The sequence below is a fragment of the Bidens hawaiensis genome, unplaced genomic scaffold (genome assembly GCF_021521415.1).
Source record: "Bidens hawaiensis isolate Kalapana, Puna unplaced genomic scaffold, B.hawaiensis_p1.1 tig00065452_1, whole genome shotgun sequence".
NCBI lineage: Eukaryota > Viridiplantae > Streptophyta > Magnoliopsida > Asterales > Asteraceae > Bidens > Bidens hawaiensis.
In genome coordinates this window covers 1-70,181 of record NW_027506582.1, presented here as the reverse complement: position 1 = coordinate 70,181, position 70,181 = coordinate 1, and the positions used below count along the sequence as shown (strand labels likewise).

At 37.1% G+C, this 70,181-nt stretch overlaps 3 protein-coding genes across 3 annotated transcripts; 2 read left to right on the top strand and 1 right to left on the bottom strand.

The window, feature by feature from the left end:
- Positions 1–22,643: 22,643 nt before the first annotated feature.
- On the top strand, positions 22,644–24,997 carry LOC143618220 (uncharacterized). Its single transcript, XM_077090516.1, has 3 exons — positions 22,644–23,068; positions 23,737–23,924; positions 24,536–24,997. The coding sequence occupies exons 1-3, from the start codon at positions 22,684–22,686 to the stop codon at positions 24,995–24,997; spliced, it is 1,035 nt and encodes a 344-aa protein (XP_076946631.1). The 5' UTR covers positions 22,644–22,683.
- Positions 24,998–27,697: 2,700 nt separating this feature from the next.
- On the top strand, positions 27,698–31,563 carry LOC143618218 (uncharacterized). The gene is made up of 12 exons (XM_077090514.1): positions 27,698–27,891; positions 28,201–28,393; positions 28,478–28,552; positions 28,639–28,742; positions 28,833–28,893; positions 29,010–29,069; positions 29,171–29,245; positions 29,607–29,726; positions 30,182–30,236; positions 30,843–30,965; positions 31,051–31,271; positions 31,376–31,563. The coding sequence occupies exons 1-12, from the start codon at positions 27,860–27,862 to the stop codon at positions 31,397–31,399; spliced, it is 1,143 nt and encodes a 380-aa protein (XP_076946629.1). The 5' UTR covers positions 27,698–27,859; the 3' UTR covers positions 31,400–31,563.
- A 2,224-nt stretch (positions 31,564–33,787) lies between these two features.
- On the bottom strand, positions 33,788–35,789 carry LOC143618219 (growth-regulating factor 2-like). Its single transcript, XM_077090515.1, has 5 exons — positions 35,591–35,789; positions 35,422–35,522; positions 35,157–35,161; positions 34,800–35,006; positions 33,788–34,124 (listed from the first exon to the last, which is right to left on the bottom strand). The coding sequence occupies exons 1-5, from the start codon at positions 35,787–35,789 to the stop codon at positions 33,788–33,790; spliced, it is 849 nt and encodes a 282-aa protein (XP_076946630.1).
- Positions 35,790–70,181: the final 34,392 nt, after the last annotated feature.

Sequence of the window (70,181 nt, the reverse complement as noted above, 5' to 3'; positions counted from 1 at the left end):
TTCCAACTTATCAACCAATGGGAACTCCACCCCCAAGCTATGGTTCTGTTGATCCATACATGAAATTTCTCCACGAACTCAAGGGAAAAGCATCATCAAGTTTCCCACCATACCAAGGCGAGATTCCATCCATTGAAGAACAGACCAATGAAATCCGTGAGCAAAATGAAGCAGCCGATGCATTCTTCAATTACCAATCTGATGAAACGGCAACTCCATACCCTGATCCGAAGAACCACTACGATATTGTGATGATGAGTTACCGCAACCCACCTCCAAGATATGGGTATCCGACTGACATGCCTCCGTCCCAGGAGGAGTATTTGGATCGAGCCTTGCACGAAACTGATGACCTTAGGAAAAAGATTGTTGTGGATGAGAAGAAAAAGAAGAAGATGGGAGACAAGCTTCTTCACAAATGCAACAAGCTCACCAAAGTTGTGAAGAAGTTTATGAAAGATTGAGAAAATGAAAATGGTGTGTTTAAGAGATGAAGTTATGTGTGTAATATAGTTTGTATGATATGTGTATCATATGTAATAAGGATAGGATCTATAAGTTTGTTGTAACAATAATATACATATCATTTATGATATGTATATAAATGTGAAATAAATAAATTTGTATATTGAGAAAGAAATGTGTTAAAATTTCAGATAAAAAGAATAAAAGATAAAAATATGTCTCGACAAAGTGATAATCGAGAGGCCTCCTGAAAGGAAGCCGAGAGACTCGAAGTGAAAGGAAAAGGTCCCGAGAAAGAGGAACCAATTCCTGACAAATATCTGAAACAAATCCAACAAATGGTTAAATATGCGGTTAGAGAACAATCAATGTCTAGATCTCAAATAAGACATTCTCAAACAAAACACTCACAATCTGAAAATCTTTCTCGAAAATCTCTTTCCAAACCTCGTACTCGACCTTCACGAGAGGAAGAGAGCGAACATGAATCAAACGCTGATGTAAAGGTTCGTAAAGAATTTAAGAAACTCAAGATAGGAGGATGTTCCTTTAAAGACTTTAAGTACTACGGACCGAAAGAATTTCACGGTGACAAGGGAGCCATCAATACTGTAAGGTGGCTTGAAGAGATGGAGACGATTGTTATCACGAGCAAGTGTACGGTGGAAGAAAAGATTCAATACTCCGCCTTGATGTTCAAAGGCGAAGCACCCGAGTGGTGGAACACGCTAATCATGAGTAGAGGAAGGGAAGTGATGTATAGTTTGTCGTGGAACGAGTTCAAGGAGTTGTTGTTGTCCAAGTTCTGTCCGATGCACGAGACAGGCCTGATTAAAACCAAGTTCTTGGCTCACAAGGTTGTTGGAACAAACCTTCGTGAGTATAACATGAAATTTCACGAGTATTGCAGATTAATTCCCCAGCTGGTTACCCCTAGTCCAGCAAAGTTACACGTTATATATGGGGACTACCTCGGGAAATTCGTGACATGGTGAGGTCGCACTTGCCTCAAACCACTGACTCCGCAATGGAGTTAGCAGGATACTTGATGGGCGGAATGATCCGCAACAAAGAGGAAGACAAGAAAGTTGTAACGACATATGACTCCAGGAAAGGTGGAGATACCCGCTTCAAGGGTAAAGATCAACGTAGGTTTAGCTCCAATCTCGGCATTCCTCAATGAAAAATCTGTACGAAATATCATAGAGGTAGATGCGACTTTGCCTCACGAGTCTGTGAATCATGTAACCGACCCGGCCAAGCTACGGCCGACTGTTGGAAGAAGAAGATGACCTGCTACAATTGTAAGGAGATGTCCCAAGAATAAGCCCGCAACTGGTGGTGCGGGTGGTAGCGGTCAAAAGAATGAGCCCAAGAAGGGCAATGCAAGGGTCTTCGTCCTAGACACAAAGAAAGCGGCCGACATGCCGGAAACTATCACCGGTACGTTCCTTGTTAACAACGCATATGCTAGAGTCTTGTTTGATTCAGGTGCCAACTTAAGTTTTGTAGATTATAAGTTTTGTAATCTATTAAACAAACCTTTAATCAAACTCAATAAAACTCAAAGCGTCGAGACCGCTAGTGGCGAAACTGTTAAAATCACCGAAGCTTTAGAAAATGGAAAAATCTTATTAGCCGGTTATGTTTTGCCTATTCAATTGTTACCCATGACTCTTGCTGGTTTTGATGTTGTATTGGGTATGGACTGGTTATCCGACAACCATGCTCGTATCCTTTACAATAACAAGACCATCGAACTTCAAGCCCCTGATAAACGAACTATTCGAATTGAAGGGGATAAAGACGCGGGCCGAGTTACCCTAATCTTCGTGATAAGGGCTAACAAATGTTTAAATCAAGGATGCTTAGCATTCGTGGCCTACGTCACCAAGGAATCTAAACCCAAAGAACTCAAAAACGTTCCTGTTGTCTCCGATTATGCCGATGTATTTCCTGACGAACTTCCCGGCATTCCTCCAGATCGAGAAGTAGAATTTAGGATCGATCTTATTCCTGGTACTGCTCCGATCGCAATAGCTCCATATCGAATTGCGCCAACCGAGATGAAGGAATTGAAGAAACAATTGGATGAACTTCTCGAGAAAGGTTTCATAAGACCTAGTTCATCACCATGGGGAGCGCCGATACTATTCGTCAAGAAGAAGGACGGATCCATGCGGATGTGCATCGACTACCGAGCTCTCAACAAAGTTACAATCAAGAATCGATATCCACTTCCTTGAATCGACGACCTTTTCGATCAACTTCAAGGTGCTAGCTTCTTTTCAAAAATCGATCTTCGTTCCGGCTATCACCAACTTAAAGTTCAATCCGAAGATATTCCGAAAATAGCCTTTCGAACAAGGTATGGCCATTATGAGTTCACCGTTATGCCATTCGGACTTACTAATGCGCCAGCTGCGTTTATGCACATGATGAACCGAATCTGTAAGCCTTACTTAGATAAAATTGTGATCGATTTCATCGACGATATACTCATTTATTCTAAGTCCAAGGCCAATCACGAAGTCCATTTACGAACTTTACTTGAAATTCTTCGAACCGAGAAGTTGTACGCCAAGTTCTCGAAATGCGAGTTCTGGTTGCACGAGGTGCAATTTCTTGGTCATGTTATCAATGTCAATGGAATTCAAGTGGACCCCGCTAAGATTGAAGCCATCTCTAAGTGCGATATCCCAAAGTCGCCACCTAGATTCGAAGTTTCTTGGGATTGGCCGGCTATTATCAAAGGTTTATTGAAAACTTCTCTCGAATCGCTGTTCCCTTAACTTCTTTAACTCGCAAAAATGTCAAGTATGAATGGGGAGCAAAGCAACAAGAGGCATTCGATATACTTAAACAAAAGCTTACCCAAGCACCTATACTGGCATTGCCAGAAGGTACCGAAGATTTCGTTGTCTTTAGTGATGTATCTCATTCCGGCTTGGGATGTGTGCTAATGCAACGAAAGAAAGTTATCGCTTACGCCTCTCGTCAACTCAAGGTGCACAAAAAGAACTATACAACTCACGATCTAGAGTTAGGTGCCATAATCTTTGCACTAAAACTATGGAGGCACTATCTCTATGGAGTAAGATTCATCGTGTACACCGATAACAAGAGCTTGAAACACATCTTTGAGCAAAAAGAGCTAAATATGCGCCAACGACGCTGGATGGAAACTTCAAAAACGACTATGACTGCGAAATTGTCTATCACGAAGGTAAGGCCAACGTTGTGGCTGATGCGTTAAGTCGTAAAGAGCACGAAAAGCCAAAAAGAGTCCGAGCGTTAAGGCTAGAACTTCAAATCAATCTTAATGACCAAATCAAATCAGCTCAAATTCAAGCCATTAATGAAAACCAAATCTCTGACGAAAAACGTAACGGCACCATTGACTCGCTGGTCAAAGGTGACGACGGCATATTTAGACTTGGAAATATGATTTGGGTGCCAATCGTTGGGGATTTGCGTGAGAAGATAATGAACAAAGCCCATAAGTTCAAATATACGATGCACCCCGGTAGTGACAAAATGTATCAAAATCTTAAGTCAAACTACTGGTGGAACGGAATGAAGAAGGACATCGTTTCGCATGTTGCGAAATGTCTAACATGTCTGAAATTCAAGGCTGAGTACCAAAAGCCCTCGGGATTGCTACAGCAACCCGAACTTCCCGTATGGAAGTGGGAGTTAATAACCATGGACTTCATAACCAAACTCCCGAAGACGACTCGACAACATAATGCTATTTGGGTGGTCGTCGATAGATTAAACAAATCCACACACTTTATTCCTATCAACGAATCATACTCAATGGATAGATTAGCGCGTATCTATGTAAACAACATCGTTGCTTTGCATGGAGTACGCTATCTATAATCTCTGATCGAGACAGTCGTTTTACGTCTCACTTTTGGAAAAGCTTCCAACAAGCTCTCGGTACAAAGCTAAACCTTAGCACCGCCTATCATCCACAAACCAATGGGCAAAGCGAAAGGACAATTCAAACGTTGGAAGACATGCTCCGAGCTTGTGTGATTGACTTAGGTGGAAGTTGGGACGACCACTTACCCCTAATGGAATTCTCATATAATAATAGTTATCACTCGAGCATTCAAGCCGCACCATTTGAGGCGTTATATGGTCGAAAATGTAGAACGCATGTGTGCTGGTTTGAAACTGGAGACAATTAATTATCTAGACCCGAAATAGTCCAAGAAACCACCGACAAAGTTCTTCAAATCCGTGAACGACTTAAGACGGCACGTGATCGCCAAAAGAGTTACGCTGATATCCGTCATAAGCCGTTAGAATTTAATGTCGGCGATAAAGTTCTTTTGAAAGTCTCGCCATGGAAAGGCGTAGTCCGATTCGGCAAGAAAGGCAAACTATCCCTCGATCCGTTGGACCCTTCGAGGTACTTGAACGAATTGGTACCGTTGCATACCGTTTGCGACTACCCGAGGAAATGCAAGGGATACACGATGTATTCCATGTCTCAAATCTACGAAAATGTCTAATGGACAAATCTCTTTCGATGCCCCTAAAAGATGTTGAAATTAACGAGAACTTAAAATTTATTGAAAGACCAATCCAGATTGAAGATTCGAAAACTAAGAAACTTAAAAGACGAACCTTGAAAATCGTGAAAGTGAAATGGGATTCCCGACGAGGACCCGAGTATACATGGGAACTTGAGTCCGAAATGAGAAAGAAATACCCCCACTTATTCTCGTAAGCAATCTCGAGGACGAGATTTATTTCAAGGTTGGGAGGATGTAACATCACGTAAATTTCGGGCCAAAAATGTCAAGTTTCCAAAATAAAAGGATCAATTCTGCCAATTTCCAAACTCCAGGGGCTAAAATGTAAAATCTGTTTTATTAACCCATTGCGCTACGCGACAGGTCAAGAAAGACACCCATAGCATACTGCGATAGGGTGTCTGACACACACTGACACGTGTGCCACGTGGCACACTGTGGCAACGCCTGCTGCCACGTGTCAACACGTGGCAACACGTCCGCCACGTGTCGCCACGTGCCACGTGTCGACACGTGGCAGGTCTACCCGATGACTCACCAACCCTATATCGCGGTACGCTATGGGGGAGCCAGGGAGCCCATCGCGTACCACGATGGGATCCGGTTGTGGCTATAAATAGGGCAGCTACGGGATTTCATTCTCACACCTCAATTACACACACTTACTCTCTCTCTAGCTTTCTCTCACTACCTCGAAGTTCGTGCCAATGATCCGTCTCGATAAACGTGCCCCGAAACTTCGTTTTTCGTGCCTGTTACCTCGATTTCCGTGCCACTCCCCGACATCCCTAACAAGAAATAAGTGCTGCCCGACGACCCGGTAATTTCCTTAAAGTACATGCCATCGGTGACTTGAAAAGCGTGCCAAGTGGAGGGAAGGATTTTTGCAAGGAAAGAGTGTTGATTGAGCGGCGTCGAAGTGCTGCCCAAGTGTCTAGGGTGTTGCCAAGCCAAGCAAGGTAGGCATAATACCCGACCAAAACAATATTAAAATATTATAAAGGCTTAATGCCTAAGTCGGAATAATACTCGATGAATATAAAAAGGAGAAAATAAATAACAAAGAAAAGAAAGAAAGAAATATATATATATATATATATATATATATATATATGAGTATACATACATAAGTATATAATTATTCTTTGTTATAGAATATATAATTTAAGTATTATGAATATGCTTAAATAATAAAAGAAATGCGTTTCTTAATGAAGAAGAAACGTCGGGTTTTTAAATATAAACTAAAAGTTTATAAATATTACTTTATAAATAAATCTTTTAAAGTAAAAGAAATAATGGACTAAAGGTTCATCGAGATGATAAGACTAAAGGTCTTAAGCCGGATCGTGTATCCGACTAATGAATGTTATACTCGTACTATAGGTGCGAGATAGCGAAGAAAAGACTAACGGACGGTGTTGGAAGCCGATCCCATTGAAAGGTGAATACGCCCCACTTTTACAAACTTGTTTTCAAACAAATAAACATGTTATGTGTAAAACTTTACATGAGGCTACGTGTCTTTAAAAACATTATAAATAAGAGTATAAGCCAGCCCTCAAGCTATGGTATACGTTTGCCTGGATCCTTACATATGTGGAATGCGGTGGGCACATCGCACCACGCTTGGTCACGACCTCCAGCCACGATGGGTAGGACCTAAGTTACGTCCGAGTGGGGAATGGCCATGTGTATATTTATGGTACCTAAGTTATGTCATAAACGCTGCGGTGTTTCGCTGAAGTGACCTAGTGCAGAGACTCGAGTTTATAATGATTGTTTTAACTTGATTATTCCTAAGCCAAGATGGGCCGAGACCTACGTGGTCTCGAGGGGTAATTAAGTAAAGAAAATATTTTAGCGTCAGCATATTCACCAGCATTCGTTGCTGATGTATTTTAATAACATTTTGCAGGTAACCAAGGTTAGAGCTTGCAAGGCGAAGAAGCTCAAGAATCCGATGGCTCGGATAATTTTGTGTAAATATTAAAATATGATGGTTTTTGTAAACTATAAACAAGTAAATATTAAACGAGACTTTTGTCTCGTCTTTTGTAATGTAAATATTTATAATATCGATCCTTATGTTTTTATAAAGACTTCCGCTATAACCCGTAACTCTGAATTATTTACAAATATGATACCAACTATGGTTTACACTCCTAGGCCTAGATTGGGAGTGTGACAATTACTGCATATATTTTTTATATCCTGATATTTTAAGTGCTTCCATGAATTTGCGATCCTCATCAAAACTTTGTTAAGAAAACCCTTTTGATTGAAAACTTTTCAAGAATCTCATGGATAGACCTTCAGCATTTTCTTTTGCACGGAAATTGAAGAACACCTCGTAAATTGACACCTTATTTCTTATGCTCTGACTATGAATTCTCTTTTGAGTCTACTTTTCTGACTGATGTTCAACCCTCAACATTATTTCCTTATGCTCTATCATAACAAACTCTATCATCATATTTTCTAAAAGATAATCCTATTGTCTCAACTCCTTAAACTTCGTGCTGACTGACCTTCACCGTATTGACACAATTCCGAGTAATCGATCAAATTTCTGCAACAATGTTACCTGTGATGAACACATAAGCGCTCTCTCATTTTGTTTTTCCATTTTCTTTCCTTGGTATGGAACCTTGACATGAAACTTCTTTCACATAAGAAATTGTCTCTACACTTGAAGCATCCTATATCGCACATATGATTACTAAATCCATAATGCAACCAACTGGAAAGAACAACCTCTGTTAGCCGGCGTAAGGCTCTCCATATTTTTTTTCAAAACCCTCCCTTGCAAAACTAACCAAACTCCTTAAATCTGCAATTCATGAATTGCAAGCATCTGGTAGGCAATGCGATTATTTTTATGGATACGACCCTAGACAAGACACCTAAGCTCAATCCTTCGGGCTAAAGTAATGGAAAAAATTCAGATTATTCTATTATCCTTTAGTTATAGTTCACATTGGCAAAGTAATGATTGATGATAGGAGCCACTTGCAATGTTCTATTAGTGTGGTGGGTAACGTGAGTTAGCTGTGGTACATTGTCACAGCCCCCGACCCCTATACCCCGAAAGGGGAGCCGTGAACATTGATTAGTGGTATCGGTGTTTACTAAATTATTTTGCAGCGGAAAATTTCATCAGAACCGTAGTTAGGAAAAATGACCAGAGTTATAAAAACACCATGCTTATTTTTATGATAAACCGGGAATTTAATCCCTTTTGATACAAACATAAGTTTTATAGGGTTAAACACTAATTTACAAAACACGTTTCTTTATTCTGGTGACAAGCCATTTATTTAAGCTTGAAGCCCGCAGTCATCATTCCTTTGTCTCTAACAAGTCACCTGAAACATGTTTAAAATATTTGATCAGCAAGAAATACTGGTGAGTACATTCATTTGAAAATGACACAGTTTACAGTTACAACATTAAGATGTTTTTACATCTGTCTGCTTACAAATTACCGGAAGGTACTTGTCACTCGACCGTATCTATGACTGTTGTCATATTACTTATTGGCTAACACTTGTCCAATAAGTAACGTGTAATAGCCCAGTAGGCAAGTTGTATACAAAACCCCACAATACCAGTAGTAACCATCCCGTCAGTCTACTGAGAATTAATCACTGTAATGTATTTAAAATACTTTAAAAACATATTTGAAATCATTTAGACCATTTTCCATGAGTTTTATAGGTTTTGAAATCATCATGAAAATGTCAGAAAAATAGTTGTCACACGCAAATCTGAGTTGTATAAAACTCGAATGTCTCACCTTGCAAGTTTACAATTAAAGAACACCTCCTGGTATTAAGCACCTAGGATAAACACAATGTAGTATAACTAAGTTAGTATAAAACCAACAATCATAACGATAATCACGAGAGTAGAAATTTTACACGATGGCACAATGTCATACCTTAACAGGCAGAGCTTTCGGATTCGTGTATATTTCTTTTGATCGGATAGGGTATCGTTACGACTCGGTATTATACTATTACTTAATATTATGTATGTGTGTGAAAATAGAGAGAATTCAGAAGTTTTGAGCAAGAAATGAACGTCTCGTTGCCAATCTATTTATAGCAAGTTTTGGACCCCATCGCGGTATGCGATGGCCATAAATAGAAAGTCGTCGCGTACCGCGAATCATCTTATAGCTTCGCCGAGTCAGCCCTAGGCCTATTACGTGGCACGCCACGTGGCAGGCTACGTGTCCTCTGCATAACCTCCACGTCGCGGTACACGATGGGTAATCTAAACCCGTCGCATATCGCGATGGAAGGATTTTTTTTTAATTTTATTTTTCTTAATTCCCAACAAAAATACTAAGGCGGCCCTTAATGCGGCTCTGCGAACGTGCGAAGTGCAAAGTGCGCCATCAAAGCGCCACATTGCGCCCATTGCACTTCGCCCGAGCCCGTGCCCATGCGCGTTCGGGTGCTTCGCACCCTCCGCTAGGACCACTGAGTGTGATATGATTTATAAGAACATTAAAATAGAAATTTTCTTTCTTATAAAGAGCTCACTAGTTTGTTAATCTAGCGATGTGGGACAAGAGTTTACATACCTATTTATACTATGGTGGTACCTTCTCCATTTCTTTCCTCCACCAATGTGGGATGGAATTTTTCTTCTTTCATTTTCTCACTTTCATTTCCTTACTTTCATTTTATGGTTTGTTATAGTCTCCCCTCCTTATTTTGAATCTCGTCCTCGAGATTTGATTGGAATAGGTCTGGGTACTTCCGTTTCATTTCGGATTCCAATTCCCAAGTATATTCTGGTCCACGTTTTGAATCCCACTTCACTTTGACCAGAACTATTCTTTTATGCTTGAGATTCTTGATCTTTCTATCTTTAATTTGCAAGGGTTTCTCAACGAATTTCAACTTTTCATTTACCTTTATATCTTGAAGGGGTACTTCTAGTGTTTTATCAGCTAAACATTTTCTTAAGTTACGTACATGAAATACATCATGTAAACCTGACATTTCCTCTGGTAATTCTAGCTGATAGGCTACTGGTCCAATTCGTTTGAGAATTTGAAATGGTCCAACAAATCTTGGACTTAACTTTCCTCTCTTACCGAATCGGATTACTCCTTTCCATGGAGATACTTTTAGTAGCACTTTGTCTCCAACTTGGAATTCCAATAGTTTGCGTCGATGATCCGCATAACTTTTCTGACGATCTCGTGCGGTCTTTAATCTTTCCTTAACTTGATTTATCTTATCAATGCTCTCCTGTATAATTTCAGGACCAGATAATTGTTTTCCTCCTATTTCTGCTCAACACACTGGAGTTCTGCACCTTCGTCCATAAAGGGCTTCAAATGGGGCAGCATTAATACTTGTATGATAACTGTTATTATAGGAGGATTCTATTAGTGGTAATTGGTCATCCCAATTTCCACCAAAATCTATTACACATGCTCTTAGCATGTCTTCCAATATTTGTATGGTCCTTTCACTTTGACCATCAGTCTGTGGATGGTATGCTGTGCTCAAGTTTAATTTTGTTTCCATAGCTACTTGGAAGCTTTTCCAAAAATGAGAAGTAAAACGGCTATCACTATCCGATACAATGGATAATGGAACTCCATGTAATGAGACAACTTTGTCTACATACAACTTAGCTAATTGTTCCATTTTGCAAGTTTCCTTCATTGGTATAAAATGAGCTGATTTTGTTAATCTGTCCACAATCAACCAGATTGTGTCATTACCTCTTCTTGTGGTAGGTAATTTGGTAACAAAATCCATTGTTATTAATTCCCATTTCCATTCTGGCATTTCTAATTGTTGAAGCAATTCGGATGACTTCTGATGTTCTGCTTTAACTTGTGAACAAGTTAGGCATTTTGAAACATAACTAGTTATGTCATTTTTCATTCCTATCCGCCAATAGATTTTCTTCAAATCTTGATACATTTTATCTCTTCCAGGATGCATTTTGTATTTGGAGTTATGGGACTCTTCGAGAATCTTTTCTCGTAATCCTTCTATGATTGGTATCCAGATCCTGTTCCCCATTCGGAGAATTTCATCATTTCCTTTGACAAGTAGATCAGTGGTACCATTTCCTTTCTCATCAGCAATATTATTTTCTTCTATTTCTTGTTTCTGAGCATTCTTTACTTCATCAATTAAATTGATTTGAAGTTCTAACCTTAGAGCTCGCTCTCTTTTAGGTTTCTCATGCTCTTTTCTACTTAATGCATCGGCTACTATATTTGTCTTACCTTCACGGTATAGGATTTCACAATCATAATCGCTAAGAATTTCCATCCATCGTCTTTGCCTCATGTTAAGCTCCTCTTGCCCAAAGATATATTTAAAACTTTTTTGATCTGTGAATACAGTAAACTTACTACCATATAGATAGTGTCTCCAAACTTTAGGGCAAAAATTATTGCTCCCAATTCTAAGTCACGTGTTGTGTAATTCTCTTCATACTTCTATAATTGTCTAGATGCGTAAGCAATAACTTTTTCACGTTGCATTAGTACACACCCCAATCCTGATTTAGAAGCATCACAACAAACTGTGAAATCTTCAGTTCCTTCTAGTAGTGCAAGTATCGGGGCTTTTGTTAACCTTTGCTTCAAAGTTATAAAAGCTTCTTCTTGCTTAGGTCCCCATTCAAACTTGACATTCTTACATGTTAACTTAGTTAACGGAACTGTTATTTGGGAAAAATTTTGAATGAAGCGTCTATAGTATCCTGCTAATCCGAAGAAACTTCGAATTTCTGTAGGACTTTTAGGAATTTCCTAATTAGTAATTGCTTTTATTTTGGAAGGGTCCACGTGAATACCTTCATGGTTAATCAAGTGTCCTAGAAACTGTACTTCTTGTAACCAAAATTCACACTTTGAGAATTTAGCATAAAGCTTCTCTTTCCTCAATAGTGTCAAAAGTGTATGAAGATGTTTAACATGATCTTCACTAGTTTTGGAATAAATAAGTATATCGTCTATAAAAACGATTACAAATTTATCCAAATATGGTTTACATATTCGGTTCATCATATCCATGAATGCAGCTGGTGCATTGGTTAAACCAAATGGCATGACTGTAAACTCATAATGACCATATCTTGTCCTAAAAGCTGTTTTAGGAACATATTCTTCTTGCACTTTTAATTGATGGTATCCTGAGTATAAATCGATTTTAGAAAAATATCGAGCTCCTTGGAGTTGATCAAATAAATCATCAATTCTCGGTAAAGGATATCGATTCTTAATTGTGACTTTATTCAATTCTCTATAATCGATACACATACGCATCGACCCATCCTTCTTTTTGACAAACAATACTGGTGCTCCACAGGGTGATGAGCTAGGTCGTATGAAACCTTTTTCTAGTAATTCATCTAGTTGCTTCTTTAATTCTAACATCTCTGTTGGCGCTAATCGGTATGGTGCTTTAGCAACTGGCGCTACTCCTGGTATTATATGGATTTTAAATTCAACTTCACGATCAGGCGGTTGTCCAGGTAAATCTTCTGGAAAAAACATCTAGATATTCCGATACTACAGGAATTTCTTTTAGCTCTTTTCCTTTGGCGCTAATGATTACAGAAATCATATATACTACGCCTTGTTTTCTTAGATAGCTTGCCGCTTTCATTACTGATATATACTTTCTAGGCTTGAGCATCTTATCTCCTTGAATTGTAATAATTTCTCATGTTGGCGAGCGAATTTCAACAGAATTTGTATTACAGAAGATTCGAGCATGATTGGCTGCTAATCAGTCCATTCGTAATATAACATCGAAACCAGCCAGATTCATTGGGAGTAAATTTGCTTTAAACTGGTGGCCTAGTAAGTTTATGTTTTCTTCTTTGAGTACTTCATGAATATGAATAGAATTTCCATCTGCCGTCTCTACCGTGCAGACTTGTTGGAGTTTAATTAATGGTTGATTTAAGGCTTGGCAAAACTTCGTGTTTATAAAACTTTGGTTTGCTCCGGAATCAAACAATACTTTAGCATAAACGTTATTGATAAGGAGCGCACCCGCAATGACGTCCAGAATCATTGCTGCTTCTTGTGCAATAAGCTGAAAGGCTCGTGCATTCTTCTTAGTTCCATCTGTGTTCTTTGCTTTGTTGTCAGGCGCCTTTTTCAGCTTTGGACATTCTGGACGGATGTGGCCAGGTTCTCCGCAGTTGTAGCAAACACGACTTTCCTTTCTTCTACATTCTTCATCCGTATGTTCAGCCATTTTGCAATAATTGCAATATTTAGTTTTCTTAAAAGCGCATCTCCCTGAATGCATTTTTCTGCAAGTTTTACAGAAAGGATGAGCATAAGATTGCCCTGCTCCTTTCTTCCGAAATTCTTGGGAAATCTTTTGGGCTAAATATTTCTTTTTTATTTTCTTCCTGAGTTCGGACTAATCCATCTGTTATGGTATTCTCTAGCTCGACTGTTTCTTTAATAGTCTGAGGTCTAGCTGACTTTACCAGATCACAGATTTCACTTACTAATCCCCAAATATAACGAGAGATTAGTACTGATTCTAGCGAAGCCAAAGCCGGTACCATTCTTACATATTCGAAGAATTTTGTCGTATACTCACGACACTTCACACCCTCCATCTTGTGGTTTAAGAACATAGTAGCAATATTTTCTCTTTCATGAGGAGGACAAAATTTTCTTTCTACTATTTCTTTAAATTCTTCCCAGGTCATAGTATAGACTATGTGACTTCCTTTTGATTGGAGAATCGTGTTCCACCATTCCATTGCTTCATTAATGAAGAGGATTGAATCATATATTATTTTATCTTCTTCAGCACATTTACTGATTCTTATTATAGCTTCTGTCTTTTCTAAGCAGCATTGTGCTGAAATGGGTCCTTCATTTCCAGAGAATTCGGTTGGTTTACAGGCTAAGAAATCCTTGTCAGTACAACCGTGGACTTTTGACTTTTTGGGTTGTGGGTTGCTATTTCCTCCATTCACGCTATGACTAGCCTCATTGTTAGACTTACGTTTATTACTCTCGGTTTTATGCCTAATTACAGAAACGGGTTGCCTAATAGCATCAGCAATTAAAGGAATTGTTTCAGTGATTTTCTGAGCTATCATGTTTTCAATGGCATTCATATTCAGATGTGTTTCTGGATTATGAATTTCATGGTTATGCTCGTTTTCATGAGTGTGCTCATGTTCACGATTGTGCTCATTTTCGTGATTGTGCTCATTCGACATCTAAATTACATATAAGAAAGGAATTATTAATATCGTAATCAAATAATAGAGTAAGCAAGATACTAATAACACATAAACACATAGGCACAAAATATGTCAAAATCGTCGATCTTTGCGACATTTACTCTTTTTATATATATATCACTATATTTTACATCTACACACTATATATATGCGTCACTATACACCTTTCTTACATACATACACTCTTTTTTTTATCAAAGAAATTACGATAATGAATATAAATATTATATATATATAGCTTTATATATAAGGCTCTCGGTCGTAGAACTTCCAGAGTAGGGTCTCCCCAACATCCCTCAGTCTATTGGCGTGATCCACCAACTCTTCCCCAATGTGACGAAGTTTAGTCGTCATCTCCGGTGTCATGTGATGGTCGGTTAATTTGTATATGTTTTAGTTCATTTATTGTTTAGCTTTAATTGTTTATTCTAGAACTTTCGGTACTTCATACGTGCTTTTGTATTTCAGGTCATTGATCGTTAAAGATGCTAAATTGGAGACTTGTACGAGCATGGAATGATATCTCGGGAAGATCGGAGCCACTATACAAGTTGGTTGAAAGTTATCTCCCAGATCATGATGAGATAGAGGATGAAATTACGAGAACGTGAGCAAAAACGGCGAAGAAAACGGAGTTGAAACGAGAAAGATATGAAGAAAACAAGATTTTGGGAAAGTGTCCCACCGTGGCCCATGGTCAACCCAGCCCAAAATCGGACAGAAGCCACCGTACCGTGGTCTCTGACCAACGGTGAAGCCACCGTGACCCACGGTTGGACCGTGGGCCACGGTCCAGAGTTCGTAACAACATTTTTAAAAGGGTTTTTGGCTGCATTTTGACCTATCTTTCATTCCATCTCATTCTTAGCGGCTGAAGGCGATTAATAGCAGCTCCAAGAGGCGATTTCCACCACCATAGCTCGTGCCAAGACCCTACATATGATTCATATCATATGTATTGAAGACCCAATGATGTCAAGGCTTGGCTAATCTCCTAGAATCGCACCCGGGATGTATAGTTTGTAACCTTTTACAGTTTTTCTCATGTGATTAAGAATACTTATGTTTTGTTATTGATGATTAATATATGATTATTGATGTTTAGTATTTCTGTGTGTTCGGTCGGTTTAGGTTTACGTTGGTCTGAACGATCTGTTACCAGTTGCTAGATAATTAGTCATATAACTGTTTGGTTAGATTGAATACGATAAAACATACAATTACCCTTAACTGAGTCACGCTGGAAAGGACTGTTTGATAACCAGTGCCGTGTGTAAAGTAATTGTTGATGTCTAAGGTTTTGTCTGATTGATCAGTTTTCAGTTAATCGTTAATAATCAATCTGTTAGGTTGCTTGAGATACTGTTGGTTGCTTACTTGATTTCCCGGGTGTGATTTGCTTTGTTAACTGTTTGAAATTCGTTTACTTGTTCATTGCTTAGTTCTCTACATTTACTAAAAATTGCTTGTGTGATCAGCACTAAAAACCAGTCACTTCATAATATTAAATCTGTTACACGAATTACATTGACCACATATTCCTTGTGATACGATACCCTACTTGCTCTAACTATTTTGAATAATTAGGTTTTTGATTGACTCAAACGACGGTCATCATCATGGTGGGGTAGTTTGCGGTTTCAGCTTGGAATGGTGCATAAGGATTTGACATCATTGTTTGATATTGCCAATCATTCGTCCACCATTCTTCCATTTGAGCTTGACTGATAATATCGTCAGGGAGAAGTTTATTATTTGGGTCATTGGGTGGCATATTAGGGTTTCTAGAACTTGCTGCACCCATATCGTTGAATATTGGTTGAAAAATTTCACATTCATCTAGGCATATGCCTAGTCGCTCCTCCATTGGTATTGTTGACATGGGTGGTGGTAAGGTTGGTGGTGGTTCAATTGGTTGTGGTTGAGTTGGTTGTTCGGGTTGTGGTTGAGTTGGTTGTTTGACTATGGTTTTTCTTTTCTTGTTTCTTCTCAACCACCGTTGCCAGTCCTTGAGCCTTCTTCTTCTTTTAGGCTTTGGTTTTTCTACAGGTAGGGCTTGAAAGATCATAGGTTCAGGTTTTTGTTGACTAGCTTCTCCTTCTTCTATATACGTGGAGTTAACGGATATGTGTTCAAAAGCTTCAACTAGCTCACTCATGCTGTTAATCAAAAACAATAAAACAACGAACTCCAAAAGAAAGTTGTTTTTATTTTCACGTGTGATTAGAATCTTATATGTATGGTTAACACATAGGTTAATGCATGTATTTCCTAACTTTTAATTTTAGGATTAGGTATTATTAAAATACCCATATTGCTTAAACCAGTGGCTCTGATACCACTTCAGCTGTCATAGCCCCCGACCCCTATACCCCGGTAGGGGAGCCGTGAACATTGATTAGTGGTATCGGTGTTTATTAAATTATTTTGCAGCGGAAAATTTCATCAGAACCGTAGTTAGGAAAAATGATTAGAGTTATAAAAACATCATGTTTATTATTATGATAAAACGGGAATTTAATCCCTTTTGATACAAACATAAGTTTTATAGGGTTCCTAATTTGCAAAACTCATTTCTTTATTCTGGTGACAAGCCACTTATTTAAGCTGGAAGCCCGCAGGCATCATTCCTTTGTCTCTAACAAGTCACCTGAAACATGTTTAAAATATTTGATCAGCAAGAAATACTGGTGAGTACATTCATTTGAAAATGACACAGTTTACAGTTACAGCATTAAGATGTTTTTACATCTGCCTGCTTACAAATTACCAAAAGGTACTTGTCACTCGACCGTATCTATGACTGTGGTCATATTACTTATTGGCTAATACTTGTCCAATAAGTAACATGTAATAGCCCAGTAGGCAAGTTGTATACAAAACCCCACAATACCAGTAGTAACAATGCCGTAAGTCTATAGAGATTTAATCACTGTCATGTATTTAAAATACTTTAAAACATATTTGAAATCATTTAGACCATTCGCCATGAGTTTTATAGGTTTTGAAATCATCATGACAATATCGGAAAAATAGTTGTCTCACGCAAATGTGAGTTGTATAACAACTCGAATGTCTCACCTTGCAAGTTTACAATTAAAGAACACCTCCTGGTATTAAGCACCTAGGATAAACACAATGTAGTATAACTAAGTTAGTATAAAACCAACAATCATAACGATAATCACGAGAGTAGAAATTTTACACGATGGCACAATGTCATACATTAACAGGCAGAGCTTTCGTATTCGTGTATATTTCTTTCGATCGGATAGGGTATCGTTACGACTCGGTATTATACTATTACTTAATATTATGTATGTGTGTGAAAATAGAGAGAATTCAGAAGTTTTGAGCAAGAAATGAACGTCTCGTCGCCAATCTATTTATAGCAAGTTTTGGACCCCATCGCGGTATGCGTTGGCCATATATAGAAAGACTTCGCGTACCGCGAAACATCGTATAGCTTCGCTGAGTCAGCCCTAAGCCTGCTATGTGGCACGCCACGTGGCAGGCTACGTGCCCTCTGCGTAACCTCCACGTCGCGATGGGTAATCTAAACCCGTCGCATATCGCGATGGAAGGATTTTTTTTTTAATTTTATTTTTCTTAATTCCCAACAAAAATACTAAGGCGGCCCTACGAGTGTGCGAAGTGCAAAGCGCCACATTGCGCCCATCGCACTTCGCCGGAGCCCTTGCCCGTGCGCGTGCGCGTTCGGGTGCTTCGCACCCTCCGCTAGGACCACTGAGTGTGATATGCCTTATAAGAACATTAACATAGAAATTTTCTTTCTTATAAAGAGCTCACTAGTTTGTTAATTTAGCGATGTGGGACAAGAGTTTACAAACCTATTTATGCTATGATGATACCTTCTCCATTTCTTTCCTCCACCAATGTGGGATGGAATTTTCCTTCTTTCATTTTCTCACTTTCATTTTATGGTTTGTTATATACACTCTATATATAAGCACTAACAGTATGTTGACGGTGGAGACTAGAGCTAGATCATTTCCCGATCTTAGCCCCTTATGCATATTCACTTCCACTTTGACCTTGCAGACCGGTACTCACACCAAAGACCATGAATCTCAAATTTCATAAAGCATCACAAAAATCATTCATGCAAGACATTTCTCAACTTTTAATACTGCCATACGCTTTGGCACTTTTATATAGATAAACTATTGTTACGGTCTCAAACTATCATAATCAAAATTTCTTTTTTTAAACATTCGCAACTCTACCCAAACGATAGCGACACTAATCTATAGACGGGATGCCTACTTGTTTTATTTTGATCATACATATAGACGAGATGTTTACTTGGTTCATTTCGATCATACATATAGACTGCAATTCTACTTAATTTCATTTTGATCACACGTTTAGAATGTGAGTCAATTTATTTACTTAGCGGTATCTATCAATTTTCGGGACGAAAATTCTTTCAACAAGGGGATAATGTGACACCCCGCACTTTCACGTTAACACCGTTAACATAAAATTCGTTATCTTACACGTCATGCATAACATTTACACGGGAAATTAATGAGTCACACACATGAGTCCGTCAGTACGCGTTGGTGATTAATGTGGAATGGTATATGTTTAAATAATTCGAATATCAGTGTTATGTGCTAGATGGTTTTATGTGTCACGCGATTCAGTATATAATGCTCGCTTAACATGTTATTATTTATTATATAAAAATAATACATCAAACGTATGTTTATGATATTATCTATGTGAAATTACATGCTAAATGATTATGTACTTGGTTCGTAGCTTGTTGTGTGAAATTTCGATCAATCGCACTAACTTATACGACATCAACTTTTACAAGAGTAACATTTTACAAAATAACAATGAGACTTTGTTTTATTTACCTTTGTTATTATGCTAGTCATAATGATTTGTTATAACCCGACTTGGTGTTAAAAGGTTCGTTTAAAGCTAAAACACATTTTATAAGGACTATTCTTGTAAATATGACTAATTTTAATGTTATAATAAAAAAAATCCAACCCTAATTCCCACCCAAACCATCGACTCTCCTGCTCCCCTCTCACGATTTCGAAAATTCTTCTAACCCTAATTCACCTTTAATTCAATCTCGGTTTATACAATTGGTGGTGTCTATGAGTGATTTCCATATTCCTAACACTAGTTGTTAGCGAGTCAAGTGCATACTTTTGGTTTTGAGGAAAGTCTATTACAAGCGACACCAGGTGAGTTCATGCATTTTCCTTGTTTTCTTATTGAAAACATAAAACTATTTTCGTATACTTGTTTTATGGATTGAAAACACAAAACACTTCTCATTGTTTTCTGGATTGAAAACACAAAATATTTCCTTACTTGTTTTCTGGATTGAAAACACAACATTTGGCTATACTTGTTTTCGAGGAGAAAACATGGATATACTTACATACTGGTTTTCTGGAGGAAAACACAGCGACTTGTTTTGAATTTATGTAGTTTCTTATATATCACAAGCTTATACTAGACGCCCTTATATCACTTAAAGTCCTTACGTTACCTTGAACCGATAGGATGAGATCGCGGGGTTATATGGAGTAGTAATACTGGGTTTGACAAACCCCACCCGGGCTAGTCGCGCTAGCACGGCTGTGATGTCATAAAACGGGTGTTATATTTACCTAACTTTTATACGCCAGTGTTGGTGATAGACCTGGTAAGAAGGCATACATACAGTCAGCTTCGGTTCAAACGTTTTGTCGCTTGTAAATGGGGTAGCTACCCTGGTATATTTGAAAAGTGCTAAATCTATTTATACATACATTACTTATGCTACGTATGCTAAATAAACTACACATACTACTTTTTACTACAACTTATGAATTCACTAACCTCGTGTTGACCCTTGAGTATTTATACTTGCCCCGGTTGCTAGATGTGTTAAGGAATGGTTTGCATTGCATATGTCAGGAGTCACAATTGTTGCATTAACTTTTATGTCACATCGTTTACATTTGATGGGTTGTGCATGTTTGAGCGGTGGTTTATTAATTTTTAACCATTTACTTTACGCTTCCGCAAAACTTTAAACTGTATGATTTGGTTTTTGTTTTCTCGTGTTTGAGTGAGACCTAAATAATATTTTGAATATTTTGAATTGGATGTTTGGTATAACAAAATGAGCTAGATCTTGGTATGTCATATGCCTCGCGATAAAACTCCGTTAGTCTAAATTTGAGGTGTGACAAACACACCCTCCCTCCCTTTTTTTTTTCCTCGGGTTACTTTTTCACCGAATGAAGGGTGGGAAATGGAGAAATGCAAGAAGAAATTGGGAAAGTAAGGGAAAATGGGAAGAAAATTGATTCGGGATAAACATGAACCCCTTAAAATTGGCGATGGACTAGGTCACCAGCGTTGTATGCGATTGTGAACGTTGGTGGCCTTTTGCTAGCTTTGTTAGTTTCAAAAAAAGTTTTCGTTTTAAGCAATTAAAGGTTAAAAACTTTCTTTCTATACTTTCAAGATAAAAAAAATACTATTCCACCGATAGCCATTCCTTTTATGTGTATATTAGATAGGTGTCTGCGTGATGAGACAGAAACATAGACACTGATAATCATGTAATGCATAATTTTTTTAAAAAAAAGAAAAAAAACTAAAGCAACACTATACTTAAATTAAAGATAACAAAATGCTCGTTTTAATAGTGTATTTTTTAAAAGAAATATTAACAATAAAACAATTATAGTTTTTTAAAAATTATGGAGGAAATCCTTGAACATCTTCTTAAAACACATGTTTTATTATTTGATTATTCTTTTGAGAACAAAAAATGTATTATAACTGCGAGAACAAGATAATGTACGTGTATATTATGTATAAAAGATAACAAATGGTGGAGGTGCACAAAAAACTTGTATCCGGAATGGATCCGAAAAAATTTGGAACCGGTTGTTTTTGTACCCCGGGTACTTTATACCCGTAACCCAATCCAACCCTACCTATAGGGTATCGGGTATGGACAAGGTATACATTTTAGGGTATCGGGTAAGGACAAGGTATACATTTTTAGCTCAATACCTATACCCGGAACTGTACCAACTAATACCTGAAAATACCCAGATACGGTTACGGCCTATACCCAGTGGCGGACCCAAGAAATTTTGTCAATGGGGTCCTAATTTTTTCGGTTTACAAAATTTCCGGGTCGGTTGTTATTCGGGTCGGGTCGAGACGATGAACATAATAAAACACGAAAATATGGTGTCACTGGAAACGAGTAAGTAGTAAGAATTTAGATTGGAAACTAGATAAGAAAAGAGACTTTTAATTCATTTTTATTCATACACGAAAAACATAAACGTAAGCTATATATATGGTATTACATACACGACCAAACATGAAAATTAACTCTAACACATATAAATGATTAATTATAATATGCATACACAAAATAAATAATAAACGAATATGCAAAACTCATGTTATCATTATATATGTTGCATGGTGATAATGATTATATGTGAGAAACTAACGAATAACAAAAATACCCTAACTAAATAACTAATATTGACTTGGATATAAAAAAACAACAAAAACAAATACCCTAACTAAACAACTAATATGGACTAGGATATAAAAAACAAATACCCTAACGAATAACAAAAATACCCTAACTAAATAACTAATATTGACTTGGATATAAAAAAACAACAAAAACAAATACCCTAACTAAACAACTAATATGGACTAGGATATAAAAAACAGCAAAAACAGAGTATGGTGAGGCTTGAACCTGCAACCTCCCAAAGGAAAAACAAAGGACTTTCCACTAGATCAATTCAACCTTAATAGTATGGGTTCCAAGTATTAATTTTTATGGGGTCCTTACAAAATTTAATACACCGCCTCTTGGTAATTTTTAAAAAACATTGGTGTCTCGGGACTCCGATGGGTTCTACGTGGGTCCGCCCCTGCCTATACCCAAACCTAGTTATGTCCTGATTCCCTTTTTCTAATACCTGATAAAATATTCAAAATTTTAAAGTATACTTTTATGTTTACTTTACAACTTCCGTATTAATTTTTTTTTAAGTTGCATGTAACAGGTCATATAATATTCACTTGAATCAATTCATGTTGTTGTAATCTAAAAATGAAACTCCATTTGGATTGTACAATAGTAGGTAGTATAGTATAAGAGGGTAAGAGCAAGGCATAACGCATTATGGTTACCCTTGGGGCCCAAAAAGGTGTACACAACCCATAAACATCTTCTTTAACAATAAGCCCATCACTAACAGAACACCAATTTACCATTTTCAAATCACCGGTTCTCCAACCCCACCTCTGTAACTCGGGATTGGTTGATTCAATTCGATTCGATCTCCAACCACCGATCAATATCATCATGTCATGGTTGGCTCGATCAATCGCCAACTCCCTCCAAATCGACGACCACGATCCACCCACCACCTCAACCCAATCTAATTCTCAAACCCTAACCGGAGTCCAGGAAGACCTTTCCGAGTTCACCGAATCCTTATCCCGTCAAATCTGGACCGTCGCTTCCTTCCTCTCTCCTCCTCCACCACCACCCTCCGATCGGATTAACGGTGATGATGACGTGTCCAATTCAAATTGTGAGGTTTTAAATTCGAAATTGGATGTGGGTATGGAGTCTGTTGGTGTTACGGATGAAGTGTTGGTGTTTGCTACGAATATAGCCCATCACCCAGAAACCTGGTTGGATTTTCCTTTATCCGAAGAAGAAGAAGAAGAAGAAGATAATGATGGTATTTTTAATATTTAATTGATTTGAATTTTGGGGTTTTTTATTAAACCCATTTAAACCTAAGATAAAGATTCTTGATTTCCCCCAAATTTTGATTAAAGCCCATTTAAAATCTAAATTAAGATTCTTGATTTTCCAAAATTTTGATTAAATCAAGATTCTTTTCCCATTTTCCATCATCACATGATTTTAGTTGAATATTCTTGAAAACATAGATTCATCTGTCATGTAAACACAGTGCTGTACATCGGCAATGCGATTTCACGTAATCGGTCAAAATCGGGCCAAATTGGATTTTGGTTTTAACCCGTTAACTCGAGTTCCTGACACGATCCAAGAACTGATGTGTTAATATTTGAATTTTTGCTCATTGATTTGTTATGTTTACGTTTAAACACGTCTTCGACTATACTATGTGAACTTTGAAGTATTTTTGTGAACGTTTATATGTAATTTTGTTATTAGTATATATATAATTTCGAAAATTTTCATATAGTTTTTTTATAATTACATATAAAATTTCCAATCTGATTAATTGCTAGTCGGTACCTCACCACTTGACTAGCGCCTAGCGATGTTGACAACATTGTCTAAACACATTATTTTCTAGATTTATGTTAAAAATTTAAGTTGCTTATTATAACATTATTATTATATCTGTTTTTTTAGATTTTGAAATGTCTGATACACAATGGAACCACACAACTTTAGTGGAACATCATGTGCCCAGATTAGCTGCTCTCAGAATTGAACTCTGTCCTGTTCACATGAGCGAAAGTTACTTTTGGAAGGTTTACTTTGTTCTACTGCACCCGAGGCTCAATAAACGTGATGCTGATCTTCTATCAACACCCCAAGTAAGTTTAACCTGACGTTTCTTTATTAATAGGCTATAAGCAAAGTTGTGGTTCTTATTAATCCATGTGAGAGACGTTACAAATAGGTTGAAGAATGAAGTTGTTTAAAATGCTAGTAGTCTGTTAAAGCCACAGGTTGTTCATTAACTTTTTAGTACTAGTAGGTTAGTTTAAGCAGGTATTTGAAGCAATATTAAGTAGGGGTGTGCAAGAATTTGAATAACCGAACCCAATAAACCACCGACAGTTTGGTCTTATGTATTTATGAAAACTGATTTTTGATTCACTTTCGTTCTTGCTATTAACCGGAAAAAAACCGACATTAAGTAGTTTTAATAAATTTATAAAAAGGTATAGCCCAAAAGTTTTAGGCCCAAATGCGTAATAACCAATTAATCAATAAAAAATTGTAGGCACAAAGTTTAAGGTCCAAATTCATTAGAGCGACTTTCAAATTTCGTCATTTATTATCACCCAAATTACGAAACATGCTCTTTAAAATGGAAAAGTACACTAACTGTTCTTTGTTTTGAAAAGTTATCACGCTTTATTTCATTGCACATTAAGCGTTGTCTGCTAGGCTGATGGTTAAACTGGCTACTACATTGCAGATAGTTGCAGCCCGTACCATGTGGATGAAGGAGTTACAGAATCAAACCAATCCCGAACGAGAACCTTTTGAGTCACACGTGTTGGACCCTCATGAAGATTCCATCACCACTTCATCAGATTCTCCTTCTGCAAACATGTTGGAGAGAACCGTTAATGCTTTTGAACCTGCAACATATAATAATAATAATACAGTTTCAGAAGAACATCCAGATTTGACCAAACAAGACGGGTTAACAAAGGATGCATCAGATCAGAGGGTAGTTTCGTCTTTTACAATACCCGTTGAGGATTTTGGTGATGATGATGACGATTGGATTCATGAGAATTCGGAGTTGGATGGGTATGATGGGCCCGCTGTTGTTGTTGGAGATGAAGAAGACATCTCGTTTAGTGATCTTGAGGATGATGATTGTGTAAAATCACCCATAAATAGGGTTTCAATTCTGAAACGGGCTCATTAACGCGACTTTTGAATTGGGTCCATTGGGACCCGCATTGTCGATCCAATAAGATGACAGTCGGTCTTCCTGGTTAAAGGGTGAAGGTCTGGTATTTGCAACAAGTGTACAGGAAAACAGTGTGTGGGATTGCAATGGCTCATGATATTGGAGTGCTTTGTTGAAGATTGAGAAAGATGAAATTTTGAATTTTTTTGCTTTTTATTCTTTCTTTTGTTTACTATACTACTTTCTTTTTTTTTCATGAATTCATGAAGAGTTTGGGTTGTTGTACAAAGTTCATGGGAATGAATATTGTTGTAATGGAATTGAACTCAAGTATTATGTGTCCTTTAATGTTATTGTCAATCAAATTGTATCTTTATCTTCATTTCGTATGACAGTATGTTTTGAGTTAAAAGTTTAATGAGTTACACATCTAGTGTAATCTCAATGCTGGCACTATACTAAGAATGCATCAGGCATTATACTAAGAATGCATCATTAGTGCATGAACTAAAAGTACCATTAGTAAATGAAATAGCTTTTTTTAAACCCTCTAATGCATTACTCATTTGTATACCATGTGTTAAAGGACTTTTACATTACATTTATTTTAAGTTTAAATCACTTTTAATATAGTAATCGAATAAAATAACGTAAATACGTAATGTTTTAATTTAAAAAACTTTAATTTCTATGTTCGTTGCACCATTTTTATTTCTTTTATATGATACTCTAATATATGTAAATATAGTTTAATAGCAAAGTGTTTGTTTATTATAATAAGTTAATTAAAAATTTTATAAACAGTTTTATTGAGTGTGAATATAATTTGATTATGAAAAATAAATATAAAAAGTGGCAATGATGTTGAAATGTAAGGATTTGTAAGAGTGTGGAGATAGAAAGTATGTGCGTGCTTTTAAGGATTAGTAACAATCAGATGTATAAGTTACGAGTCTGTGTATTTGTAGGTGTTTTTATGCCTTAGCAATGGAAATTGTTTAAACTATAATCATCACATGTAATATAATCATCAAATCATACATTATCTCTAGCACATGTAGTGTAATCACCTATGCATACATTATAAGATAAACACATTTTGTGCAATTAGTATTGATCAATTATAGTATCATGTAACATAATGTAGTGTGAAAAAATAAGTGACTACACTAGAGTATAGTTAGTAACATAGAGATCACAACCTCTGTAACAAGTCTTGGATAAGATGTAGTAGAGGTTACGATTTACACCAAGCATTTCGATCCAAGCAATGCTAGTCATTGAACTTATGATGCCAACATGAATATTGAGACTACAGAACTTCTTTCAATATGTATATGCAAGCAGATGGTAACACTTAAAATCGTATACAAAACACCAAACACCATCACATTTGTTTTTTTTCCTTCTTTTATTTAATCCATAAAAACCAGAATAGCTTATGCACAAAACTGTCAATAATTTGTATAATTGAACTTAAAATAGTTATGTATTTTTGTACATTATAGAAAGTACCTCATATGATCAAATCCTTATTCGTTTTTTTTTAATTAGTTAGTATAAAGTATAAACGGTTAACCAAAAGCCATAATATACAATTTGAAAATTGCTTAAAAAGACCCTCATGTTTTGTTTATAAAAAAACCATCACGAAACTATACAATAATCCCCTCCCCCTCTTTTAACAATGTTTGGAACTAGTACCGGTACCAAAGTTTTGAGTTTCGGTACTGGTACCGGTACCGAATCGGTACCAAAGTTTTGAGTTTCGGTACCGCTTGGGTTTTACCATCGTCCGGTAACGCTTGTGTTTTACCATCGTTCGGGTTTTACCGGCATGCCCGGCGCAATGCGTAAATCCGTAGTTATTAAACAAATAATAATAATAATAATCTACTTATACTAATAAACAAAAATAATAATGATCATGTGTCCTAACCACATTCAATCTTTTCTAATCTTCATTCTCCTTAATTCAAGCTATCCATGGGTCATGTGTTTAATTTGTATGACCCATTAGTTGTAACTCATATAAAAAAAAGGTATTTAATGTAATTTAAATCACAATAACTTTTACTAACCCATTAAATCTAATTTTACTACAAGATATATAAAGTTTTCCATAATTAAAAAAAAAAACATATAAACTATAAACCATTGAATATATATAATAAGTTTAAAATCAAATAGTGAATTATTAAATTAGTGAAATAATGATTTACGAACCATTATCGTATAATAGATATTTAGTTACGTGTGTACATCAAATTTCGTTGAATAAATACAATATTTATAATCTTACAATTTGTAAAACACTATTTAACTTACATTTGTATTGATCATATAAAACATCTTTAATATATTTAGGTACCAATAACTGATTTTATGTCATATTGAAACATTATTTCAATATTAAGAAAATGTTTAATTTAATTATGTAACATTTAAAGTGTGTGATAATATTAAAACTAATCTATAAATTCAAAAGAAAACCCCTAAATTATGTATGATTAAATACTTAAATTTCAGTTATTTGACAAACCGCGTGTAATTCACGGGTTCAAAAGCTAGTAATAATAATAAATGTATTTAGAGGTTTGTGTGATACCCATACCATACCCATGAATTGAAGACCATGTGTCGTAGATCTAAAACAATCAACTTTATTCCAACTTGATTATTCACACGGACGGATCGGATGCACACACTCGACGTATGCTTTCTTTCTTTCTTTCTTTCTTTCTTTCTGCTGTCATCATCATTTCTTGGATTCCCAATTTCCCATAATTTCAATCTCCAATCAACCTACAAATTGGAATTGAAATTGAATTAAGGGTTTCTTTCAGGACCAGTTTCTTCAACTCCAAATCAATCAACATGATCGCCGGTGGACCCCAATCACCTTCTCAGTAAGCAAAGCAAATTCAATCTTCTTTCTTTCTTTTAATATCCAACCCGGACCCAGTTATCTTACTTTCACCCCCCAAAGCTTTGTTTTTAGCAGGATACGTTTTGCTATTCAAAAGAGGACCCGTTTACTCACTTTAGATTAATAATTATTTTGAATCAATTCAAACCTTGGTTGTTTGACACCTTCAAACCCTAATTAATTTGACCCATAATTATCATTTAAGTGTGTGTTTATTTATAGGTTTGCATGATGTAATAATTGCATTAGTCACATTACTCAAACTCATCATTTATATATTTATATTTAGGTATGAGTTGTTGAGTATGGTGAAGAAGCATTCAAATTTAATGGGCAAAACCATGTTAGATGATCCGCAAGACGCTTCCGATGTTGAACTGGACCAGAAGTTTTGGCATGACATTTTGGATTTATATTTCGTTGGTGGACGGGATGCAAATGAACAACAGGATGATGATCTCTTGTTCTTTGTTAGAAAAATGGTACTATTTTAACCTCCTTCACTCAAATGCTTGCTATAAATTGTTCATATTATCATTCCATTATGCTGCAATTTTTGGTTTCAGAGCTTGCATGGTTATGGATTCAATGATAATCTTGAAGGAGGCTCGCCTTATTTTGTACGCAGGTGGGCTACCAAGGTAAATAATAAAGCAATGATGTTTGATACTTTTTTCTTAGTTTTTAGCAAATGAAAGTAAATAATAAAGCAATGTCTTTTGGACAGTTGGATGATTTGGTTGGAGAGAGCTCGGTTATAGATTGGAGGCGTTCGTTGTACTTGAACTTAATTGCTCACACTTCATATAGTGTAACAGTAGCAATTTGCAGGTGAATTATCACACATTGTGAATATACAAGTATGAAGATTATAAATGAGTTTTAAATACACAATTTTATAAAAAATATGATTTCTTTCAGTTACCAGTCTCTTCAGAATCACCAGAATAATCAAGGAACACCACTATCTCCTATATACAAGGTAACACATGTACCACTTTTTTCATCATATGTATTACTTAAAAAAAAGTTGTTTCTTTGTCTTACAATCTTCAGTTAGAATGTGTGCTTAAGCATGTTTTATCAATGTGTGTTCAGATTGTGAAAACGGTCTATGCGTCTCCAACCCGTGTTAATTTTCACTTGGATACGAGAAAGGTAAATAATATTATCACCTTCCAATTCCATGATGTTTATTATTATTTTCTACTTTACTATATGTTGTAGTTTTGTAGAAATGATGTTGTTTATGTGTCCAGGAAGTTGAAACAAAACCTGCATATCCGGATATCTGTTTTGCAGTTGATGACTTCAATTCCACCTTTGATGCTGTGGTAAGTTGACCCGGTTACGTTTATCTCTAACAGGTCAAAAGGGTAATTAAAATATCAATGTCCATTCAAGGCAGGGACCATTGGTGTGACCTGCTTGAAAACCATTGGACTAAACATGTATTTTCCAAAAATAACGCGTCAAATCCCTGAACCTCTGGGAAAACCACAGGGACCAACCGTGGAATTAATATAAAAAAAAGTAGATTGTAATTGGAATAATGTACTTTATGTAATCATGTTATTGGAGTAGTCACTACCAATGAAGCTCGTTAATAAGTTTGTTTTTGGTGATTTAATACTTTATATTTCACATAACCATTGAAATTTGTATATATTATTTGAATATCTTTCTTTATTTCAGGTTTTGACCGATACAGACCACTGCTTCTGTGTACTTCTAAATGCAGTGGGTGGGGCTGCATTTCCCAGTGAAAACACGCCACAAGATAATGTGGATGCTGCACAAACTAATGAAACTAAGGTATATTCATAAGCTCTTAGTTGGATATCAAGAATGTTACTCTATATTTTCATTTTTTAAATTTTCTTTTAGAATTTGAATGCCAATTCATCATCATCATCATCATTGTACTCAGTTATCCCACCAATAGCAAAGCTATGGTAGGGTCTGAGGAGGGTAAGATGTAGATAGCCTTACCTCTCCCCTTTAGGAATAGAGAGGCTTCTTCCGATGAGACCCCCGGCTCGCTAGTAGTTTTGCATCAAGCCTTGGACATAAGGCACATAACACCCAACCATCGGGACACCGCCGATTGGTGCATGTACCCTTGTCTTTTGGCTATCAACGCCACCACATCAATGCCAATTATATATCTTAATTTCAATGTAAATGTGTCTTTTTTTAAATTTTTTTATACTGAGCATGTGCACTAATTTTGTGTATAGTATTAACGAGTTTGTGATTTGTGATCGCAGCTTACTCTGTTCTCAGGTTTTGTTAGCTACCATATGGTTCGTGAAGCCTATGATGGTAAATTTTCACTAGTTCTTTAAACAGATCGTGTCAAATGAACTTTTAATTGTGTGTGTGTGTGTGTGTATAGGATTCTAAGCAGAACACGATTTTTGGGATAACAGAAAGACCCAAATAAATTATTTATCTTTTCAATCTTAAAGGTGTTTAATATATTAGAAAACGGTTGAAATATCATGTTCGTTCATCTCTCCTGAATCTCAAGTCATGTGTAGCCGTGTAGGTTTGATACTTTAACGTAGACATATGTTGTTATACCGTAAACATTTAAATATTAAAGAAAACATATAAACAAGTTAGTTTGCTGATTTTTTATGTACATACCATACGCAGTTGTATGCAAGACAAAAAAATTATACAAATGTGAACCACTCGATAAAAAAAAGTTAAAAGGTTTAAGTTGTTCCTTTCGTTCTTGCAATAATTTAGTGTTCTGTAATGAACCTCATTGTGTATATATTTTTAATAATATTGTTTAAATGCATCTTCATTTTGCTATATAAGGTCGCCTGATTTAAAAATTTATCTATGCTTTTAATTTTCTTATAGAATATTTGCACACACATTAACAATATGCAATTCTTTCATTGGTGAATATTATAGCCGGGAAGTCTGGATTTGGAAGCCTGCTACCGTTTGGTCAATCAACACGAAAACCCGACAGAATATACATGAAAGGCCCAGGAGGTCGAGGGGAAGTCGAGGTTGCAGTTTCCGGGGTTGTAGGTATATAATTTTCTCCTTTTGACTTGTCAAAATATTGGGATCTTTATAACCTAATCGGCTACTGAAAGTGTCACTATTCTTTCAGATCAGAGCCTAGATGAAACCGGGCCTCACTCGCCCCTACAAGGAGGATTAAAGCTTGGAGCAATGGTTAGAAAAGCTGCATCGGTTGCACAGGTGGCAGCAAAAAACGCGTATGCAGTTGCTTCATCCACACGGAATTCAGATGGCATGGTCCCTCTGAAATGCTGCCTTATGTCAATATCACTACCTTGGGAACATATTGCGTCCGATCTTCTTTTTAAGGTAAAGATTGCAGCCTTTTTGTTGTGTGTGTGTTCGGTGGGGAGGGGGGGGGGGGGTATGATATATATTTTTTGACGTGCCTATGATATTTGATATTATACCAGGGAGGTTCGCCGGTGAACTTGTAGGATCGATGGTTGAAAGATGAAGCTCAATTACGATATTATTGGCTTTCACTTTCTTGTTGCCAATGCTGATAAGAATGGAGAGGGGTTCTTGCCCAATGCGTACTTGGAATTTGTATATAGATTGTAATCGTGTTGGGAAGAACATAGGCAATGAAAATGTTTAATCTTTTCAAGGATTGTTGGTTTCCTAGATGTTTAAATTAAATTAGTTGTTAGACAGACAAAGTACTCGTTTTATATTTGTAACTAAAACAAACAGTTTCGGTGCGAGAAGTTCGTAGCAGTGTTGGTTGCTTGCAGGCTGTTATTAATGTAAGAAATTGTCGAAAAGGAATACAAGTTATCGCATAGTGTACCAATCATGCTTTTTGGTGAAGTAATTTGTCTGATTTTGCCCTTGTGTGGAATGTAGAGTTTAAAAGGTAATTTCAGTGTTTAATTGCTTGATTTGCAATACTTGATATCTTAAAAGCAATGCTGTTATCGATCATCAATACAACATCCTTGTTTCGAAAAGTAATCTGGGTTTTAATGAATTTCTTGAAATCACCAAGCCACCATTAACTTGTTGAAATTGCCGTCCACGTAAACCGGAAGCAATTATAGATGCTGTAACAAAACTTAGTAAGAAACTGACATGGAGGGCGCTTTGAGATGACCAAGGCAAGATTTGATACACATCTAATATGATTTATTTTGGATTTTACTCATCATCTCATGTTTCCTGTAGATGATAAGTTTTTGATAGGTTCTTCTGTATAATGTTATTTGAGGGGTGAGTCCTGCCGCATTGTTGTGGCATTCGATATGTGATAATGTCCATGATAGGGTGTATGATTATAGTGTCTCTCTACACATGACGTTATTTTATCGGATGCGTGTCACGTATGGACTCACAATCTCATGTGATTGATTTATAGTAGTAGCAAATTATATATATTTCGTTTGGTTACTATTTATTTTCTTTTTTGGTTATTGGTACATCCATGTTAATGCGATTATTTTATTGTATTTTATGTTTTTGTAACGTTATTTTTGTTATTTATATCCTGTTAATTTGACATACTAATTTAGTCATGATTAGGTTTGCTAAATCGTCACATGCTTATATTTCCGTTCAAACTTTTATTATCATGTTCATTTGTTCTCTGTGTAATTATTTAGGCATGCTTTTCTTTTCCATTCATGCACGCCGACGTTGCATGGACATCGGGTATGCAATGAAGAGAGCATATGAACGATTAGAGGACATTTATTTCAATTACTTATCATTAACTATTTGTCTTTATTATAATATCATGTAGTCCTTAACTCCTTATACGTTAACCTTAATTGGGTTAGGGCAAAAACACCTTTTTAGTGTTATTCTGTAATCCAATATTAACGTTTTTAGTGTTATTTTGTCATCCGGTATTTATCATGAAATATTTAGCTCTATGTAGTGATGGATTACTAAATTAATGTTAATTTACGGATCTTGGTATAAAGACTTGTTAGTTTTAATGTTTTATATTATTTTGAAGTGTTATGTAAAATAATTATATAATAAATTCAACGGAAAAGTCAAGGATAATAAAAAAGATTTTTTTTTAAATTTGTTGTAAGAAATAACAGAACCTATTGGTTATAAAATTGTCTTCCTCTCACATAAATGTACTATTTATCAATTGCACTTATTATTTGGCTTTGGCATTCGGTTCCAACACCATGAAGCATCCTTTGAAAATATGGGTCTTTGTATACCTATACTACATCTTTTGTGTAACTAATAGAAAATGCTAAGCGTAGTTCGTGCAACTAATACTACATCTTTTGTATATGACTAGTTATAATAACTAACCGATTGTAGCTGCCACGTGCGTCTTTTATAACTAGGTGACACATTTTTTTGTATATGGCATGTGAATTAACTTCTACTATCACTAAGTACAGTTTTCTATTAATTGAGATAGTGAAAAATGATACCTAACAAGATTTAAAAAAACAAATAAACTCGTGCAACCACAACGCACAGGCTTAAAAAACTAATTACAATTTACAAGTGAAATTCAAAGTTTTATAACACCTATGTGTAAAATTAATAATAAAATAAATATCTAACAAATACGATAATAAAGAAGGCATCAAATCAATTAAAATAGTTGTGGTCCTTTAACATAGACCAAGAGGAACCCAAAGTCATAACAACCCAACTACAAACATGCTTCCCACCAACCAAATATTGCATCATAATTCATGCTTACCTCATTCTCACATGCAACATTTTTCAGCCAAAATCAATAAAACTTATGACTCATAAGCTCCCATAAAAGTATGAAACTACAAACATTTTTACTCTCACTTTTATGTTTATAACAAAAAACCTAATGGGATCTCACAACTGTTGTTTCATTTGCTTGTACTGTGTCGCAACACTTCGCCTAGGGGCCCACCCGGCACCCGATGTTCCTGTTTCCCCAACCCCATTCTGACCCGAGAAAGATCAAACCTTTCGCTAGTGTTTGACATCGTGGGTTGGCTCGAATGAGCCCAATTTTCCATGAATTGATAAAGATGATCGGACTTTGCATCACTTTTGTGCATCGGATTGAGCAAGGCATCAGAACAAACAAGCCCAAATTCAGCATTGGTTGACTTTTCTTCTAGATCGGAAACATGACCCCTTTTTCGTGGTATCGACGATGAAGATAACATTGGAACTACCATGGCTTCCATGTTTGGCTTACTGTAAAATGCATATAGAGATATGTTTGGTCAAATCTACTAAAAAAAATAAACATCGACTTCTTACTTTTACATTTTATCTAATAAACAATATGAGTATACTTGGGCACATGGACAACCTAAAAACGTGTCGTTGGCTTATGATGCACTTGCTGATTATTAATGAAAATAAAAAGTTAGATGCTTATTTTGTTACACAGTGTTGTTGAAACCGGACCGGACCGGCCGGTCAAACCGGTCCGACAGGGATTCGGTCCACCGACCGGTCCGGTTCACATAGTTCGCTCGGCTGACAGGGAACCGGCCGGTCCGAACCGGTTCAGCCGGTAGAACTGGAACGGTTGAATCGGTTTTCTAAGGAAAAAAAAATATTTTTTTTGAAAATATCATTTTTTAAGCTTGATCCGTCATTTTTGACCAAATTTGTTTGGCCGGTCTGACCGGTTCGACCGGTTGAACCGGTGAACCGGTAGGGCGTCCGGTTCGGTGTCCAGTCCGGTTATAAAAACATTACTTACATGTGTGTCTTCAAGAGAATATTTTTAGCTGCAACTACCAATTTGGCCTATTTTGACTTTAATCTAGGTACATTGTGTTTGACCTTTATTTCAAATGAATGCCTTGAAAATGTGTATTTTTAACTTTTAGGGAATATAAATTACAACAAATCCAACACCTGTTATCTTCACAAGACGTTTTGGAAATTGGCATGGCCTTTGCGCCGTTTTGCGCTTCCACAAGCTTTCTTGAACGGTGCCGGCCTCTGTTAATATGACGCTCACAGTACTTCTGGTCACCGGCCTCTTCCCGTCGGTTCTCCTGCACCGTCCCGGCTCCGGATCGGAGCCGGCACATAATCCCACGCGCAACGCACCCCATCCAGCTAATCAACAAGTGTTAAAACTCAAAAACCCAAATAAAATAAATAAATCAATAAATACGAAGACATTTACTTTTTGCATCGACGTAGAAGGCAAACATATTTTTTATTTATAAAACTTCCTTAAATAATTTTGATACATAGTAAACTTACTCTACCTGTAACGTTATACAAAATTTATAAAAACAAACACGTAAGCAAAACAACTGGATTTACCGGTTCCAAGTTGTTAAAAACTCTTTCACACTTTCTTGAAATGTAACATAGAGACTTTAAAGCATGTACTCGTTTTTTACAATATAATAAAAAGAAAAACCGTACGTAGTAATGAAATAGTGACATTACAATGATTTTGTCGGATATTTTCCCGCGAAGTTTGTAGAGCATTTTTGATGGGGATAAGGAGATTTGAAGGAACAGATGCATTTGCAGTGATGTATTTGTATATTAAAGCTTGGTGTTCTAGCTCCATCCACTGTGATGGTGTAAACTGGGCCCCACTTCCGTAACCAGCTGCAACTAATCGATAAATAAAAAGTTGAAATATATTAATTAATGTAACAAGAATATAAGAAGAGTACTACTACTTTGTGTGTTTTGTAAAGAGAAGCTGAGCATATTATGATGGTTGTTATGTTGTAATAGCATTGAGTTGGAGATGCCATCTTCTTCATAATTGTGTTGGGTATAGAATCCGCCTCCAGATCCGACCCGTTTGGGGTTAGGATGCAAGTCTTCCCAAGAGATCATGTTTGTGGTGTTGGTTTCTGAAGCCACAAACTCCATGTGGTTAGAGCAAGAGTTTTGAGTTAAGTTTGTGGTTGAAGAGACATGTATATATGTAAAGGATGAACAAGTTACAAGTGAGTGTGTTTGTTTGGTTTAGGCTTTAGAGTGATGGTGTTTATGAAGGGATAAAGATGTTTTATTCAAATTTGATAAGAATTTTGTTAAAATAAATACCTCGAACATAAAATAATAAGACATTTGGGGAGCTGGTTTACATACGTCATACCTTTAGATGTGCTATTGTTTCTGTCACAACAGGTTTCTCGTTTCACAGTCATTTTTTTTATGGATTTCTACCATCTCTTTCTCTTTCGTCTCTCTTCCACGTGTATTGTAACATCACGGCTTCTTGTACCACCAATATTGTCCGCTTTGTCTCCGATGGGTTGCCCATCCGGGAACTCACGGCTTTGTTTTTGGTTGCCCAGGTAGAGACTTCCCAGGTGGTCACCCATCCTTGTACTACTTCCATCTAATCATGCTTAACCGTGGAGTTTTCATGTGCTCCACAGCCAACTAAGCCCAAACGTGTTGGTGATTGAAGAGGCAGGACATTTACTTATGAACGACCGATGTGGGATTTACCTAAGAGTGGGACGGTGTTGTGTTTGCCAAAGGTGTTACAAAAGACCCCCCTTTGGACTCATCGTCCTCGATGAGGCGTGTCCCATCATCCCGAACGACACAAGAGTGGCTCTGATACCACCTGTAACATCCCGGAGTTTCGTTGTGTGAACCGAACGAATATAAAAATGAACGAATAATAACAATAAATCGGCGTAATTAATATTAAATGATAAACGACAAATATGAATACATTGAAACGACACAACGGGTTGGTTTAATGGATACAAATACAAAAACGAATACGAATAAAAATTGACAAATGTCAAAATAATAATAATAAAAATTCAAACGGGTCAAATTTCGGTCTTGAAAAATAACGAATGTTACAGTATTTACAACTTTTTGAAAATTTCGTCCCGAAATTAAAGAAAAACATAACATAAAGAAAGAAAGTAAGAGTCTAAGAAAGAAAAGATTTTTTTTTAAATATAACGCAGACCTTCGAATGACCCGAATAACGCTACAAATGGAAAATATGATAAGAATACTTACATATAGGATGTACTGGCAGCGTATCCATCATACCCTTATCACATCGACATCTGTATCGTTATCCAAAATCATCCTCGGTTCTGAGTTATGGCACACAACCGTATTCACTATGAGTTCCATGCGAGGATTTCGATAATTATGCATGCACTCATAATTATTTAGATCGTCGCATGATGCACATGGTACGTCCCGTTGTGCGGGTTGGAAAACAAGGATATAAGAAAACTTTTAAATCGATATCATTTGATCAAGAGCAATGAAATAAAAAAAATTTGAATGAAAATTGATGAACATAATTAACTAGTAAAATAATCCTAAAAAAATGACAAAATTGTTGAAGTTAACCATCGAGAGTAATAACAACAAAATGAAATAAATAGATAGAGGAAAATTTTGAAATTATATAAGTAACTTACACATACGGTGTAGAGAAAATACTTGAGATGACGACAAAATTCACGCAATAATAAATAGGTTCACACAACAAACGAATCACATGACTTATGAACATAATAATAGATAAGGTTTGAAACCAATATTATAAAATTGATGGGATAAGGTTAGAGTACTGTGAGAATATAGTGAGTTTGGAGGTTTGGGTATCCATGTGTCACAAAAAAAATATATATATCGAAATAAAATTTGTACATGCGACTCCTATTAGATAACTATGTAGAACACATGTTCATAGTTCCAATTTCAAACGTTTGTAGGAAATCGGTCATAGGTAGTTTATGATACAAATAAGGTACTATTAGATAACTATGCACATCACCATGCACATAGTCCAGGTAAATAACTTGTCTTTTGAGCTACTGTCCAATCAATACGTTTCACCCCGTCATGTTTCGCATTTGGTAGGGGTGTGACATGTACAAACACAAATGATCAAGAATGAACCCACTAGGTTAGGTGTTGTTGGAAGTGTGAATTGTGAAATGCGAAACAACCGCCTAGGCAATACGTAAAAAATGAAGGCTTTCACATTTCATACAAAGTTGGACATGTTATGGCGGGGTGAAAATATGAAATGCTCAAGTTACACTTTTACCTTGAACTAGTTTTTAAATAAAGTTAAAAAAAAAAATAAATACACAGATAGTTAATGTAGTATGCACTACTTTGGTTTTCGAGTTTGAAAAACTGTACATTCACGCATATCAGGGGTTTTGTTTGCTGGTTGTTTGGCTTGTTTCAAGCAACAATGATTTAAAGATTAAAGCGTTTAATTTGGGTCGTTTTTATAGCTTCACCGGTGTTGGATTTGAGCATGATTGTGTGGCAAAACCTATTTTCTTTTCGTAAGAGAGTTTTATATAGGTGAGAGAGAGAGAGGTAAGAAAGCCTGTCGTTAGGTTCTAGGTTGTGATGGGGGTGGCGGACAGGAAACCTTTAGTCGATCATTTCCGGTCGGTGGAAAACTAGGGCGACCACTTTAGCCGTCTGTTTGTTTTTTTTGTTAAAAAGGCGGGACCCATAGATATTTCGGTTCTCCATTATTAAGGGTATTATAATAGTTTTACAAAAAAGTTAACCTTGTCCATTATAGGAATAGATGGTGTTACATTTGTACAAACTATTACGCTGTGTTCCTGAGTTAGGTTTTAGAGAGGATTTAAGGAGAAATTGATGTGAAGGAAAGGAATGGAAAATGATAAAAATTGATGTTTCTTTCCAGATCGGAGAGAAAAAGAAAAAGAAGATAATTACTATATTGCCCTCGTCACATTTATATGAGACTAATCTTCTCCAACTAGCAGCCGTTGATCACCATCACTCCAAAGGAGAGGGTGATTAAAAGGAAGTAGATGAGCATACGAAATACCTTCCCTCTACCTCAATTGTCATTTATAATCTCCGATTGAGTTTATTCTTCTTACAGTTCAATCCCCTAACGACCTGAGGTCAGTTCGTTTTTCCTCTTGTTCTTTAAATTATTCGTTTCTTCAAGCATACAGATCATGATAGAATTAATTATTTGATTTTGATTCAAATTGTTTGTAAGTTGTTAGTAGCAGAATGGTGAACTGAGCATGTAAACTTCATGAAATTTGCAGTTGTTGACCAACGGATTTTGTGTCTCAATTTAGTTCTTAATTAGGGGATAATATATGTTTTGATGTTGAATTTGTAGTAGAAATTATGATGAATCTGATTATGATTTTCATGAAACCATGGTTCATGTTTGGCCTTGTAATGGAAATTGCTACTTTATATTTGGGATTTTCTTTTTGGACCTTCCTATTAGTATTTAGCAAATTCATAAATTTGTAAACAAGAGCTCGACTGTTTGAGCTTTCTTTGCTCGAGTTGGGCTTGTTAATTTTTTTGGTTTAAACGAGCAATGGACACTTGCCGTCACTTGGAAGTAGGAGTGTGCATAAATCCGAATTAACCGACCCATAAACGCGTTAACCGATGAAACTGAAACCTAGCTTAAAACCGAAGGGTCAGTTTATAGTTTTTTTTAAACCGTCAAATGCTGGTCGGTTTTGGTTATAGATATTTTCATATCCGCCATAACCGAGCCGACCCAAAATGTCTGTTTATAGTCGGTTAACGAACTGTGTATTTGACTGACCCATGTATTTAACCAAGAATTACTGCATGGGCGAGGATTTTTGTTGATTAAGAAACTTGAATATGGAATCTTCTGTGACAAACTGAGTATTTTAACCTTAATATGGAACTTGAATATGAAATCTTCAAAAAGATAGAATTAAAAGCAAATAAATCCAACACATTCTTTCTCCTTGATTAAAACTTATTATGATGCTAAACTGATTATATTCTTGATGTTCTTTTTGTTTACTATTTAGTTAGTATTTACTAATTTCGTTCTTGTAAGTTGTAGCAGCATGTTAATGGTTAATCGACCCGTAGCGACTCACTATAACCTACAAAATCGATAAATCGAAACCGCCATAACGGGTCGGTTATGGTTATTCATTAACCGACATATTGATTATGGTTATGGTTATGGTTATGGTTATGGTTTTGGGCTTGGGCTAAAACCGCCCCAAACCAACCCATGCATAACCATGGATGTAACATAAGGATATAATGGTAAATTTGTAAATTTCCTTTCTTTTCCTCCCAACTAGGGAACACATAAAATATAAACTTTCCTTTCATTTCCTTTCAAAACTGAGGAACACAAAATGAAACCACATCTTTTCCTTTCTTTTCTCTTCTGTTTTCATTTCTTTTCTTTTCTTAAATGAAACTCTGGAACAGAGTACTAAAGATGTAATATTTTAAACTTGATAGCAAAGCCAGAATCAATGCGATCATAAAGACTATCAATGTAATTAGTTCAAATAAAAAACTTAACCACAATGACACCAATCAATGTAGATCTGTCTCACCCCCACGCCTATCATCTATCTCGACCTTTTCTCTAACCGACGAAACCATAATGACTTTTGTCTTAATACCTTTAAAGACTCTAAAAATCGTAACCGCTATTAGAATCTCTCTCTTCATATATCTGGAACGCATCTTATCCATGTATAATCTTCTTCATTCTGAAAAGCTATATTATAGATTCAATGGTAGTAGAGTTTCAAAAGCTAAAATATGGCTTTCAAAGCAATCATCCCTATCAGCCTATCACGTCCCCATAACCATTTCACAAGTGGGAGTGTAGACATCGTTAGTCCATTCTCGAATGGCATTGTATAATTACATCCATTCTTGATTTATAAGGTAAGGGTATCATAATGTGTGTGAAAGTACGTTTATAATAAAAGAAAAAATGAGTGCTACTTTATTTTTAAAGTAAAAGATAATTTTCATAGAATTCAGTACTTGTCAAATAGTTTTAGATGATTGTATTATTTTTTCAAAATTTATTTCTATTAAGGAATTATTATTCATCTAAGGGAGTAAATAAATATAACTCATGGCCTCCCATGAGCCGACACGAGGCATGTGGGTCCAAAATGAGCTTGTATTGTTCGTACACACGTTCTACTTCATCAACTCTACATAACAAGACAATACCTATTTATGAAAATAGAATTAAGATCACGAAAACGATTTTCCTGTGTATAATAATGTGACACATACATATGGATAAGATGCATAACTATTCATGTCATTTTTATTTAATTTTTCTAAAAATGTTTCTAAGTCCACAAGGAACAAATGTCAGATTCCAGTATCTACTTTGTATATGGAGCTAACAGCCTGACAATTTCTAACACGAATCTGCTATTATTTTTGGTGAATCATAAAGAAAACAAATCACTTTCAGATCAAAACTATTTGTTGTTTACAATTGAATTGATCGGATAAAACTCAGAATTAAGAGCAAGAAATTGAGTATGATAATTGTGAGAGTATTTTGAACCAGAGTAAAATATAGTATGATCAAGAATTTGTATTTAGAGTTGGGTCTGTTAACTGCTTTTTGCGGTTATCATCAATTTGAAATTCAAAAATGACGCTCCTGTTTGTAACTGAAAATTCATATACAAAATTCAATAAAATTAAATTTCTAATGAGTTTTTTACAAAGCAAATTGTATCAAGAATTATTACGTTAGGAACCCCATTGTCATCAGTTTGTTATTAGGCTAAACCTTTTGCCATGAACTTGCATATGGAATTGAGATGCCAACTCTAAGAACTCTGATTTAATAAACCTTTAGTTATACTTTCACAGTGAAAGTCTAAGTCATATTTGAAATCATGAAATAGTAAAACTTATATACTTGAGTTTGACCATATTTAAACACCACCATAAAGAATTAATGATCACTAAATTGCCGCCCTAACTCTAACGAGCAAACTAAATGTTGAGAATATTATGGGTCTAATGAGTGTGGGTGTCCAAACTCCAAACCACTACAACAGGTCCAATTAAGCAACCCAGTAAAGAGTTTGCTAAGGCCCAACAAGATTAAAGGGTTTGCGAGAAAAACTATCGTTGGAATATAAGCAAACGGAGGAAGTGACTTTGCCTTTGCAAATGGACCACTAATCCAATTGGCGGGTTAACCTTGTTTTAGCTTCATAGTTGGGCTCATATGCCTTTAAATAAAATTTCAAACAGAAAATAGAGAGATGCCGAATTAGATTAATAGAAAGAGAACCGGACAAATTATTTACCATTTCATTCGTATCTAAAACAAACATGTTAGCAGGCTATAAATAACCTTACATAGTACCTACACACTACTAATATTAAACGGAAGGAAATGAAATAAAATAGAAAGAAATGAGCATCTAAGAGTTGCATGTTATCAAACGTGTGATAACGTGGGTGTGCCTTGTGGCAGAAGGTGAAATTAATATGATGCAAATGGCATTTTAGTCTATATAACTCCATTTGCGATCGATCTTTCTTTACTTATTAATCTCTTAAGGCCATGTACATATCTCAATATCATTAAATATAAAATTGCGTTTGAAATTAAAGGTTTTATCTTCGTATCTTATTTTATTTAATTTTCATTTTAACTTATTTTATTTCATTTTAGCTTATTTTAAATTTATTTTATTTTAATTTCATCTTAACTTATTTAAATTTATTTTTTGTCATTTTAATTTAATTTTATTTAAAAATATAGTTTATATAATATTTTCGAAATAATTCTATTAAAGTGACCTTCTGATGTCAAGATTAGTCATGCAAAGTTTGTAAAAAGTAATGAAAATTGAGGCCGGAGTTAGTGTTTTGAAACTCGAGACTTGGTTGTGAAAATTTGTCAAAATATCCAGATATATTGACCATTTAATTAAGTAACCATTTCATTTTCTCGATCTTTTCAATTAAGGGTGTGCAAGAAACCGAAAAAACCGGCATGCAACCGAAAAAACCGAACCGATAAACGGTTTTTGTAATTGTAAAAACCGAACTAATGGTTTGGTTGTGGTTTTCTAAAATCTGAACCGAACATCTTCAGGTTTGGTGGTTATACAGTACAAATTGCAAGATTTGTTATGGGGGTTTTTAATCTCGATGTCATGATGATATGCTACCTCGGTTTAATTTGATTTTGGTTGCTTGAGTTTGTGTCGATAAAGGGCTTTGGATATTGAAATCATGTTCTCCATCTGAACCTGGTCGCGGAACCTTGTGAACCCCACCGTTCGATAAACTCCGTTCGCTAAACCATTATGAGCCGTTTGCTTTTTGAAACCCAGCTTGCTGAACCTAGAATGTGAACCCCTCCACTGTCCGCTGAACCCATGACTGGACCTGTTCGCTTTTGAACCTATATGGGTTGCCCTATCGCTAAACCCCATACAACCCCTGACCTTTTCATTCATTAAAAAAAGAAATCTACTAATACTTAGAATGTGTATATTATATCTGTTCAAATTTTCCTAAAAAAGCTTTATCATTATATTGCCTGTCATCTGCAGATCCACACTTTTTCCTATTCAAAGCTCAGCCCTTTGTCTCTGTGTTTTCACATCGAGAATTATTTGCAGATGAAGAGATGTCAAAGGGGCTTCTTACTCCCAAAAAAAATCCTCCTACATCTCTATATAAACGCTGGTTTATCAAGAAGACGCAAGAAAAGCACTTCGAATTGTTGATTAATCGCCAGAGATGGCTTAGAACCAATCGTTCATTATCTAATGGATCTTTCCGTTCTAATACTCTATCCGAGAGTTATCAGTATTTATCAAATTTGTTCCTATCTAACGGAACACTATTGGAGATCTTGTTGTTTCTTCAACAATTTATGATCTCTAGTGGGCCTCTCAGTAGGATTCGAACCAAGATGAAGTTCTGACCATCTGTCAGAGAAAAAAGAACGAACGGATCTTGTAGGATTCCCAATAAATTCTTCGATTTCTTCCGGAAGCATATGATTAATCATCTGCTTCTCACGTTCCGTGAATAGCCGGGACATTGAGGAATATCCAGAAAGGCATTTCGGGAATCTGTTTGATTCTATCTCTGTTCCTTCTGTTTGAAGAAAGGAAGGATCGCAAAGAAGCGATCTTTCTTTTAGTTGTTGAATCTCTCTTTGATTGAGCAATGTGTGATATTCCGAATCCTCATTACTAATGGAATCAAAATGATCTCTGAATTGATCAGAAGATCCTTTCAATTGGCTAGAATCCCTTACTTGAACGAAACTAGATCTTGTGGAATCATATTGAATATTTGACGATACATTCCGTACCTTCGGATCATCCCTATAATATACAAAGACAAACTCCAGATATTTGAGATCTTTCTCTTTGAATAATATCTCAATTCCAGCGACGGTTTCATTAGATATCTTACAACTAGAATCGCTCTTTTTTCCGATCCAGTCCCTCCACCACCGCGAACCCCAGTTAGATTCAGGCATGCTACACTTTTTAGTTATTGGGAGAACCCAAGTACTCTCTTTCGGATTCAGGAAGAACTCTCATAGATCTTTTTTCCTTTTGAAAGATAAAGGAGCGAAACAATCAACCTATTGATATTGGAAGACCCAACGGATTCTTCCAATGTATCATTTCTGGGTCAAATGGAATTCATAGGTATAGGAAGAAGCCCTATCAAATAGAGATTTATTCATTTATTTATTCTGTTTTTTTGGTTATTTAGTTATATTAGTTAGGAAAATTGGTTTTAAATAGTCAAAACTATGACCTGTTGGCAAATAACAGTCTCAACTTAACACTTGGCTTGAGGCGGTCTGATAGAACCTGGAAATCTAAATTACTAGAACTAACATAACTAGCCAAATTCGAGATAGGCTTGATCTCTGATTAGCCAATTCGAGATGACAATTCTCCAAGTACAAGGTTAAGAAACCCTAATTTTATAATAATAACATCGACATTGATTACAAGGAAAAGTGAAACTATTAATACTTATTTTCTATAGTTACTAAAATAACTGACTCACTATTCTGCTTCCTACAAATTAGCCTCAACTAAAAGGACAGGTTCGTATCACGGTCCCAACTAAATGTGTATTAGTTTCTAACGGTCCACGACTAACGGTTGGTTAACTCCGTTAGTTTGGTGCTTACGTGTCATGTCTGGTTGTCAAAATTTGCTTATGTGGCGGTCTACGTGGCAACAAGGCATAATAATAATAATAATAATAATAATAATAATAATAATAATAATAATAATAATAATATCAAAATCTAATATTTTCATCACTTGCAACAACTTCACTGGCCACCACCCACCTCAGCCTACCATCGTTCCGGCTGCTACCCCGCCTCCACCACAATCGCCATCATTGTTGGCCACCACCCACCTCCACCACAGCCCACCATCTCTTGCAGCACAACAACTCAGTCCCATCTCCTCTCCCCTTCTTCTCTGTCCAAGTCCAAGATCGCTGCCGCTATCACTTTCTTCTCTGGCGAGACTCCACCACCTTCTCCGACGAACCTTAATCTCTATCCGACCCGGTGGTGATGGTTGGAACCTTTCAAACCATAATGCTAACTTTTACTTACCCACTCCATTGAACCCACATATGGCTCAACAACATATGGGCGACATGTATCGATGGCTAACCAAATTTATATTCAATTTCAATTCAACTCATCACCATAATATCACCGTTCTTCCTCGGGTTTCAATTTCATGTTCGAGAGACAATCACCATTGAATAAGTTTATGAGATTAATCAAAAATAATATATAGATCTGGATTTAAAACTTTATTACCGGCGTGTTTAAGGTTCGTCGGAGACGGTGGTGGAGTCTCGCCGGAGAAGAAAGTGATGGCGGCGGCGATCTTGGACTTGGACAGAGAAGAAGGGAAGATGGGACTGAGTTGTTGTGCTGCAAGAGATGATGGGCTGTGGTGGAGGTGGGTGGTGGCCAACAATGATGGCGATTGTGGTGGAGGCGGGTAGCGACCGGAACGATGGTAGGCTGAGGTGGGTGGCAGCCAGTGAAGTTGTTGTTGCAAGTGATGAAAATATTAGATTTTGATATTATTATTATTATTATTATTATTATTATTATTATTATTATGCCTTGTTGCCACGTAGACCGCCACATAAGCAAATTTTGACAACCAGAAATGCCACGTAAGCACCAAACTAACGGAATTAACCATCCGTTAGTCGTGGACCGCTAGAAACAAATACACATTTAGTTGGGACTGCCACCAGCTAAGTGTTAAGTTGGGACTGTTATTTGCCAACAGGTCGTTTGGATTATTTAAAACCAATTTTCCTATTAGTTATTAGTAAAGTTAGAATACAAAGGATAACAAAAATGAGAAACATGAGAAGGAATCTAATCCATTGATCTTAGATTTGAATGGTGGAGATTAATTGTAAAAATAAAAATTGATGAAAATGGCATAAAGGTAATAACCCACTTATGATGACTTTCTCTCTCCACATGCAATGCACATGTCAATTCCTCTATCATTTTAAAACGTCTATAACTTTTTCATACGACATTTTTTTAGAATTTTTTTACCATAATAACAAGCTTTTTTTATCTTTATTATGAATATCATATTGTTATATAAAAATAAAAATAAAAAGTTGGTGGGTTTTTCTATATTGTGTTATTTGGTTGTCCATTGTGTTTTTTAATTGAGTTTTTCTATGCACTATGTTATAGATTTTGGTCATTGTGTTTTTAAATTGATACTCATATTAAAGATAAAGATGAAAACAAAGATTACGCCATTGTGTCTTTCGTTCGTCATTATGTCTTTCTGCTCAACATTTGTCTTTATATTTATCTTTGTGTCTTAGTCATTATGCCGAATATTCACTCAAATTGAGAAAAATAGTATTATGTTCATTGTGTATTACGTTCAAGTCATTGTGTAATATGTAGATTCCATTGTAATTTACGTTTCAGATCATTGTGTTATATGCATTTACCATTTGTCTTACGTTTCAGACCATCGTGCTATATCTATTCATTATTGTGTTTTGCGTTTAAAGTTACTGTGGAATATGTATTCATCATTGTGTTTTATGTATTTGATAATGTGTTAGTATTTTTCATTATATTTACATATTTTTACACAACGGTGTTATTAGTATTTAAAAAAAAATACAATGATCAGTTGAAGGACACAATGGCGAAAAAAACACAATGACGAAAAAAGACACAATGGTACGCAAAAAGACACAATGACGTAATTTTTTTTATTTTTATATAACAAAATCATACTTGTATTAAAGATAAAAAATGCTTGTTATTATGGTGAAATTTATTTTTAGAAAAAATATCACATGAAAAAGTTATAAATGTTTAAAAATGATGGAGGAATTAGCATGTGATTTGCATGTGGAGAGAGAAAATATGTACTATTACCTGTATACCATTTTTTCTGTGGTCCATACTTGACACATGTCAATTAATTGTGGATTCTCACACTTATCATTTTTGTTGGCCTTTGTAGAATAACTCAACCCTATTAGTTATAACTTGAATATAATTTTGTTTAGATTGTAATAAGTTGAAAATCAAAGACGTGTTTACGAGTCAACTAATAACATATTTATGATAGGCCATGTGGGTATTTTTGAAAAGTATGGTAATTGGTGGTTATTCAAGTTTATCAAAGAAAGTTAAATTAATCGGGTTTTGCATTATTCAACCGAGTTCAGAGCGTGCTATTTATATATTATTTTCATGACTTTCGAGAGTTGGATCTTTGGTTTATAATTTTTGAAGATCCTGGTTAAAATTGGGGTGCTTGAGGAGTCTAAAGTTGAACCTGAGGATGATCCGATTGTATATGAAGATCCGTTGATACGCAAAGGAACGAAGTCCGTCGGCTCAAGAAAATCAACAAGAAGGGTATTAGATGTCGAGCCTCCCTCATCTAATGTTCCTAAATCTACTGTTGTCGATCCTTCCCAGAAAACAAGAAAGAAAATAAGATTGAAAATCAAGTCTCCTAATTAAAAATAAAGAATCATACGAGTCCAATAAGAGTTTGGGTCCATTGAATGTTGAAACACTTTCAGAGTTCGAGATGGTTGATGTTACGAATGGAAGGCCAAACATGGTTAGAGATGAAAACACCTATCTATATAAATGCATAGATGGAGATTGTAATGCTAAATATAATAGGTTTATGTATTAGATAGTTCGTTTATGTAATTTTTAGTTTATTCTAGATTTCCTTTAATCAATTTACTAGGCATGAGGGCATAAACAATGTAATTGCCCATTTAGGCCGACCCATGAGGCCCAAGCAATAAACCTAGGGACATGGAGTATAAATAGAACAATATACTCCATGTTTCTTAGACTTGCATCTTTACTTTCTCATTATAATCTTTTTACTTTCTCTCTCTACTCTTCCACTCTCCCTCTCTCTTTATGGGTTTTTGGCTAGAACACGATTTGAGATCCGAGTGTTGTTGGTGATTTCCGCTCACCTTCAACACGGATTGATCTGGTACATTGTTGGAGTTAGAGTGTTTACGGTTCGGTTTAAAACCATGAAACCGCCAAACCGGTCATCAGTTTGGTCTTACGGTTGGTTTTCTTTCTTAACTTTCGGTCGGTAGGTATGAAAATTTTTAAACCATAGCGAACGGTTTGGTTTACTGTTTGTATTGGTACAAACCGTTTAAGCCATACCGTATGCTTTAATTATATATATATATATTATATTATATTATATTATATACGTGTATACAACTATATTAGTAGACATAATTAAATGAATATTATTAATGCATATGGTATACATTACTAAATATAAATCCTAGCATAATGTACAATATATAAAAAATAGTGGGTTAAGCCCAAATCCAAAACTTAAAAAACTTCAAATGGCCTTTCAATGTTTTAAAAGAGAGAACCCAAGAATCTGTTGGGTTGTATAATATTCTACAAATTATCGGGAGCTCTACAATTAAATATCACAAAATTATTTTGAACATTTTGTTTAAAACTCGTATAAGCCGAAATCGTGAAACCAATCCGGAACCAAACCGTTAATAACGGTTCGGTTTAAGAGTTCAACGGTTTGGTTTACAAAACTAAAAAATGTTACTGACGTTTGGTTCATGGTTTGACCTAAAAACCACAAAAACCGGACCGTGAACATCCCTAAATGGGAGATCCATCAGCAAACCTATAGAGAAGAAGGAAAAGAAACATGAGGAAGAGAAGTTAAGGGGGCTAGAAACTTTAAAGGAAGATAGTACTATAGAGAAGGGAGCTAAAGAAGGCCATAAACTTTATCTTGAGAACCCGGGCATTAGTGGGAGACTCAGAACTTTGCACTTATTGATGCATTTTTTTTTTAATTTAGAACATCTTTTTTTAACTTTATCTGATGCATTCCGTACATTTCTCCTAATTAGGAGAGGTTTGTTGATCCACTGCGAGCTACAACTAACCATGATGAATATCCATCATTTTCTTGACCTCATGTGGTAAGATATCATTGATATCGGTTGTTTTTTTATAAACCTTAAAATTTTGGATTAACCAACTTCTATCATAAATTTGATAGTGATTGGTTGGCTAGCAAGTTGTGCTTTTTTATGTCTATTGGAGAACTTGGTGATGGCTACAAAAACAAGACATGTTGAACTAGAAAACTATAATTTAAGCCCATCCGCATTGAAATGTGATTATGTTTTCTTTTCTTCTTTCCTTTGTTGTAATGTTAAACCCAAAATATATTTGCTGACATATTGAATAATTTTATAGCCTTTTTTACTTCTTGGGTTAAATATGAGATGGTTGAGGATGTTACCAATTTTACAAGGATGGTTGAAACAACTTTTTGGAGACTAAGATAGTTAAGAAAAAAAGTGAGTTGTTGACTAATGTGACAACCGAGCTTTTTAAGACTAATATCATGCTAGATTTATCATGTAATCTAATATTATGGAAAATTAAATAATAATATTTAAGTCCAAAAACTCCAAAAATATGAGTGTTATATTTTATTATGTTAAAAAGGTTAAGTTTTGATGCATATCGAATATTGCTCAAAACTGACATCGACAGCGACCCGAGTAAGGTTAAAAGTCCAAATAAATTCCTAATCGTTAGGAATGACCTAAAATAATATAAATTCAGTAAAAATATTAATATTAGGTCATAAACATAACTTTAGGATGTTCGGTTCGCGAAATCTATAAAATAAGCTAGTAGAAGCCTATACCGGACACCGTAAGGACCCAAAACCAATCAACTCCAAAAATTTACATTTTTATATGGTTCCGAAGCTAATTTTACAAGGAATTCAAATATGTAATTGGTTTTACATAAAACTGTAAGGCCCCGTTACCGGTGCCTCACATTTGGACGTTGGATTTACTCATAAACACATTTCTAAACATCAGAGTTAATTAAAACATTCGCGGAATACTAAAACTTCCATAACATTACAATAATAAGTCATAACATGTCTTAAAACATTCATCTTGTCTTTCAAAATCAAAACGTAACATAACAAGTCTTCAGATGCCGGACTCTTATTCTACTGCCATGTGCCCCGCTCAAGCCAATTGCCTCAAGCTACTCACCTGCACGCTTACTAAAAGTCAGCTACGCTGAGTGAGTTCTAGTTAATCAGGTAACATACAATACGTCCATACACGTTCATATATACGCACCCGAAGGTAAATATACATACATAGTTCTTTACCTTTCTTCGTACGTTCATACTATCATACTTCTTTCTTTCCTTTTATACATACATATATGCATATGCCTCGTCCTAAAACATTCGCATATATTATTAGGGTCTGTTCCCTACATTCGCGGATATTATTAGGGTCCGTCCCCTACATTCGCAGATATTATTAGGGTCCGTCCCATGCATTCGCGGATATTAGGGTCCGCCCCCTGCATTCGCGGATATTATTAGGGTCCGTTCCCTTTGTAACCATACCTTCCATACCTTTATATACATTCGTAATTAAAACTTTCGTACGTACATACATCGCTTATATTTCATATATACATATCAATCATATCTTTAAACTATCCCTTGACGACACATGCAATATCCGAAGATCATTCATGCATCATCAAACATTCATTCACACATAAATCATACATGGCATACACTTACCATTTAAGGTAAGTGTATTAACTATCACATCGAGTATGCACACAGCCCCGAAAACATAACAAGGAAGTGGGGCTAGAAACTCACCTGAATGCGGTTACGTTCACCGTTTATGGTTATTCCTTTCTTAAGCTGTGCACGACTAACTGTACAACAATTACACGTATCAATTAACTATCACTACTCGAACGGGGGTCCGGGGGCAGCGCCCCTGGCAGCGGGGTTCTAAGGGCGGCAGCCCCTAGCGGGGTCCAAGGGGCAGAGCCCCTGACTGGGGTTAAGCTGCCAGCTCAGCTTGGAAAATTTTTATTTTCGTTATCTGGCTTAACACATTTTCCATTAGGATTTTGAATTATTTTCTAATTCGCTAACTCATTCGCTATAAGAGATTAAGCCTGGTTTGCTAACTAATTCGTTACTTTCATAATCTAGTTCGTTAACTGATAATCTAGTTCGTTAACTGATTCATCATCATCATCTGATTCGTCATTCCAATTCGTTATCTGAACAAGCCCTGATTCATTACCTTATACTTAACAAATTGGCGAGTAACGAATCACGTGATTCGTTATCTGGTTCGTAATCTGATTCATGATTTGGTTCGCTGTCTAGTTCGTTACTTGGGCATAACAAGTGGGTGAACTGATTCGTTGTTTGGACATAACGAATTGGCGAACTGATTCGTTAACTGATTCGTAATCTAGTTCGTTAACTGATTCGTCATCATCATCTGATTCGTCATTCCAATTCGTTATCTGAACAAGCCTTGATTCATTACCTTATACTTAACGAATTGGCGAGTAACGAATCACCTGATTCGTTATCTGGTTCGTTATTTGATTCGTGATTTGGTTCGCTGTCTAGTTCGTTACTTGGGCATAACGAATGGGTGAACTGATTCGTTGTTTGGACATAACGAATTGGCGAACTGATTCGTTATCTTGCCTTAACGAATTGGTTAGTTGATTTGTTACCTTACACCAATCTTATCCAGACTTTGACTCAGGGTCAAAATCAAAATCGTCAAGAACACGAATTAGTCAACATACACTAGATCTGCAATTAAACCTTCGATTCTAAACGAAATAACATGAAATTGGTACCATTGAACTCGCAATCTCAGCACCTATAAACTTTAACCATCCAATCGTTCAAACATCAGCGTTTAGAGGGTGCGATTTATATATATAGGCATACGGTTCCTGAACTGATCAATTAACCTATCATATGCTAACTGATTTCAGTAAGGTTTGTTTCATTAGATTCGTTTTTATCATTCTCATACATGTCTGAGATTACCCAAACAGATTCGAACCCTAATGAACGATTTCTAGCTATAAACGTACCTTAAACGAGCCGAACTACGAACACGGTTAAGCCTTGATGTTGTTTTGGTCCGTCGTGACGCTCCAGCACCAACAAGCTCGGGCAGCCTTCGGATCTTGGTTCGGGTTTGCGTGTGTGTTTTTGAGGGTGTAGGCTACGGTGTTGAGATGAATAAAAATGAGATTAGGGTTTAAGGGGTATTTATACTTCCTTAATCCCATGGACCTAAGGCTCATTCCATCTCTTATTCCATCTTTTACAGTCTAGGACCACCTTGTATTAGTTTATTTATTTAAACTAGTAAACGACACACTATAAAATAAACGAAATTTATTTTGTTAAATCTTAACGAAAACAGGATGTTACAAAAACTAATCCTAACTAGTAGTATTTTATAAAATAAGATGAAAGGGGTAAAATATATTACATGTTTAACAATATATATATATATATATATATATATATATATATATAATAATAACCACCCACTACTATCTCTAGCCGTCCACCCTTTCCCCAACCTCAACCTTTGGCTTGCTTAATCACTACTCTAAACATATGCATGCACAACACATAACTCTAGGTTTTACACTTGTTCCAACACACACCCAATTTAAAAGTCCTATTATTACTCCACCTTTCATCACAAACCACCACCCCACGCTCTCCCTCCCTCCTTCTCGTGGTCGAACACCGACCCCCACCTAGAGGTTTACAAATCGGGTATTTCAAATACCCGGTTTCGGTATGAAATCGGGTTCGGGTATGACCGGGTACTAGAAAATCGGGTATTGGTACGGGTCGAGTTCGGGTTGTAACATTTCGGTTTTTTTCACTTTTATTTTGTAACCGTTACCCGACCCATTTACGGGTCCGGGCTCTCTAATTAATAAAAATTCCCGCACTTATCAGGTTATAATTACTATATTATTTATTTATCGCTACATCTTTATAACTTTGACGTTTTTTAGCCCAAAATATAAAGTTCCAACCATTCTATATCCATCTCCAAACTTGAAGGGCCTGTTTGTAAATCATGTTATAATCCATATTATGAAATGGATATCCATCACCAAACCCGACCCACCTTCACGTTTTTCTTGTACCCGAATCAAGAAATCAATCAATTGATTGTCCAAATCTATTTGTGATCAAGTTTTTTATTATAGGAAATCGTTTGAATTAGTCATACGCGGATTAACCGACAACTTATATATGTTAATCGCACCTTATTTGACTCGTTTTTCCTTTATTAAACCTAATCGACACCCTAATCTTGGTATACACAATAACAGTGATATTATTCCAATTAATTGTGAGGATACCTTCCTTGTTTGATCGCCGACACTAACCCTCTATTTAATTGAATTCATTTGACTCGTTAATTGCTCGTTCATCGCATTTTTCTGGCCGTCCCTGTTCTTCGCCGTTCTCCCTCTTCTGTTCGTCGATTGAGGTAATTGAAATCATGGTTTAGATCGAGATTTCATATGGAACAAAACCCCTAAACCTGTTTTATTCAATTGTTAATGTATTGGGTTAATTGAAATTTCTAGGGTTTGTAATCAATTGGGGATAAACAAGTTGTGTTTATTAATAATTTAGCAAGAGTCTTATTGCACATCGCCTAAGTGGCCTGCTGGTTAACTCATGTTTGTTTGGGGGTGTGGGTCGCGGTTCGACCCTCCCACACCCCGTTTTTTTTGGAAAATAATTGTTTTTATGCTTTTTAATCAATAATCCATTCTAATAATAATAATAATTATTAAACAAAGTTGTTTCACTAAAGTTCGACCTTTTAATATTCATTTTTCGTTCATGTATATATATATATTTCTCTAAGACCTGTTTTCGTTTACAAATATACATATATAAAGAATATTATAACTTAAAAATTAACGTTTAATAAATATATATATAAATCAAGCAACTTATTTATAAAAACTAAAAATATTATTTTATATTTTCTTAAATCAAGATAATAGTATATATAATAAATCCTCATGTAAATATAATATTATATCTTTTTTTTACTAGTTGTTATAATAAATCTCATACTTAGCATGTACGGTTACTCTCTTTTCTCTTAGGCATTAACTTTCGCGCGTGATTCGTTTATCTATTTCTCGCTACCTTAGTCATCATCGTTCGTCTTTGAGGTGAGTACCACATTCCCCTCCATTTTACTCGTTTTAATACTGTTTTGGGGACATATGTGTAACTTAGTATATTTTCACACTTTATCTATACACAAAACTGCAATCGTTGTCTATGTGTTAACTAATCTCATGCCATACTTGTTATATGTTTATGTACTCAATGTGAATCGCATTCGGAGAGGTCCAGCACAATCTCAGAAAATAGTATGATCATACGCTACTCGTTAGAGCCTTGTGCTTTTCGACATCTCATTTTATTTGCTCATTGGTTGATTTGTTAATTTCATACGACTCGTTGTAGCTACGTATTTTATTATATATGTATGACTGAACTGGTGTGTTGCTCACTCAACCTCGTGTTGACAAACTATATTATTTTCAACGCATATGCAGGTCACCGTTTGATGTGAAGTGTGGACTTAGAAGAATTGTTAAAGGACTTATGCTAGAAGAGTTTATTTTAAGACTTTAAATGTTCATTTGAATTATTTGATGTTTTGTTTACTTGGATTTCTTTTTGTAATGAATAATTGTGTTATTTGAATTAAATAAATAGATATTTGAATTTTAAATATTTGCATTATAGTAACCTTACGAGCTGTGACAATCAGTCCACGCCCCGGCATTTCCGCCGTAGGTTGGGGTGTGACATATTGATATCATAGCCGAAGGTTTAAGATAGGTCGTTAGAGATTGCCTTAGACACATGTTTAGGAGCCCTATACGTGTTTATCTGCTTGCCTTACGTTTTCTAGTTGATTGTTACTGCTTTCCCTTAGTTAATAATTTTCCTTATTATATTATTGTCATGCACACACGCACTGCTCCGAGGCTATGCCTCAAAACTTAAAATTTTATTTAAAATCAATATTAGATTGCTTTTTATTTGCGGGAAATTCTTTAAGAATTCCCACATGTTGTTTTCACTCGTTCTCCTTAGGGCTAGGTTATATGGCATGTCCCTATCATAAGAAAAGGGGAGAGAAACTGTGAGTTGGGCACTAGCAAAACGGTTCCAAGAACCAAAAAGACGCTAATCCTTACCTGGGTGATAACCTGACCACAGTACTCAACCTTATGGACCGGAGCGAGACCCATGAATGCCATATGAGCGACACCCTAAGCTGTCAACCGTAACCACACTAGTGGTTGCATTCCTGTATACATTTTTTAAACCGAATTCACGGTGATTCGTGGCTTAAATTCGGTAACCTTTCGATTATGGTTTTTACGTTATTTGAAGTGGTTAGTCGGGAATCCCGACTATCCATCTGTTAACTTCTTTCGTATTTTTGTTGGATACTCCGACTACCCATATTTTGTTTCGATAGTTCGTTATTTAGTTTGGTTGGTTAAAGACGCTTATCGGGCCGAAAAACTATATTGCATCGATAGTTCGTTAATTAGTTGGGACAACCAAATTGCCATGTAACGCATTATGGGCTGTCCAACTCACATATGTTTTCGTTAATTATTGTTGGGCCATTCAAATTGCCATGGAAAGCTCATGGGAGGCCAACGTCCCTAGATGCATTTCATTATATTTTTGTGAAACTAACCTAACAGAAACTTAATATTTTTAACTAACTTTATTTCCCAATAAATATTTACACATATGATCCCCCAACTCATAAATCTTTACTTTTATTTTCCCGTAGAATGTCGTCACTCAGAAATCACCGTCGTCACCAACGTTCATCTGGCTCACGCGACCGCTGCCTGGCTGCTAAAATTACGAGAGAGTTTGTTGCTGCTATTCCTGCTATTGTCACTCAAATCCAAAGCCTCAATTCTAATGGTTCAGCCACTTCGGCCACACCCAACAACTATGATTTTCATAACTTCTTGAGCACCAAACCTCCATCTTATCATGGTGAGGAAAATGCCACCGCCTTGCTCCAATGGTTTGAAGAAATGGAGAACATATTTATCCACTGTGAATGTCCGGATGTAAAACGGACCAAATTTGCTTCAAGCTGCTTTTTGGATCGAGCTGTTGTATGGCGGAATGCCCTGAGAAACGACCAAGGGTCGGATTTGGTCGTGGCTATGCCTTGGGAGGAACTGAAGGAGGCGATGAAAAAGGAATTTTGTCCAGAACATGAACTGTAGAGGTTGGAAGCGGAGTTTTGGGATCTTAAGCAAATTGGTGACGATAACTCCACTTATTCTAGCCGATTTCGCGAGCTGAGCCGTATTGTGCCACATCTGGTAACCCCCGAAACCCGCGGAATTCAGAAATACATTCGCGGCCTCCCGCTCGCTTTCCGTGATGCTGTAATGAGTCGTAACCCATTAACAATCGGCGAGGCGATGGACCTAGCTGCCTCCCTCACTGATAGTCACATTCGGGATGGAGCCTTGTCCCGCAAGGATTCCAAGCCCACACCCGACAAGACAAAGACCGACTCCTCTACCGATGCCAAAGCTGAGGCCAAACCATCCAACAACAACAACCACTTCAACAAGAACCACCAAAAATGTATGCCCAACTACCAAAACCACTCCATCAACCAATCCAACAACCAAGCCCCAAATGGCCCTAATGCCCCAAACAAGAAAGCTTACTTTGGCCCACATCCCCTTTGTGCCAAATGTAACCACCATCACCCGGTCCAATCCCGTTTCTGGTTGTGCACTCAATGCAACTGGTACGGCCACCTTGCCAATACTTGCCGAGCACCGCCTGGTTCTCATGTTGTCTAAACCCGGTTTGCACCCCCTACTGCTAGACCTGCTGCTAACCATGCTCAGCCCTGTGTTCCTAATACCCGAGCTTGCTACCACTGTGGAGACCCTAATAATTTTCGTAATGCTTGCCCACTACTCACCCATGCTAACCAAGCCCATGTCATGCCTGCACCTCCTTATGTTACCCATCCACCACAAGCCCAAGTATACAATGCACCGTACTACACTGCCCAAGCCTTCAAAGTGCAAACCTACCAACCTCAAGCCTATGCACCCTAAACCCATGCACCTCATGTGCCTCAGCTCATGGCTCCTCAATCGGCATCAACTCAAGCCCCTGCAATTCAAGCTCCTCCTTTGAACCAAGTTGCTCAAACCCCTCAAGGGTCCAATGGTCGTGCGTTTATGATGAATGTGAATCAAGCTCAGAGTTCTAGCGACGTGGTGAATGGTACGTTTCTCATTGATAATCATCATGCTTCGGTTTTCTTTGATACGGGTGCCGATAAGAGTTTTATATCTTTGGATTTTGCGTATATTATTGATAAGTCTCGGGATAAGTTGTCTAGACCTTTTACCGTAGAAGTAGCCGACGGGAATTCTATTATGATTGACTCGGTAGTCAGGGATTGTGTCATAGTCCTTAACAAAGTCAAGTTTTTAATCGACCTCATTCCGATGCAAATGGGTAGTTTCGATGTAATCTTGCGGAAGTTGTTTGCTTCGAAAAGTTCATTCGTATACCTCTAAAAATGGTCGTATTCTTAAGGTTTTCGGTGATACTCCAACGTCCAAGATTAATCTCATGTCGTGCTTTCAAGCTCAACGTTATTTGCGCAAGAAATGTGTCGCCTTCCTAGCCCTCGTGGTGGAGAAAGAACGGAAAGAGAAGAAGTTATCCGATATCCCGGTCGTTCGTGATTTTCCCGATGATGTCACTGGTCTTCCTCCGGTTCGTCAAGTCGAATTCCGAATTGATCTTATACCCGGAGCTAACCCTGTAGCTAAAGCCCCATACCGTCTTGCACCCTCCGAGATGCAAGAACTCTCGAGCCAACTCCAAGAACTTTCGGACAAGGGTTTCATTCGCCCGAGTTCTTCTCCTTGGGGTGCACATGTGCTATTTGTCAAGAAGAAAGATGGTTCTTTCCGCATGTGCATTGACTACCGTGAACTCAACAAGCTTACCGTTAAGAATCGTTATCCGCTCCCTCGAATCTACAATCTATTCGATCAACTTCAAGGATCCGCATGCTTCTTGAAGATCGATCTCCGTTTGGGTTATCATCAACTCCGAGTTAGTGAAGATGACATCCCCAAGACCGCCTTTCGTACTCGTTATGGTCATTACGAGTTTTGTGTTATGCCTTTTGGGTTGACAAACGCACCCGCGGTGTTTGTTGACCTCATGAACCATGTTTGTAAACCTTATTTGGACAATTTCATTATTGTTTTCATCGATGACATTTTGATCTATTCGAAATCCGAAAGCAACCACAAGAATCATCTCCGTACCATTCTTGATTTTCTTCGAAAGGAGCAATTGTATGCCAAGTTTTCTAAGTGCGAGTTTTGGTTGAAAGAAGTTCAGTTTTTGGGCCATATTGTTAATGAAAAGGGTATTTATGTTGATCCTGCAAAGATCGAAGCTGTTAAGAACTGGAAGCCGCCTACGACTCCCACCGACGTTCGTTCTTTTCTCGGTTTGGCGGGTTATTACCGTCGTTTCATTCATAACTTTTCCAAAACCGCATTGCCCCTCACCGCTTTAACACACAAAGGTAAAACCTTTGTGTGGGGGTCAAAGCAAGAAGAAGCCTTTAAAACTCTTAAGGACATGCTTTGCAATGCTCTTATCCTTGCTCTTCCGGAAGGAAATGAAGATTTTATCATTTTCTGCGACGCTTCTAACCAAGGTCTTGGTTGCGTTCTCATGCAACGAGGCAAGGTTATCGCTTACGCTTCGAGACAACTCAAGGTTCACGAGAAAAATTATACGACACATGATCTCGAAGTTGGTGCTGTCGTATTTGCCTTGAAGATTTGGAGACAATACCTCTATGGTACTAAGTGTGTGGTGTTTATCGATCACAAGAGTCTCCAACACATTTTTGACCAAAAAGAACTCAATATGAGACAACGTCGATGGGCCGAGTTTCTTAGCGACTACGAATGCGAAATTCGATATCATCCTGGAAAGGTGAATGTCATGGCCGACGCTCTCATTCGTAAGAAGCCCTTCAAATCGATACTTCTTACTTGCGTTCTTGTTCAAAATGATCTCGAAAAGCGTGTTCTTGATGCTCAACATGAATCTGTCACGAAGGCAATATGTATGACAGGATGTCGTGTGGTGCCGAAACCCAACTTGAAACAAAACCCAATGGTCTGCTTTACTTTCTGAACTGCTTATGGATCCCCAATCGTGATGATCTTCGCACATTTATTATGGACGAAGCTCACAAGTCACGATATTCCATACATCCCAGTGCAGATAAGATGTACGCCGACCTTCATTATGCCTATTGGTGGCCTGGTATGAAGAAATATATTGCTTTGTATGTTTCTAAATGCCTCACCTGTTCCAAAGTGAAAGCCGAGCATCATCGACCTTTTGGTTTACTCGAGCAACCTCCCGTCCCGGAGTGGAAATGGGAAGGTATTGCTATGGATTTTGTCACTAAGCTTCCTTCTAACCGCAAGCAACATGATAGTATTTGGGTAATTGTTGATCGTCTGACCAAGTCTGCTTATTTCATTCCCATCAAAGAAACTTATTCTGTTGAACAATTGGCGTGTATTTACATTGAGAAAATTGTCTGTCATCATGGACTTCGTTATCCATTATATCTGATCGTGATGGTCGTTTTACTTCTCGCTTTTGGAAGTCGCTTCAATCCGCTTTGGGTACTCGATTGGATCTTAGCACTGCTTATCACCCGCAATCTGACGGTCAATCCGAGTGAACAATTTAAACTTTAGAGGATATGCTCCGTTCTTGTGTTCTCGATTTTGGAGGAAATTGGGATATTCATCTACCGTTTATCGAGTTCTCTTATAATAATAGTTTTCACTCTAGTATTAATATGGCTCGCGTATAGCAAATATCAGGAAAGTCCAGATATCGAACTCGAAGACACGTGAGAACGGCTCAGATTATAAACTCCAATCCAAGTCCTACCTTAAAATATTTAATTGATTTTATTATTATTTTTTATTTTATTTTAATTAACTAACTTGCTTAACTTAACAAAACTAACGAGAAAACTTAACGGCACTTACGGAGCTTTTAACAATTATGGAGAAACGACTACCTAGGCAAGAATCTTATTGACAGTTCAACGGTTAACGGAATTAACTAATCACACGACACCGGGATCTTAAAATAATAAACTAAGGCTTATTAAAGTTCGCTAGATCACCTCTCGGTCTCACCAACTAACCCTCACAAATCTAAGAAAATTGAATAAATGCACCGGTAAAAAGATTACTAAAGTACCCAAATGACGCATCTCCTCTCGGACTCAACGACACAAAGCCCGCTAAAAATTGGTACTAGCATTATAGGGATAAAGGGGTACAATATTTAATTCGATCTAAGACTCATATTTACACGCAAACTAAACTGGACAAGACCAAAACTCGCTCTCGCGCAATTCTAACCTAACCGAATAAAGACGCGAGACAAACTGACTCCCTATTACCTCTCGGTTGCAAGGAAGGTGAACATATTGAATTTTAATAATTAAATGCACTTAAGATTTCTATGGCAACGCTAACCACAATTAAATCAAAAACACCAAGTCTAAGACCTAACCAAATAACCCCTAACCGAATGACACACAATCAATCAATCAACGCAATAAGGAGAATCACATGCAAAAATTATATAAAAACAATAGCTAACACAACAAAGATCAAATTAAATAAAGCGTTTCAATAGTAATACGTCGTGTAATTAATTAAAGCCAAATAACCCGTCAAACACAATCAATATTCATCTCAACCTAGGTAGTGCAAATAGTTTAGCTAAGAACCATGTCTATAATAATAAACCAATTAATAACAAAAACAAAAATGATTCAAATAAAAATTAAGTACGAAAGATATAATAAACAATAACCAAGAGATCAAACCAATTGAGCTAAACACCTTCAAATAATTTTCTTGGGGATAATTCCCAAAATGATCCTAAATAGGAGAGAGAAAAAAAAAGATCCTAAATGGATCCACTTTCCCATAGTAACCCATGAAATATGTATTGACTAGACGCTTTGGGAAAATAAACGACGAGATTTGTAATCCAATCAAAAGTTGACACTTGTAAAGGTTCTGACACACCAGACGAGAATTTTAAAAATCTCTTCTGCTCCGACCATATTCCTAACTAAATCCACTTTTTAAAAAACAGTCCACCAAGACTGTTTAATAATGTTTCTTTTCTAGCCAGTCCATATTTGTAGGTTCCCAGCCGGATCTACACGATATATCTCGTTCTACGTAGGTGCGGAATCCCTACGTAAGACGTTACGAGTGTAGAAGACGATACGATTAAACACACGTTACAATAAACACAAACACGTTATATTGCAACCGGAAAACACGTGATATCTATCACTAATACTGGACTCGTTACACGTAAACTGAATACACTGATTGAATCCCTTTCTCTATCTTGAAACTGCCGTAACCTAGCTGATTATAAAGGCGACAACTTCGCCTGGCATGTTCAGGCGAAGTTGTCCCTAACTTCGCTTAGGTCACAAGTTCGCCTGTATCAGCGAACTTGTGAGCTAACTTCGCTTACATACAAAAACATAAATCTAACAAACTCGATTACAGACACTTGACACTGAACTACTGACATCATGCACCAACAGACTCCCCCTTGGCAGTAGCTTCATCTCTTTATCTTCAAGCACGTGTCTTGTAATCTTCAACAATCTTGTATCTTCATCTTTCCATACTCCCCCTGAGATGCTGAATCACTCCCTACCTTTTGATCTCAGCTCACCACCCTTATTGATACTAGGTTGATTCTGAGGTTAAAATTGCCGAGGGTTTCAAGAATAAAAAGATTTGACCAATTTGCAATTAAGTTTTAAAACATCCTTTAAGGAGTTAAATGATATGATCAAGACCAAGTAACCAGGTATAAAATAATACAACTACATGAGTAGAAAAATTTTAAAATGAAAGTACACGGGATCAAATTTCAGTCTGGATAGGGACTACCATGTTTTAGGAAAGATCCGAACAGGAATCCTACTAACTACGTGACTGTCACATAGATCCGTGTTCAGCTGTATTATGACATAAAGAAACAGGTTGTAAGCAGGTAATTAACTTAAAATGGTTTTCATCGTTTCTGTGATACGGGTTAGGTTCAATTAAGCTCAAAACTTAAGTGGGCAACAACTCAGAGAATATGACGTCTCCTATCTATTCTCAAAGCGTATTTGGCTTTCCCCAAGTCACCCCGAGTTGACCTCGACCCGTAGTGTCTGATTAAATAGTAGGAACTCTTCGATCTTTGGACTCTGCTTCCCGTTCTCTATCTTGCATCTTGATTGAGAAGTCTTATCATTATGAACTCTATAATGTCTCAATAACTCAAATTTTTTTTTTTTTTTTTAAGTATTTACACATACTTCAGAGTAGTAAACTACTGCAAGTCCCGAATCTGGATCACTGCAGTATCTTGACAAGCTATCTTCACGGGAATCAGAACACTCACGGGCTCGTGTATGACTGGGTAATCGCTTTTCTGCCTATCATTCGGAAAGATATATATGAAGACATGCACAACTGTTAAGAAGCTTCCACGTAAAATCGAGTAGGTTTAGTTAGTATCACTTCCACTTTTACGCACCATAAAAAGCTACCATGACATACAATGACTATTCTAAAGTCTTTTAGGCCTAATAACTTCACTATTTAAGCACACAGAAGCAGTATATCTATCATTTTCCAAGGTTGGATCAATTTTCTTTTAAACATAGTAAAGGAACTTCTTACGAAGTAGTAGACTTGAAAAATAATTTCATCTTCCGGAAAAATTTTTAACTTCAGTCGCCCCGATCAAATTGAAGTTTTCAGGTAAACGGCTATCCTGAAGATCCAATGGATCAGCTGGACCGACCATATACAAGTATGTGTCCTTCTAACTAAGTATGATCGACTAATTTTCATCGAAAGAATAAAAACACATCATAAACCGCCCCGGTCACTTTCAGTCATCTGGTTAATGGCTATCCTTATATTCAACAAGTAGAAATGAGGACCAAACATATCCGAAGATATGTCCTTCAAACTGAGGCAACCGACATAATTCTAAGCGATAGTAACGTGGTTTTTTTTTTTTTTTTTTTTTTAACTTCGCCTTAAAGTCAACTTCGCCCCTCCTTAACTTCGCCTGTTCATAACTTCACCTGGCAGATAACTTCGCCTGAGATAAGCGAACTTAAGAAGGTAGGCGAAGTTGTGGATAACTTCGCTTAACCTTATATCTTCGCCTAAACCCTAAATTTTAAGCGACAACTTCGCCTGAACCCCATAACTTCGCCTGCTGCGGCTGTTCGGCCAGAAACGCATCAGAAACACCAAAACGCAGATCTCGAACCATAGCATAAGAGCCTAAGGCTCTGATACCACTTGTAGGTCCCCCCGGGTCGTCGCCGATCGATACGAGATCCGCACGAGGTCTAGGAGTGCGGAATCCTCCTAGACTCGTTTATGGTGTAGAAGACGAAGAACACGATTACACACAAACACATACACGAACAAACACACGAATGGGATAAACACATCTGCAGATCTTTTATATAATAACCGAACACGTTACAAACCAAATATGAAAACAAACGACCGCCGACCCGAGGTGAGCTCTACCTCGGGTCGTCCCACACGACTCTCCCTCTCGGTTTCTCTCTAGACAAATAAACTGAACACAAAAGCTCTAACTTTTTTGGATTCACAAACCTAAACAAGACACACACATATATATATAAACTTCGCGGGCTTGGGCCTGTAGGTGAAGTTGTTACAACTTCGCCTATGGCGAAGTTGTTCTAACTTCGCCTATGGCAGAAGTTGTTACAACTTCGCCTATGGCGAAGTTGTTAGGCGAAGTTGCTCTAAATTCGTACTTCCACAACGCTGAACAGAATTGCATAGCGACGGTCACAAAACATGCACCGACAGACTCCCCTTTGACCGTTGCTCTCAATTCTAACAAACACAAAAGATCATCTGTTACAAAACATGCACCAACAGACTCCCTCTTAACTGATGATCTTCTGTTTGCTCTTCAACCAGCCGTGTCTGAAACTGTCTTGTAGCTTCACAAATCTACTAATCACCCAGCGTCTTCCATATCAGATCTCCCCTTCAGTGTAAGCTTCTCCGACTATATAGATTGAGGTCTTTGAAATGCATGCATCCCTGTGCCTAATTGATCATCTTAACCAATCACGTGAGTCCTTCTGACTTCACCAACACGTGAAGTTCTTCTAACTTCACCAACACGTCGGCATACGATAAGGTTTAATATTCAACTACTCAACATCAAGTGATCAATTTCATCACAAAACCACCTTGACAGAATCTAACACACATGACCATTAATTAATCCGAAGCATCTTCAATCACCAGGGATAACGATCAAGAACATAAACACTTTAATTCCCGATTAAATCCAACTTGTTCCAGAATTTTCACTTTAATAAATAAGCATCACGTTTCAGGATCCAATTCTCGAACGCCTTGAAAATAACATAAATAATATGCTCTGACCGCAATCCAGTAATGACGAAAACCTTCAGTTCAATTTGACTTTCTTCAGTTGGTCAACCTCGAACAACAACTATTCATTGCCCACAAACACCCAAATATGTGTCAATATCCAGTTTCAATCAATATCCCATTCACAACCTCAACTCCAAATCCAGAGTTGACACGTATTTTTTCACACGTAAGACCAAGAGATAACAAATTTCACTCTTTGACGGAACAACGTCTTCGGTCTCACAATAATCGTGTACACCTGGCCATACAGACGAAAACTCCAAACACTTTTTTTTTTCCGACTTGTTTACTAAAAGGTTTGACAAAAATCGTTTTCAAAAAACGTTACAATAAACACAAACACGTTATATTGCAACCGGAAAACACGTGATATCTATCACTAATACTGGACTCGTTACACGTAAACTGAATACACTGATTGAATCCCTTTCTCTATCTTGAAACTGCCATAACCTAGCTGATTATAAAGGCGACAACTTTGTAGGTTCCCTGGATGGATCAACGCGAGATATATCGATCTACGTAGGTGCGGAATCCCTGCGTAGGTCGTTACGAGCGTAGAAGACACGAATAGATCAAACACACGATACGAATAAACAAACACGTTATATTATAAACGAAACACGTGATATGAATCACTGACTACAAGAAACTCTCTGGTTTACACGTTACACACGATATCACGATCTCTCTCTTGTCTTCTCAAACCAGCCGTAACCTAGTATATATATTCACGACAACTTCGCCTGGCATGTTCAGGCGAAGTTGTCCATAACTTCGCTTGACTAACAAGTTCGCCTGATAAGCGAACTTGTCAGTAACTTCGCTTAAACATAAACAAAACACAATTAACATTACAGACTCGATTACAGACACTAGACTATGAACTACTGACATTATGCACCAACAGACTCCCCCTTGGCAGTAGCTTCATGTCTTGATCTTCAAGCACGTGTCTTGTAATCTTCAATCTCTTGGTCTTCATGCATGTACTCCTTCTCTCACGCATACCGTGACTACTCGCTGATATTTCCTCGCTTCGTCTTTCCAAGCAGGAATATAAAATATCTTCTTTTCATTTAACACCTGCAGATCAGCTTTCGATGAATTAACAAGATGCATCGGATCATACACTCTTAGCACTTCTTGTTCGTCTTCGTCTTCCATCATGGCTTCAGCAGTCTGGCAATCAACATACCACCATTTAAGATCTTTCAACACATCTTGAGGCATAGTCTTCATTGGAACCTCTTTCATGCATCGAATCGGTTTGTACTTCATTACCATCTATGGCTTGCCATCTGCTCTCATTCCTCTTTCCTTATCTTCCACTAGCTTTCCCTTCTGTGGCTTTAATAACTCAAACTTCTTTTCTTTAATACTTTCTTTCCACACGATCTTCCCAATAACTCTGGCCATGTTGTCGTCGCTTCTATTAATCAACCCCAATCTAGCCAAATCCTTCACCTCACATTCAGGCAATGTATTGAGAGATCTCAACGTCCTCTTAAAGTATTGGATCCCATCATATCTTTTCACCACGAACACTTTTAACTGTTCATCATATAGCCAACAGATAATTCCTTTCTTTGATTCAGCATAGCCTTTGATATTATAACTTTTCTTGAACATGGTTGGAACAGCAGGCTTCTTAGTTTTGATAAACCAATGAGCATAGCCTTCCTTCCATCTAGGCTGCTCCTCCCATTCTGTATCATCATCCACTGTATCTTGACATACATCTGACTTTTCAACTTCAGGGATCTCGTGTTCAACATTTTCCTCAACTATTTCACCCTCTTCAACATCATCTTCTATCACAATTTCTGCACCAATCTTTTCAATCTCTTCGACTGGTAGAACATCATCTTCACACATAAATTCATCATCCAACATCTCATCATCTAATTCCTTCAAGGCATCGATCACATCATCTCCCATCTCCTCGTCATCTACCATCACCACCTCATCACCACCAGAACTGCCAGCTGCGCTTGCAGACTCCCCCTGACGTGTGGAAGTCCCAAGAGCTTGAGTAGTTCTTGGCAACTCACCACCTGCACCTTTCGATGCATTGGGATCATCGTCTCTGTCGTTCTTCTTCTTTGTTCTGAGCTCGTCGCCTTTACAGCTCGTCTCCCCCTGAGATGCCAAGAACTCCTTCATAGCATCTATAATTTTTCCATGTTCAACCAGGAGGGACGACTGCAGCTGATTCTCTGTTACTAGACGCTGAATAGCCTGGGTTTGGATAAGATTCACCCTTGATTGTTCTGCCACGACCCGTTCAAGTGCAGCTATTCTTTCCGAGTTTGATAGGGTTGCATCGAAATCGAACCTCATGTGAGATATGTCTTGAGTATACTGAGGAGGGATTTCGAATGAAACCGGGACATCAGAAGTAGTTGTGGACGTAACCGCAGGTGGTATCGTGACCGACAACACTGCAGTTGCAACGACTGTCGACTCAACAAATTGTGCAACCACCTCTGAAGGAGTAAGAGTTGGAGGTGGTAAAGACACAATCTCCGGAGTCATCAGCTGGAAAGTAGTGATAGATGGGAGGCCAACAGATGATAATGTAGCCACCACGGGAACGTCCGTGGCGCTTGGCCTTGTGACCTGTAATGGTGTAGGGACAATTGACATACCTGACAGTGCGGGCGGAGCGAAACGTACGACTCTTGAACTCTCACCTGCTCCCCATACCTGCACCTGTCCTGTCCCTTCTTGAACGTCTGATCAACTTATGAATGTATTCTTCTTCTTCTGACTCACTGTCATCATCCGTCCTCTTTCTCTTCCCATACGTTCTTTCTCGAGTTACCATCATACGTCTTGCCTCATCCATTACTTCATCAAAATCTGAGTCAGCCACCGTCGTAGCTGCTCTAGTAACATCCATCCTCGAAACTTGTGCTACCGAGACCTGTACATCTTCTTGAGGATCAACTCGGTCCATATCGAAGTAACCTTGACCTCCAAACACTTCATCAAGGTCTATGTTCTCCTCTCGTGACACAACAGGCGCAGCAGGTATATGTTGAGATGCTCCTGCCTGTTGTGGTTGAGGGTCTCTGAACTCGTCCCCATTGGCAGGAACATACTCCGGGTTGATTAAATACCCAAAGAGTGGAGTATGCCTGGGACGAAGCTCAGGTTTGCTCCTCGCGCTCGATGTCCTGCACTGAGCGAAGATACGTTTGTTCACACTCTCCACGTATCTGATCGGAGCGGCGCTGAGGTAGATTTGGAGCCACATGGTTCAAGATCATATGGATGAATCTTGGATACATAATGAACCTCTCACGCGCCACTGCCCGTCTTTGTCTATCGATCTCATAAAAGACCATCTGACTGAAGCTATAACGTTTGTTATAAGTCAGAGCAGTCATCGCCGACTGCATGGTCGCACCCATCCCGTCAGTACCCGCCTTCCTCCCTGACATGCAGACAATCATTACGTGCATGAGGAAGCGCCACTGATCGAGTAGGAAACCCTTCCTTCGTTGTGTATCGCCCAACGGGCCCGAATAGCCCATTCGTAAAAACGCTCCATCTCGGAAAGGAGCCACAAAGTCCGTCGGGTCATCCCTGGTCTCATTCCCGAAACGTAAAGCCGCCCGGATTTGTTTAGAAGAGAACTGAACTTCTTGATTGTTGACGGTTGCTCGCATAACCGGGGGCTCAACGCGGCAATCATATTCCACCGTCTGCCAAAAATCCTCAATATTGGGTAAGGATATCGGCAGAGTAGTTGTGATCGCGTGGAATATCCGCGAGCGAAGGAGGAAAGTGATGATTTCGCGGTAATCCTCCACACCACTCGCATCTGGGTCTAACGTAATATACATATTATGCCCAGGGAAGAATTGTCTCTGGTTATTTCCCCCGTCATCGCCACCAGCACCTCCAGCACCAGCAACAGCAGCCATATCTGCAATAAACGAACCAAGTTAGATACAGGTTAAGGCATAACACAAGTTCGCTTGTTACCATGAGCGAAGTTGTGATAAAGTCTGTATAGGCGAAGTTAAAGATGGGGCGAAGTTAGGAACAACTTCGCTTCATCTTTAAGTTCGTCTAATAACTAATACGTAAAAAGGTCCACCTCACAACAACATCGCCTCAGGCGAAGTTAAACCTCAGGCGAAGTTGCGGATAACTTCGCCTAATCCTTAAGTTCGCCTGAATCTGAAACGGCGACTGTTAGGTTTACGAAACAACGTGCAGTTGGTGATTTCGTGATTAAGGAATCCAGAAAACATGATATTATGGTTATCTAGACGATGAATGTGTGAACGACCACGTTAAAACAAGTATGAAACCGGGTTTAAGGATCGAACGTCCGAGGTCACTAACCGGGTGTCGAAACAACCTAGGATTAACAACAATGACAAAGATTATTAGCTATGACGACACTACGAACCTTAAATCGATAGCGAAACTGAGAAAAAGAACAAAGATGAAATCGAAAGACAAGTTCGCTGGTTAATCGGATAAGTTCGCTGGTTTTGAAAATTATGAAACTGTTGACCTTAAAAATTCCTTTATATAGGAGCGGTATTTATACAGGCGAAGTTGTGGATAACTTCGCCTCGGGCGAAGTTATTCACAAGTTTGCCGATTTATCAAATTTTACAAAATCAACCCCTATAATTTGAACAATTTGCAATTAAGTTTTAAAAACTTCCCTTTAAGAATTAAATGACACGATCAAGTCCAAGTAACCAGTTATAAAATCATAAACTACCTAAGTACGAAAAACTCTTAAAAATTAAAGTACAAGGGATCAAATTTCAGTCTCGACAGGGACTACTACGTTTTAGAAAAGATCCGAACATGAATCATACTAACTACGTGACTGTCACATAGATCCGTGTTTAGCTGTATTATGACATAAAGAAACAGGTTGTAGGCAGGTAAATAACTTAAGATGGTTTTCATCGTTTCTGTGATACGAGTTAAGTTCAATTAAGCTCAAAAATTAAGTGGGCAACAACCTCAGAGATTATTATGCCTCCTATCTATTCTCAAAGCGTATTTGGCTTTCCCCAAGTCACCCCGAATTGATTTTGAGCCATAGTGTCTGATTAAGTTTGTAAGTACTCTTCATCTGCTTCCCGTTCTCTTTCTTACATCATGATTGAGAAGTCTTGACATTGTCAGCTCTAGAATGTTTCAATAACTCATAAGTTTTTTTTTTTTTTTTTTTTTTTTTTTTTTTAAACGAACATTTACATAGACTTCAGAGTAGTAAACAACTGCAAGTCCCGAATCTGGAT

Bases quoted from the DNA above. Each gene is read 5' to 3' on its own strand.
- LOC143618220 (XM_077090516.1), top strand. From the start codon at position 22,684: ATGTCATGGTTGGCTCGATCAATCGCCAACTCCCTCCAAATCGACGAC. The intron at 23,069-23,736 runs GTATTTTTAATA...CTGTTTTTTTAG, and splicing joins AGAAGAAGAAGATAATGATG to ATTTTGAAATGTCTGATACA. The intron at 23,925-24,535 runs GTAAGTTTAACC...ACTACATTGCAG, and splicing joins ATCTTCTATCAACACCCCAA to ATAGTTGCAGCCCGTACCAT.
- LOC143618218 (XM_077090514.1), top strand. From the start codon at position 27,860: ATGATCGCCGGTGGACCCCAATCACCTTCTCA. The intron at 29,246-29,606 runs GTAAGTTGACCC...TCTTTATTTCAG, and splicing joins ATTCCACCTTTGATGCTGTG to GTTTTGACCGATACAGACCA. The intron at 31,272-31,375 runs GTAAAGATTGCA...ATATTATACCAG, and splicing joins CGTCCGATCTTCTTTTTAAG to GGAGGTTCGCCGGTGAACTT.
- LOC143618219 (XM_077090515.1), bottom strand. From the start codon at position 35,789: ATGGAGTTTGTGGCTTCAGAAACCAACACCACAAACATGATCTCTTGG. The intron at 35,523-35,590 runs GTAGTAGTACTC...TTTATCGATTAG, and splicing joins CTCTTTACAAAACACACAAA to TTGCAGCTGGTTACGGAAGT. The intron at 34,125-34,799 runs GTGTTGGATTTG...TGCATTTTACAG, and splicing joins ACGTCTTGTGAAGATAACAG to TAAGCCAAACATGGAAGCCA.